Source organism: Crocodylus siamensis, chromosome 3 (assembly GCF_052110815.1).
Source record: "Crocodylus siamensis isolate JL-2025a chromosome 3, ASM5211081v1, whole genome shotgun sequence".
NCBI classification, from domain to species: Eukaryota; Metazoa; Chordata; order Crocodylia; family Crocodylidae; genus Crocodylus; species Crocodylus siamensis.
The window spans coordinates 85,147,106-85,219,194 of NC_143397.1; the positions used below are offsets into that span (position 1 = coordinate 85,147,106).

At 41.5% G+C, this 72,089-nt stretch overlaps 1 protein-coding gene across 1 annotated transcript; it reads left to right on the forward strand.

Annotated features, from left to right (window-relative positions):
- The first annotated feature begins 15,770 nt into the window (after window positions 1–15,770).
- LURAP1L (leucine rich adaptor protein 1 like) lies at window positions 15,771–42,051 on the forward strand. The gene is made up of 2 exons (XM_090037232.1): window positions 15,771–16,170; window positions 41,330–42,051. Exons 1-2 carry the CDS (start codon window positions 15,940–15,942, stop codon window positions 41,705–41,707), a joined length of 609 nt encoding a protein of 202 aa, XP_089893358.1. The 5' UTR covers window positions 15,771–15,939; the 3' UTR covers window positions 41,708–42,051.
- The last annotated feature ends 30,038 nt before the right edge of the window (window positions 42,052–72,089 follow it).

The window sequence follows — 72,089 nt, forward strand, 5'->3', positions numbered from 1 at the left end:
CATGAAGTAACATGAATGTATTGTTGCAAGCAAACCCATTTTGCAGGAGGCTTATCTAAAACTGAAAGGAATAATGAAGAAACAAATGCACCAAGTAACAAGGGCATACATTGTTCAAGACAACTCCCTAGCATCATTACTTATTGATGCCCTTCAAAGACTACCTTTGAAGTCATCTAACTTAGATCAGGTTGGCCATTTTTAGACCTATCTAACTGTCCCAAACTTCTGTACAATTCCCAGCATAAAAAAACCCCAGGGCTTTATTTTTCCTATACATTCCCCTGGCACCAGGCTATTTTTAGACCCCCTCACCCCACTCTCAGATCAATAACCACCCCCCGACCAGTCATACCCCATCCTCCCCCACCAGATCCCCCACTCCTGCAAGATGCTCCTGGTGCTGGTTCTTATCAGTGTTTGTTGATGCTGGCAGTCAAGGAAGTAAGTCCTGGTGGGGTGAACCATGGGAAGGATTACTTGAGTAGGTTCACTTGGAGAGGGAGAAGGGGGAGTTGTTCCTCTAGGGTTGTGGGGAAGACAAAGGCAAAAAAAAGCCTCTGGTCTTGTGGGGTGGAGGAGAGCCCCCCCCAAACTCTACTCTGCAGAACCTGCAAGTCCCCCAATCCCTCCAAACCTTCCCAGACCCCCACCAACCCCCATGGATGCCATCTGCCCCCCTTACCCTGACAGATCCCACCCTGTCCCACCAATCCTCCCTGTGGATGCCATCTGTTCCTTTGATTCCCCCTAATCCCCTGGAACCCCACTGTAGACTCCACTTGCCCTCCTCAATCCCACTGTGGACCTCACCTGCCCCCCAGTCTTTCCAATTCCCTTGAGGACCCTACCTGCTCCTCCATTCCTCCCCCAGAGCCTGCTCTCCCCCGCCCCATTGACTTACATTAGATCAGATTACCATTCTTAACTAAATCTAACCTCTCCAAACTTCCTTGAAAGTCTATACCCAATCCATCAGAGACAAGATTACATGGATCAACGGTCCAAGTGAATAGGGCAATTCTAATGTTCCTAATTCAAGAACCAGGTATTGAATTGTAGGAAATTCCATAGTTATGCCAAGGCTGAGCTGAAATCTAGTTAAGAAAGGAAAGAAAAAGCCTGCAGAATTACAATCCATAAGAAACATCCCTTTTGCCCAAAAAATGGATTTGGGTTTCATAATGCACTTTTACTCCTTATTTTTAGGGCCATCTTCTCAAACACTACCACGTCTCACTTAAAGGCTTGACCATGTCTGTGTCAGAAGTTAGGACAGAACACAAGCTAATTAGCCCCATCTGGTTCTGATTACCTAAATGGGCTTGGCTGCCAGTGGTCAAACTATCCACAGATGGCTCCACTGGTTGCAGAGGTGTGGCTGCTTGCTAGCCGTTCTTTCCCAGCAGCCTGCTTAACAAAATAGATGCTCCTTTATCTAGGCTTTCGTTTCTGACCTTTGTTCCTGCCTCTTTGTCTTCCAGTCCCAGGAAGGGACTGCTTGTTGGCTTCCTGGTTTCAGCCTGCTAGACTCTGGTCTGGATTCCCTTGCTCCTGACCTGCTGGGTCCTGTCCAGGCCTCTGTCTTCTGGCTTGCTCATGACTGTAGTTTTGGCGACTGCCCACATCCTGGTCCCTTGCAGCTACAACTGCCAGCTCTGAATTCCCTGGCTCCTGACCCTGCTCTATATCCCTGCTTCCTGTTCCTAACATCACTAGCTTGTGGCTGTAGCCAGGCAACTGCTTATGTCTTAGTCCCTTAGAACTTGGTCTCTTGAGTCCCTGACTTAACTCTAGTGTGGACTTTTGTCTGCTTTTGATCCCCTGGGATGTAATCCTCTAGGGTTAAGCCCTGACCATCCACATTCTGGTTTTATGCCTGACAGTTAAGTAGTCTTCCTCAAACAGCAGAGTTCTGAAGTCCTCCCTCAACTGTGAAAGTATGACTCAGCTGTGTCCCCTGATTCATAAAGATAGTGTAACAAGGATGGGGCCACCAGAACACCTGCCATTGGCACCTGCTTATCAGGGTGTGAAAAAATATCAACTGCTGTCGCAGCTACACAATCATGCCAATGTGGTCACAATCATGCCAGAAGTAATGGTTGCTTGCATGGATCTAGCTGCTCCAAACGCCAGGCTACTTGCTTATTTTTCCGGGCATGCCCTGGATGGGATGCTCGTTCCTGCTCTTTCCCTTGAACTACAGAAGCCTTTCCCACACATCTCCCTGATAACTTGAGTAGCAACCCTACAGCCTTGGAAATAGTTTGACAGCTAGAAGTCTACTGTCTTCTCTGAAAGTAGAATGTGCTCCAGTGTTCTTCTGTTTGTTTTTCCTTCTATTGCCTGGAAGCTTGAAAAACCTGAATCCTGGTCCCAGGGTTCCTGGATGGTAGGTACTGTTAAAAGCCAAGTCTTCAAGCAAGCTGACCCAAGTGAGTCTAGCTGCTAGTGGCCAAATTACCTCTAGCTGTCTCCTGTTGCCTGGAGGGGCATAGTTACCTGGTCATAAGTACCAACTCTCTTGGTGCCCAGAGGGCTATTCAGTGGGACAGATGTTTTGGTTTAGCCTTGGGCTTCTGATCTTTGGGCCTGTGTGTTCTTTAGTTCCCTCAGTCCCAGTCAGTTCCTGGTTTCCTGACTTCATCCTTGTTTCTGGAAGCAGGAACAAGCTAAAAACCATAGCATGAAAGCTAATCTCAGCTTGTTTCTCCCATTGTTGTTCCATCCCAGAGAGCATTTGGAGGAATTCCCCCAACTCCATTCTTATGCTTGTATAGCACAAGCAGACAGAATTCCTCCTACAGATTTTTCTTTTATTGATGTAAATAAGTTTACCTAGCATACTAGCAATGCTACATCTGGTCATTTTATTTAAGAAAGTAACATCAAGTAGATTCTGATCCATGGGGCTAGCTATGGACATTACACTTGACTACTGAACTTGCAATCAGTTTTAGCAAGCAGTGAACAGAATAAGTCCTTTTGGGCCAAAGGGAGGGAGATAGGAGGGACATGGGGGGGGAAATGTACATCCTTTTTCCTTATGCTGCTTATCTTGCCCTTTCTATTTAAGTAAGAGAAGCAGAATGGAAGGTAAAAAGGATTGAAGGAGTTAGAAGCTGTCATATACAAATCTCACATTTCCTCTGAAAGGATGCAAACCCTTTTGTCCTGTGATCCTAGAATAGAAATAGATGTCACCAGATGAAGTGGATCAGCTAGGCTGGAATGTGGTACAGTCATCTTCAGTGTGCTCGCATAGACATCTCCTGTAGCCTTCCAGTGTGGGATGCTCTTATTCAATGTATTTCCAATGGAAATACTGGTTGATCTGTCTGTTGAGATATTCCTTCAGTGGTTATGAGAAGTTCAGGTAGCAAAAACAGCATTTGTTTGCAATGAAACAGCAACACATGTGGTAAACTCTGTACTTGCAATGTATAATTCTTACTCATTTATTGTCTCTGACCTCTGGTGACTTAGTACTACTCATCATGAGAATGCTGAAAAAATGGGCCTTTACTATGCATACCTTCTGATGCATTTGGGGCATGTCTACATGAGATGCTATGTCACCACAGCAATGAGCTATGCAATGTAGTTCGTTGCTACAGCATGCAGTGTCAGCACTAACCGTGACACTGCCACTACTGTCCAGTAGCAATGAGCTACTGCCCAATAACTTGTTGCTATGGAGCAATAGGGTTGGAAACAACCTGTGTGCCACCAGGACTGTGCACTACTGGCAGGTACTGAGCAGTCATTTAGTACTTACTAAAGCAAGTACTTGCTTAACCAAGTGCCTTTTAAGAATCAAAGGTTGTGTTTACACATGCACCCCTATGCACAGTTGGTACTGTGCAGAAACAACTACGCAGTGGGGCACACATGTAGGCATGCCCTTTCATTCTTAAAATGTTGCCATTGTTGCTCACTGTTCAACACTCCTTCCGTGTCCCTTGAGCTAAGCTACCAAAACAAAACTCTTGTATTTGTGAGTGTGAGTCTCTTTTGTTCTCTTCATCTGGCCTGTGACAATGAGCTAGGGAAATTGTGAACAGTTGCTCTGAGAAGGTGCTTCTGATGCAATGTGTCACAAGCTACAGGAATATAATGCTCTCCTGCCCTAACACATGCATACACAAACACATAGTATCATGCGTAGGACTAGAGCCATGGAGCCATACATAGGACCATTATTTCCCCTGTTGTGATGACAGCACTTTTGGATGTCAGAGCTATTCAAAACTCTGTAGTTAATTTTACTGCATGTCCTTTCCAACTGAAAGAGAGTCTTTCTAGTGAATTATAAAAGTTTGTATGTTTGTGTGATGCTAACATAACCCAAAAAGACTGAGAACAACAATCCCTGAACTCCAAATTGGTGAACAGGATTTTTTCCTAAAACAGTAATACATCTGTTTGGCTCACAGGATTACTAATAGCTAGGTTCTGCCCAACCTACCTTACTTGGGTGGAGCAGTACTTTCCTCCTGGAATATTTTAGTTCATCCTAATGGAATGAGTTATAGCACTCATCATGAGTAATGGTGACAGAATCTGACCTCATGACTAACACCTGTGTGAGCAACCTCCATAAATTAAGCTGCCTCTCCCTTCTCCGATCAGTAATGGTAGACAATTTAGATAGACAGGTAATAAGGATATCTATCCTCTCCTACAAGGTTTAAGGAAGTAGTACTGTAATTATCGATGATATGACTACATGGTGTGGCTTCTTTCTGCTCCATGCTGTCTTCAGATGTATCCCAAACTCTTTTAAAGTCGTGAAACTGTTTGAAGAAAAGATTCTGGACTCAGTCCTGCTGCTCTTCTTCCTAAGGGCCAGACCTGTTTACTTCAATTGTTTATATAAAGATTGTTTTGCTGAAATAAGGATTGCAGGATCAGTCACGGCCTACATTAATAAAGCCCTAGGTTTGTTTCTTTCTTTCTTTTCAATCTAGACACTTAGCTCCATGTGGATATATTCCTCTTCATTCACTTCAGTTTAGATTCTGCCCAAAATTTAAAAAATAATTATTATTAAATAAAAAATATTCTTATATATATAATCAGGAATGGCTCTTTCATAAGAAACAAAGCTAATCTATTATATCATGAAACCTAATACCTACATAAAACAGGCTGCCTTCCAAAAGACTAGCCCTTTTTTTAAATCCTTATGCACAATTCAGCATGAGGTAATGCCAGGTTAAATATCAACTAACCCTTTTTTTTAAGGAATCATTAAGCAAAGCTCCATATGAATCTGTCTGAAACTGACAGCAGATTAAAGACACAGGAAAACCTAGAGGGACTTGTGTACCTCCTGGCAGTTGATCAAGATATTCTTCTAGCCCTACTAGCACTCACGGGAACCAATGGTGATTTCATTTAGGCATCCTGCTCAGTATGATTAAGCATTTATAATGAACATTTAAGGTTCAAATCCTGCAGTCTTTGGGACCCAGTCCAAAGTCCACTAAAATAAATGATAGTCTTCAAAAGCCCTAAGGCATTGCACAGGTAGTACTTAACACCACCTTTAATAGGAGTATTGACCAAAAAAAGGACTAGGGAAAGATTTGATCTTAAATTCTTCCTTGCATAGAACTCAACCTGAATTCAAAGAGCATTCTACTTGGGAAACTACAGGAGAGTGGCCTACCTCTTCTAACATTTAGATGCAATGTTTATTACCTGGAGTAAGTGAACTGAGTAGTAAGTGGGATTACTTTCTAAACATTATGTCTTGCAGCAAATTTTTGCACACTTATCTTCTCTTTCCCTCCTCACAGGTTATTTAATAAAGATTTCTTATGGATACTATGGAACTAGCATTACAATTTGTATAAAAAGAAAGCTAGCATATTATGATTGTTTAATATCAAATTGTATACTAACTTAAGTCTCCTCCATAAAATTCCACTTCATTAATCCTGTTCACTTATGCCATGTTTTCCCTCTCTTCTTGTATCTTACCACTTCATTGCTTTAGTCCACTTTGATTCTGTCTTACTTGACAACCTCTATTCTTTATTCTGTGAAAAGGCCACTGGAGGTGTGAGTGAACAATGAGAACAAAAGCTGTCTGTCCACCACTGTCAATAATGGTTTTCCTGTTAATCAAATTATTTATATCTCCTGGAAGATCAGATAAAGCAATCATCCAAAAGCCAAAGCTGCAGATAAGGCCCTGCTTTGGACTGTAGTTACCATTTAGTGAATGAAGAGTAGTGAGTTTGCTAAATTATGTGCCTATAATGTTTAAAATCACTCTGACAAAAATGTTCAAAAATTCTAGGTCTCAGTTAAATAAAAGGACTAGATGTCCCCTGATATTTTTGTTTCCAACTTTATATTATGTCTCATGACAAAGGAAAATTACACATTGCAGATCTGAGTAGGTTGCCACTGAGTCTGGCAAAAACATAGGCCACATCCACATGAGCATGGCCATTTGTTTCCCTGGATACTCTTGTGCCATGCTCCCTCTGGCACACCACAGGTTATCCCAGGGGGGTAGGGAAGGCTGGTCTGGCCCCAGCAGCCTTATCTGGGATCCTGGGGGCCTCCCAGGGCTCCTGCCACTTAAAGCCTGGCTACCAGTCAGAGCATGGCTCCAATTTTGGGCAATGCACTGTCCCTGTATGCACTTCCCCTCTCTTCCCCACCCCCTCCCCAAGTTTTTTTGACCCCAGAATACTGTTAATTGTACTTCAAGAAGGGTCGGGGGAGGGAATGACAGCAAGTGTAGCACAAGACAAAGTGGAGGATCTACTATCCTTTGAGAATAAGAGAACCATCACACAGAGAAAAGGGTAATTCAGGTAATTTTTAAATGTAATAAAACTCCATTCATAGCTTGCTATATATCCATATTAAGAATAGGAACTATTTTCTTTTGACTTCTTTAAAATTTATCAAATCAAATTACCTGTCGAATATGGGTTTTTATAATAATTAGTCTGATTATATTATTTACATCAATGTAATTCAAGGGGTGGATCTACAAATGCGCTTTACTGCAGAGTTGACTAATTAGTTCTGCAGTAAAGCTTTACAGTCTACACATGCTCCAGTACTGAGATGCAGTAAACTAATTAAATCTGGGACAGTACCATCCTAAGGCAGAATAATTTACTCCACTGAAATGCATGTGTAGACAGTGATAGAGGCTGGCTGGGGCACAAGGGTGTTAAAGTGCGAAGGCTGACTGCCCCCTAGCCCCACACTTTAGCACCCACCTGCCCCAGCCAGCCCCTCTGCCACCTAACACTGCCATCCAGAGCCTGGGGATGACCCCTCAGACCTCCTGCCACCCCAGGGCTGCTCTACGCCAGCTCAAAATGCTGTGGTCCCTGACGCACATGTAAATACTGTGCCCAGGAGCAGTTTTCCCTGATGCAAACTGCACCAGAGCTTATCGCATTGCTTTAATGGCATGTGTAGTAGGGCTGTGCAAAGCTTTGGTCACTGATTCGATTTGGTGGCCGAATCTCCGAAACAATCTCCGAATCTCCGAAACGAAGTCAGATCAGGAGACCCTTTAATCCCTCTAGATTGAATCAGAACCCTCTAAATCAATTCAGAAAGATTCAATGATTTGGACATAGACACAGCTTTAAATGTTTTTTCTACATTGCTCAAAGTACTAGGTGGCTCGTGAATGCTGAGATGGAGCGTGCCACAGGAGTGCAGGGGGGTCCCCAGCATACTTGGCAGCAGACCCAGAAGTGGACCAGAAGCACTTCTGGTTTATTTCCGGGTCTGCCAGGGAGTGGACAGGGGACCCTCCCACTGCCTGGCTCGGTGACTGGTGCCTCCTGGTTCTAGGCTCCCTCCCCCCCATGGCCGATCACCAAGCTGGGGGGCAGGAGGGGGCTCCCCTGCATGTTCAGTGGCAGACCCAGAAGTGGACCAGAAGTACTTCATTGCCAAGCATGCTGGGGAGCCCCTCACGCTCCTGTGGGACATTCTATCCACCCCATCATTGTAGCATTCACAAGCCATGCCTGCTACCTCAAAGTATGTAGAAAAAACATTTAAAGCTGTGTCTATGGCCGAATTGCTGATTCTTCAAATCAACATAAAATCTTCAGATTCGGATTCAGCTGAATTGAATCAGGACAGTGATCCAATCAACAAATCTAAACACTGTCTGCAATTCAGGCTGAATCCAAATTGATTACAACCTGTTTCGCACACCCCTAACGTGTAGATGCACCCAGGAGTAAGTGCATTGACTCCCATGGAGTTCCAATGGAGCAAAGCCTGGAGTGAATTGGAATCAGGACCAGTATCATCTGGAAAAAAAATAAACAAAAACATTTTAATTGTGTTTTGTTGACATAGATATACAAATAGATATTACCTTAGCTTATTAAATCTTTAAAAAATCTTTTAATATCTAACATAATTTGCTTCTTAAACAGCTTACTTGCTGCATTTCACTCAGTCTAAACAATGAAAAATATCACTTAGTCTTATTTACATTTCCAACTGGCTTGCTGTAGTTTTTGAATGGTCAACATTTATACATTTTTAATGCAAAACTTTTATTCCTTTGGAATTAAAAATTATGGGAATCTTTACATTGAAGCCATGTATATTTTCAACCCTAAATTTGGAGGCAATATGACCTCCTAAGAACAAATTGTCCTTTTTAACCTCTTGAGACAAACTCTTCCTCCTGTTTTCTATAGTATAAAGCTTTGATTTTTTTTCTTATACTATATGAAGACATATGCTGTGATATGGGCAGATACAAAAATCTTTTGAGGGACCTCAACTTCTAAATATAGTGATATAATATTAATTTTGCAAAGTTATTTTGATGTTTTTGTTATTAAAAGCTACTTGCTAAAAAGGATAATTTCCACAAAATAGTCTCCTGTTCACCCCTTACTTCACACAGTTCACTTGCAAGCTTCTGAAGGATAATTACTGCAGACTTGTCAGCATTGGCAATGCATAGGGGGTGCATGTGCACGCCCTGAGATTGGCCGCTGCCAGTGGTGTCTGCAGGTGGTCACTGCTCATCAGTCCCCCATACCCTCCCACCCATTGACGCTGCTTGAAGCATCTGCAGGTGATTGCCAATCGCCACTTGCACTCGCCACTCACCCACCCTTGCTGCTGACACCACCATGGCCACGTGTGGGTGGTCCTCGCTTGGCCCTCCCTCACTGCCGACCTGCCACCACCATAACCCTGCCGGTGCTGCCAGCAGGTGGTCGCTGTGCCCCCCAGCCTCGGGAGGCATGAGGCAGTCATGCTTGTCAGAAACCTTAAATTTAATTTTCAATATCTATAACCTAAATTTTCATTTTAGTTTTGTTAGTAATAATTAGTAATTTACTGACCTGGGGGCTTTCTTTTCATTTGGAAATTTATTGTCTTTGCACACCCAATTCCGGCTTTTGACAACTTTGATGCAGTCTTTTGGCATATGAACTAATATACATTTGTGTCAAACATGACAGAGATGACACCAGAGGGATTTTGCCAATACTATCTAAAACTAAAGGATTTCTAGGTTAGACTATTATGCATAGGTGTTAAGAGGTCTTCTTTAGCTTGGCAACCATCATTCCTCTGGATCATGGTGTACCTACAAGAGGTCCATGTGATCATCACACCAAGATCTTCAGTGCATACACCTAGGCAAGAGTATGGAGGAGTGGAGGCTGCTTTAGACATACCATTCCCCTTTAAACCACAGAAACGGGTCCAAATGCTGGACCAAGTCTAGACATTCAGTGCCTCAATGGTTGTATCTTCTGCCAGCAAACAAGAGATTAGAGTTTCTGCTGACTGCATAAAGCCTCAACAAGGGTGTGCTTCTATCAGGGTAATGTCTTTTAGACTTCAACAAAGGCTACAGATTTGAGGTGCCCTACACTAACCTTACTCGGGAAGTTGAAATATTGTTGTACAGCAAAAGCTGCGTTAACCGGCACCTTATTAGCCAGAAAACTCTATTAACCAGCATCCGAGGGACGCAGCAAAAGTGAAACTGTAAGTACTGCTTCTGGGTTTCGCCACCGCTGTGAGCAGAGTTCTTGCCACTTCTTTGGCTCACAGCCCAGGGTAAAGCAGCCTGCACAGGGCCTCTCTCCCTGTCCCCCAGCACACTGATGCCGGCGGGGGGTGCACCAGATGGTCCACATTTGATTAACTGGAATATTTAATTAACCAGCATCCCCTACTCATGGGGGATGCCAGATAACAGAGCTTTTACTGTATTTTGTAGAAGCTACCTCACGAGTAGGCACCATACCCCACCATATTGCCACCAAGCCCTCCAGTCAGGTGTAGTTTATGCTCAGACCCAGGAACCTGAATCTAGCTTCCAGTTAATATACAAACATAATTTCTGCAGCTGCCATGCACTGCTAGGCACCAATAAGAGAGCCTATTTAAAGTTCTATCAGATCAATAATCTATTTCATTTCAAATGTCCAAAATAAATATGTATGCTGAATTCATGCTGGCATGTTGAAAATATCCACAAACCATTTTCAGCCATGAACTGTAATGGCTTGGAATGAGAAGATCAGTGATCTACGTTGGTGATCTTGGATATTGCATCACAAAAACAGGTTTCTCAAGTTTTGGATACAGTGACTGGCCCTGTTTCTACCAACAATTTTGTATATAGGGTAACCTAGTCCTCTGGATTGGACTTTTCGGCTACATAAGGTATCAGCCTAATTTTGCCTATGCTTGTAAAGTGTATATAATACATGGTCCCAAAAGCAAAGCATGAAATGACACTGCCATTTCTCAAACACTACCTCTGACCCATATATTTTGTTCTATTCCAGGTATATGTCATTGTTTCAACTCTTCACATGGTTCCGTGTGGAGTTTTTTTTACTTCTTAAAGCAGTGGTTCTCAACCACTTTTGAGACTCAAGACACCTTTCCACAAATGCCACTCTGCTTCCAAAAATGCTCTCTGCTTTCTTTCATTTTTGACTGTGAAAAATAAGAGATTGCAAAGTACTCAGAAAGACCCCAACAGGACAGTCTGGTTTTGACCCTGTGGATTCCTGTTTGAAATCCCTGGGTTGATCTTGTGAATCTTGTGCATGTTTGCACACCTCATAGGGCTGATGTTGTGTGATGCCCTTCAAAGAATCTCACAGCACCCCAGAGTGCTACAACACCTTGGTCAGGGGCAGATCCATGGGAGTGCAGTGGTATAGTTGCAACCCCCTTCCCGCCACCCCCTTTGGTTCCTGCTCCACCCAAAGTTTAAAACCAGCTGCCTGGCAGTGGCAGAGCATTTCTAGTCCAGCAGCAATAAGGGAGTCATTGGACTTCATGGCTCATTACTTGTCTGATTCCTCCTAAACTCTTTATTCTGCAGGTGTTAAGGACCCTCTCTCCTTTTTTAATGATCTTGATGTTCCAACAATGAACCTATTCTTTCTTCTGCAATTCCACTATCTGTTAGCTGCTCCTGGTCATGTAGGTCCCATTTTACAGCCCTGCCGACTGTATTTAACTCCAGTTAATGCATTAAGTCAGGTGTGGAAATAACTTGCCATGAAGCACTGGATGCACTGCCAAGAAGACTCCAAAAGGCTCAATTTTGTTTGATACATGTGAAAGAGACTTGCACAGAATTTGAATGACTACAGAACTAAAGGAACCACACGTTCAGACTATTGTTGCCTCACTTGTGTTTGATCTAGCAAATCAATGCAAGTTGTAATACACTTATAATTGTTCTTGGTTTAATCTGAAATGGGAGAACCCAACCCTAAGCCCCTGGCATATTCATAAAGTTTCTAGTTTCTTTTTTTAAGAACATAAACAAATGCCATTTACTGGGTCAGACCATAGGTCCATCTTGCCCAGTTTCCTGTCATGCAAGATAGACTTCTCTGAGGGCCAGTAGGCACTATCCAGTGTGTTCTGCTTGGTGTCTACCCTTGGCACACTAGTTATTACCCTTGGATCTTTACTTCTGTCCCTGCTTTCATTATTATTTGTCCCAAGTAATTGGTAACACGTCACTAGTACCCCCAGTTCTAAAGGGGGCTCATAGTTTCCTTGGCAAGCATCTGGGCCTGTGTTTTGTCCTGATGTGTTAAAACTCCTGTCATGCAGTGTGGACCTGATTCAGGGCCAGTGGGCACTATCCACTATGTTCTGCTTGGTGCCCCTTTTGGCATACTAGTTTTAAATGCCTGACCCTCACTGTCATCCTTGTTATGTCTTTAGTTGTCTCAAGCATTTAGATGTTTCCTATCTAGTGACCTCCCTTTCTAGGAGGCTTGTTTCCCTCTGGGCATTGGCTCTGGGCTCCTAGGCAACAAATAAGCCTGTCATGTAGGTGAATTTGTTTGAGAGCCACTGGGCACTGTCTGGTGTGCTCTGTTTGGTGTCCCCCCTCCATTCACTCATTCTGAACCTTTGACCTCCATTCCCATTCCTGTTATGTTTTCAGATGCCCCAAGGAATCAATTATATCTTTAGTGGCTTCCCCCTTAAGGAAGGTTTATAGTATTACTTGGTGGGCTTCAGCCCATGCAAAATGGCATAACAAACAGACCTATCACACAGTGCTCTGCTGGCTCCTTAGACTTATTAGGGTGCCAGTAGGCACTGTCTAGTGTGCTGCACTCAGTGTGCCCCCTCCATGCACTCATTTTTAACCTATGACCTTTACTCCTGTCCCTACTTTGTTCTACTGTTATCCCAAGTAATCAGCTAACACATATCCAATAGTCCTCTCTATCAATGATGGGGATGGGGCCTAAGGCCCATGTCCCCAGTATGTGTCAAACAGGCCTGTCGCACAGTGGCAGACAGTGGATGCTGAAAGGGAGAGTGAACTGGGGATAACCAGGCTTTTTTTTTTCCTTCACCATTCCTCTGTCATGGACAGCTTTCAGTATCTGAGGTCCAGGAAGTTCTGATGCAGTGGCTGTGTCCCTCACTCCAGTGCTCAGTAGCTACCAATGCCCCTTTCCCCCAAGAATTTCTCATCATTTTTTTTTTTTTTGTAATGGGACTAAACTGTTAGCTTCTCCCACATCTAGTGGCAAGGAGTCCCACACCTGAATGACCTGCTGTGTGAAAAAGAATTCCCTGTTGTTCCTTTCACTCTCCTTGACAATTTGTAACACGGTGTGACTATTGCCACAGCTACTGTGACTGCCCACTGGCTAAGTTCTGTGGCAGACATGAGGAACTGTGTATGCCACAGAGGATGTTATCCTGAGCTAAACTATAGGTGGAAGGATTGTGAGTTCAAGTCTGAGTGTGGGCCTGGAGACTCAAACATGAAGTATGTCCCTGGTGAGCAGGAGGAAACCCTTTTTTTTCATCCTGACACATGGCACATTGGACCAGTGCTGGGGCTGAAAGCTGCAGGGCACAGTGTGTCATTTTGGCATGCTATGCCAAGTCCCATATTTTAGGCCCGTGCATCATTTGGACAACTCATAGTGTCTCCAGGTAAGGGGAACTCTGTGTGACCTAAATGTGTGGCGGGGGAGGGGGGGGGGCTTCTTTTTCGATTTTGGGGCAGCCAAGACAGTTAAAGGCTGAGCAATGAGGAAATCAGCAGAAATAATGCACATGCTGACTGACTTTCAAACTTACTACCTGCTAGTGTCATTTTGTGATGCCTCCCTCTCCCTAACCAGCTCGCAAAGTTCACAAAAGACCCCAGTGCTAGGTCTTCCCAGAAAAACCTGTTGTGCTGTTATTGAGGGGGATGTACCACCCCCTGCACTCCCTTATTCAATGTCCTAGCTCTGGTTGAGAATCCTGGCAAAAGGATGGGAAGCTAGAAAGGACCTCAGGAGGTCAGCTAGAGTCCAGCGTTTTTCAACCCATGGGTTGCAACGCAAAGTCTGGTTGCAAGAATACATGAAAAGGTCATGAACAAAGTTTTAAAATGGATTCTGCTTTAAAGGAGAAAAATGTGGGAAATGGTGGCTTTTCCTTTGCAGGCTGGCAGAGCTCCAGCCTGCGAGGGGCTGCTTGGGGGCCCCCTCTGCCCCGCACATGGGGGGCAAGGGGCAGTGGGTCAGAACTGGCCATTAATGTATACAAATGGGTCCGGGTACAAAAAAGGTTGAGAAGCACTGAGCTAGACTGACCCCCTGTTCGGAAGGACCATCCCCAACTAGACCATCCCAGCCAAGGTTTTGTCTTAACAGACTCTAAGGACAGAGACTCCCCAGCCTCTTTGGGTGGCCTGTTCCCATGCTTCCCTGCCCTTCTTGTGAGGAAGGCTTCCCTCCTAGCTATCTTCAGCTGCCCCATTGGGTGCATGCCAGAGCCAAGTGGGTCCTCCTGCCCCCCCAGAACTCAGCCTCCAGGCTGGAGCCCCCAGTGCCTTTGCCCCCCTTGGCTTTCATTAGTTTAGCAAGGACTTTGTTCCCTCCATCCTGCCCACATGGGGCTCGAAAGCTGCAGCACACTGATCTAGCCCTCCCCCCCACCCCTCAGTATTGCCAGGTCTTAAATATGAAATTATTGTATTGGAAGCTCAGAAGTATTGTATTTGCTATTGTATTTGCTAAAAAAGTATGCTATGCTGAAAAATATGCAAATTAGTTTGAAAATAAGTCATTTTCTTATTTACTTTATATTGTTCACTGTAAGTCCCAGTGAGTGAGTGAAAACTGGGTCATCAGAGTTGAAGCGTTTCTTTATTTTGGGGGCAGCAGCCGTGAGCAAGTGCTGACAGCCAGGCCAGAAGTCAGTTAAGACTCCCTGAGAGTGACTTGGGTTTTGCATAGGCTGCATCAATTGGGTGCCTCAAAAACTATCCTACATTTTGGGGGTGTTGGTGTAAGGCCACAGCCAGACCAGGTTCTTTAGGCAGATGTGATGACTTTTATTTGACCAACTAAATTGTTGGTAAAATTGTTTTTTGCAAACTTTCAGGCACAAATACTCTTCTTCATAGATTCATAGGTTGTAAGGCCGGGGAGATCATCAGGTCCAGCCCCCCGCACCAAGCAGGAAAGATAACTGGGGTTCAGGCGGTCCCAGCAATGGCTGCCCAGTCTCCTCTTGCCCAGCCTTCCAGGGTAGGTGACTGCACCACCTCTGAAGGGAGCTTATTCCAGTCTGGACACCCTGCCTGTGAAGAAGTTCTTCCTCATGTTGAGCCTGAATTGGTCTTCCAGGAGTTTGTGGCCATTACTCCTGGTTTTCCCCTCGGGTGCCCTGCTGCAGAGTTGCTCACCGAGCCCTTGGTGTGCTCTGCTCCCAGGTCCCCTCTCTTCAGGCAGAGGGAGAGTCTGAAGGAGAGCTCGCGAAGAAGAATTTCCCCAGCGAGTGACTGCTCTGGTATTGGGGGGTGGAACCGGAGCGTGCTCCATCCACTCCATGCATTGACCTGGTATTGCAGTGCTTCCAGGACCGGTGCAAAAAAACAGAAAAAAAAAAAAAAAAAAAAAGCTCTAATAAAAGCTGTCACGTCTTTCCAAAGACCCTGCCCTGCCTAGCCCACGTTTAGGCTGCCTCAGCCTGACGAAGGGTGCTTGTGCCCGAAAGCCCGCAGAGAACAACTTCCCCATCTACTTGGCTGGTCTAATACAAGACACCGCATCTACCCAAAGAGCTGTGGCTGTTGTACGTCTTGCACACTTGTACCGTGGATGGTACAAAGGTGGAAATGACTGCACGAATGCGATCACGCTCGTAGCCCCGCAGCCCGGGCAGCAAGCGGAGGGAGGGAGGGAGGGAGTGAGCCTGCTCTCCCAGCATTACGGTACAAGGGCTGTCCCTGCTCCGGTCCACCTGCCGGGGCGGGTTTCCCGCCGCAGCGGCGGGGCCGGGCAGCCCCCGGGCGGCGGCGGTCACCTGGCCGCGGCAGGCGCTCGGCGGGGAGCGGCCGGGCATGCCGGAGCGGCCGCCTCCGCCCCCGCCGCGCCCCGGGCAGCCCGCGCCATGGCGGAGCCGGCCCTGCCGGAGCTGCGCGACGTGGAGCAGAAGCTGGGGCGCAAAGTGCCCGAGAGCCTGGCGCGCTCCCTGCGCGGGGAGGACCTGCCCGCCTGCGGCCGGGGCCGCGACCGCGACCGCCTCGGCCCGGCTGCGGCCGCGGGTCCCAGCGCCGCCAGGCTCAGCTCCAGCGCGCTGGAGAGGCTGGAGACCAAAGTTCACCTCCTCAAGCAGGAGATGGTAAGGCTGCGCGCTCCCCTCCCTCTCTCCCGCCCAAGGCTTCCTGCCGCCCCTCTGCCCCCTCCGCGGCGGCCGCATTCAGGATCCCAGGCCGGGCCAGCTCATGCAGCCTCTGCCCGACTGGACCGTGCCAGCCAAGGCGGTCTGCCCTGCTCCTCAGAGCTGCCAGGGCTGGAGACTCCCCACTCTCCAGGCAGCCGGCTCCAGTGCCTGACCCCCCCCGGCCTCCTCATCGCCCAGTCCTCTTTGCCCCTATTCCAGCACCTCTCTCTAATCACCCTTCAGGTGTTTGATGTGTTCATTGGCATCTGCTAACCCTAAACCAAGCCCAGCCCGGCTGCCTCCCTTGGACTTTGCTCCACCACCAGTCACTTGGCCTTCAGGTGCCTGCTCTGTCACCTAATACCTGTTAGCTTCCCCCGCCACCACCTCCTTTTCCTGGTGTCCCTGCCATATGAGGCGAGCAGTGTGACATGGAGAAGGGGGGCTTCTCTGAGCAGGGGCAGTGTTAATCAGGCTTGACAAGGGAGCTGGAGGGGAGGAGGCTGAGCCCCCCATAAGAGACAAGACCCTCCTGTAAGATTTAAAAACCATAACGGGGTGGGGGGTCTCTGGTTTTATTAGGGCATCATGATGGGCAGCCCGATTTTTTTGCAGACCCCCTTATCCTCTCGCAAAAGAGAAAGTGAAATTTGAACCCTGGTGTTAATGAGGCATGTGCCTCTGGGGTGCCCCTGCTTTATACTTTGACCTAGTAGGGACATATGTAGCACCCTGATTGGCCTCCAGAAACACTCTGGTATGGATGATGATTTGCTGAACTTCTCTCCCCAGCAGCTTTTCCTGGCTGGCAAAGATGCTATGGATCTTGAGGCCACCCTTCAGTTGGTTTCCCTCACCCACCCATACAAAGGCTGCCTGCAAACAACCTGCTCTTTAATCTGCCCAGGTCACAAGAGTAGAGCTAAATACATTCCCATTTCCTTTCTAGTAAAGAAACTACTGGCATCCTTGCTACTGGAGGTGGAGCCCTTCCCCACCCCTATATTGGTTTTATAATCGCAGGCTTGTGATCATGGCCCCTCAAGGCACCCAGGTTAAGGGTGTACATCATAACAGTTTCTATAATGCATGCACAACCTATAAGATAGCCCCTTAATGCTTAATCACAATTATATAGTATTACCAAGGTGCTACTGGAAAAAGTTGACAGGATAGTGCTTATCCACTGAAGAGATTTCCCACCTGTCCCTCCCCTCCTTCCCTCCTCATGTGGCTTTGAGGCCACACGTGTCATTTGCTGTCAGCTGGCAAATTGACAGATCATCCATGGTATTTAGGTAGCTTACATGCATCTTTTTGAACTACCCCTAAATGTCAGTAGTTAAATATTTTAGCACATTGGTCAGCCCCATTCTGTGTATTGCAAGTCTGTACTATCATTGCTTGATGTTAATGCCTATTTAATACCTGTTGTAAAGGACATCTTGAGGCCAAAATATTGCCCTGTCTTCACAGTGATCCAGTTGTATAAAGACTTTAACCTTCAGAGGTGCTCCAGAATATCTCTGTCTGTGCACTAGCACACAAATTTATGATTTGACAGAGTGGCTGTTTGACTATGGCCTACCATTGGCCCACGCTTTAGTTATTTGTTTTTCAAATTGTCCCAGGTATAGTATGACAGGTGTTATGTACCAGGTAAAGCAACTCTACCAAGAATTTAATTTCTAGAGTTTCTTTACCACAGATTTTACTTTAAAAATGTGAAATTTTCAAAAAGAAAATAGTGACTATTCTTTTTAACATTTTGTCAGACTGTGATGACAGTTATACCACTGTAAATGGGGAATAACTCCAAACTATATGCACAGTAAACTATATTGCATCAGAGGAGCCAATCTATATGGACAGAGGTATAAAGTACATAAATAACAAAATGTTGTAGTACCTCTTTGTACCACTTATAATGCAGTTTTTAAGTAAACTGTGTTGCATCTGTGTTGTGTGTGTTGACCTGAATAACCCTGTTGATTGAGGAAAAAAAACTGTTTGGTTAAAAAAATATCAATTCTGGACCTACTGAGAGAGTCTGACTACTTTAAGCATAGCTATTTTGATGTATGCAGAGCTATCACTCTTGCTTTGAATGTGGTTTACAAAGCACGTTCCAACCAAGTTTGTTTTTGCTTCATCTGTTATATGGATCCCTATGAAGCAATGTCAAATTGCTACATGAACTATTTGTTTTGTGTGTTTTTGATGAGGGAACAAAGGATGCAAACTAAAATTCAGTTGTGCTGCATCAGAGTTGTGGAATGCTCTGAAAGAACAAGATATAAAGTGAGTAGGTTATAGAGCACAGTGAAACTAATCTGGCTTTAATGAGATTAAGTAGGTGCATACACCCGTATTCCTATCCAGCAGTATAAGCAGGGTCAGATAAGAAAGAAAATTAGGACATGACCTTGCCATTCCTTCCACTTTAATTCCCATCTTACTCTCCTCATCCCCACCCCTTCTTTCCTTCATTCTCCTCATCTTTAAGAAAAAAAAACAGTAGCAACATCAGTTTGAATACAGAAGGAAGCAGCTTTATATATAGACTCACTGTATATGATGTAGTTATTCTACCAAGTTTCTGGATGCTCAAGCATGTTCTTCTGGTATGGCCATGCTTGAAGAGAGGGAAGAAAATGGTCACTTCCATAATGCACGTTTTTTGTTCACGCTCAATTTGCCACAATCAGGCTTTCCTTAAAAATGGTGCTGTTAACTGGGCACTATAGCACTTTACTCACAGCTACCAACTTTAGGTCTGTGCCTCTTTTCCTCAGTTTTTTCCAGAGTTGTCAACAGTCACTGTAAAACCATAATTAAATCCAAACTGTGTCTAGACTGGTCCTAAAATGTATGCTTTCCAACTTGGGGTAACCCAGCACCTTTTTTTCCACCTTTCCCTGCATCTTCGTCATGTCTTACAAATAGTTGGAGGATGGCTGCACTTTATCTGCAAAACCTATAACCTCTGTGCATTCCATTGTGTTATTGGCTGAAAGTTTTTTCTCTCAAAGCTGACAGGTTAGCAGCAGAGACAGGGATAACTCCTAGCATGAAGCAGCTTGTTTGGGTCCTGTATAAAATCTCCCACTGATGGGTGCTGTAACTTCACACAGAGCATATATTGAACACGTAAGACCCAGATTATTCCCTCATATGGTAATGCAAAAAGAAAACCTGGGCTCTAGGCTACTAAAACAAATGCTTCTGAAGTCTGTATTGACCAAAGTCTGTATTACCATCTCATGCTAGCTCAGTAGATTCTGGTAGTCTCAGTCCAGTTCCTAGTGGATAAATATTGTCCTTACAAAGTCACCATTCACTAATAAAGCCTTACTAGAAACATGGTGTAGTAAATCATAGACTAGATTCATTTCTAGGTTCTAACTGCTATTGTTTCTTTCTTCCAAAGCCATCACAATTCTCCCTCACAATAATCATGCCTAATCAAACAGAGACTATATTTTCTTAAAACACATGAGAGGAGAAAAAACAGGCAGAGAGATAAATGCAGAGCCTGCTAAAATCAACCCTGTATTACATTTTGGAAACAAAAATAGAAAATGAGAGAATGAGAAGTAGTTTGCCTGCACTGTGTCCACACTACTTGCAACATCTAACAGTGAAAAATGGTGACTATTTTTGTGGCACTGTTTCAGAGACAGGAATCTTCCAGAAAAGAGGAGACAAGGTAGTGGCATTGGAGCTTATATTGCACTTAATAACATTCTCAAATGCAGAGCTATCCAACTGGTGGCCCATGGGTCATAGCTGACCCCCAAGCAGTTAACCTGAGGCCCCTGGACGCCTGGTCCCAGCACTGCTCCTCCTTTGCTCTCCTGCTGCTGCTACTAGAGTTCACAGGCTCCCCCTCCCTCCTCCAGCTTCTGCTGTGTGCTCTTGCTCCTAGGGGCTGGGCAGAGTGGTGCAGCCTGTGGAGTCCATGCAGTCCATGATCAGGGGACTTGAAGGGACCTAGGGATCCTGTGCAGGGACCTCTGTGGTATGGTCAGGGAGGGGGAGAGGAGGCTCATGCAGTGCATTGGGGGCCCATGTGGCGCAGCAGAGAAGGGCTCGCATGTGCAGAGGGGAAGGGAGAGTGCTGAAGGGGTGGCTTGTACTATGTGGTATGGGGCTGAGAAGAGAAGGGCTCATGCAATGTTGGGCCTAAGGTGTCTGTGGCCATGCACCGAGTGGCTGGGGAATCTGTGGCCCCTACCACTCAAGTTGTATAGCCCTAGTTCTAGGTGGTTTCCTTGATTTATAAGTTTGTTCTGGCCAACCCTGGTATCCAGGATACAGTGCTTTTGGGGAGGAAGGGATAAAGAACAAGGGAGAATGTTATGGCTGAAAAATATATCTGAGCTGTAAGCAGTCCACACGATTAAGGAAAAGAGGGGACAAATTCCGAAGTGGTGTGTAATATAATATATATGTCCCATAGCCCACCCTATGCCTGTACTTACCTACTAAATGGTTTGCACACTACTGGTGTTGTAGACTTTCTGCAATTTAAGAAGCTCTGTTTAACACTTATTCTAAGTAACAAGGTTACTTGCAATCATGAAAAACCTAAATAAGATCTCAAAGTTGAGATGAAACAGAACTACTGGCATCCTGCAGCAGCTCAAGTCCAGCAGGAAAATATATTGTATGCATTTCAGTAAACCAGTCCTTTCCCTCTTCATGCTCCTGAATTTCTGTTTTCTTTCCTGTTCCTGTTCCTGTTCCTGTTCCTGTTCCTTCACATGCTGAGGAGCTGTATGGAGGTATAAGTTACAGAAGAATGAAGGCAGATTTAACTTTGTGTTAAACACTTTACTGCTTGTTTTATTAATCTCCTCTAGTTCTTTGAGGATGAAGAGTTTGTACTGCATACCCATATTCAAATAGTGTAGGAGAAATTTCCCAGGTTTACTCTCCTGAGTAGATAAACTTACTCAGAGCTGCATGTACTGCTTAGACCATGAAGTATGGAGACCTTGCAGTGCTGACACTGTGCAGCTGTGCAGCTGGTGTAGGCAGAGCTGTGCACATGTCTTGTCATGCTCTGCAGGCACCCTTAGTCTGCCTGGTGATAGATCACAGCATTACACAGGTTAGCCCTGACCAGCTGACCCAGACTGCCCACAGTCAGCCTAGATTTCCCTGCAGTACAGTGTTCCTTGCTGGAGCAGCAGAGTCCAGTGAGCAACACACTGTCTCTTGGTGGGGGGTGGGGGTTGGGTAGGAGGAAAGGGGAGGATGCTGGAGGACTGTGTTCTCTTTTGAGATAAAACTCAGCATGTACAGATGATTGCTGTCCCAAAAAACTCTCCTAGGAGAGTTTTTTTAAACATGGGTTTTTCCAGGTTATTTTTCTCCCAGAGTGGCTATTTTTACTCTGGGAAAAAAAGCCTCAACATTTGTATACTCATGGTTTCTCCTGGGAGAGCAACAACACTCACAGGAGAAACTGAATGCCTGTACAAAGTCAGAAGATTCTTTCAGTAAAGCGTGTGAGTTCAGGAATGGCTTTGTAGAGCCTCAAGTTTCTAACTAGGATTCTAGAACAGTCCACAGTTCTAGAAAAACAGTAAAGTGTTAAGAGAGTCAAGTGTTTTTTTCCTTTTAAGATAGTATAAGAGTGATGTAGCCATGACAGTCAGAAATTATGGAAAGCAAGGACTTGTCTTAAGAACTGTTTTTCTTTTAACTAATGTTTTCTCCAAAATACTATGAAAGATGGTGAATGAGTGCTTCTTAATTGTATATTTATATTTAAACTTATCTGACCATCTTACATTCTTTTGACCAGCAGTTCTCAAAATCACTACTTTAGCCAACCACATTGCTATGAAATATGAGAGGTAAAAATGCTTCTAGAAATTGGTATTTAAAGTATACTTAGTGATTCAACCTACCTCACAATTCCAGTCATACTGCCAAGGAAACTGGATATGGCATTTTCCCAGAGTATTATGTTAAAAACAATATACAAATCAATGCATATGCCTTTTTCTCTGTGATAATTACTGTCTCAGGGTGTGGAGAAAATGTTTTTGGCATCAGAACTGTTGTTTTAAAACCTCACAGCTGTCTGTCCTGTGGTTAGTAGAAGGAATGTTGTACTGTACAGAAAATGTGTCATCTCTCTTGGAAATCTGCAGCTTGTATTTGATTCCCAAAGGCATTAAACAAATCCCAAATGAAGCTTCAAAATAAACAGACTCCAGATTTACTGAGGAGGTTTGCCTTCAGTATAGCTGCATAATTTGGTCATATTGTATGTGGCTGTCATTGTTCGGCTAAAGCAAACTCTTCACAGCTGTCCTGAAAAACTCAAAAATAAAGTAAATGTGACTTATTTCGGAGTAAAGAAAAACTTTTTTCAACCCATAAAATTTGTTATGTTTTAGATTCTTGAGCTGTTATCTGGTTTCTAGGTTACAGTCCTGCAAATTCTCGATCATCATGGGCATACCTACCATATTAATCTCATAAGTAATTCCATCCTACGTACCCCCAGAAGGAGACAGAGGGATCTTCATGCATTCTGAGGAAAGAGGAAAAACAGGACATGAAAGGAAGTGAATATGGGATCCCATTAGTAGGAAGGCAGAGAAATCAAGTTACAAAAAAAGGTTAAAAAGTATGTTAACCTGTCAGAGTCTGATACATGTAAAATGTTTGTAGCACTGTTCTACCTTACTTTTTAAAAAGATTTTCACCTCTGCTTCTGCTTATATTCTTTTCAAGTAAACATTTTATTTAGATAATAATAGTGGTTCTATTATGTGGTGGACTATAGACGACTAGTATTCCAGAGACCCCATATGGTCTGCAGATTAAATATTTTGAGAACAAAACTTTAGGGGATTTCAGCATTGTTATCCCCAGGATGAAAACAAGGGATACCACAAGAGCAAACCATAATCTTCATGACTCTTAGTACCCTCTGATACCCACCCTCAGAAGCAAAAGTCATTTGTTAATGGCCTTTACCAATAGCAGATTATTTCCCTCCTCATGTCAACTTTGGATCCACCAATAAATATTCAGTGTCCTTGGTATATTTGGTTAATAGGCTGTATGTTAGAGACACCTTAGTCCACAGACTCTTCACCCTCCAGAGTTTTCACATTTTGATTTTGATGACATGATGAAATATACATGTTATATTCATGTTCATAACAGGTTATGCTTTAAACTTGTAGCCATAGTTGTTTGGAATAATATCTGTGTGAATTACATAAAGCTTGTTTGACTGTAATTCTACACACTGTCCTCAGTGAATTCTGGATGTATTTAGCACCTGGAGCTGGGCTGTCCCTTTGTATATCCTGCTGTACAGTAGAGAATTCTCAAACACAGAGTTATGAGAGAATGAGATTCAGTGCTTCAGAGTGTTTTTCTGACTAATATCAATGGAAAAACAGTACTTGCAATTTTAAAATATGAAAATCATGGTCTTTTCAACAAACCAGACAAAGTAGGATCCATTTGAGAAGCAGTTGGAAGAGGGAATAGTAAAATCAAGTATGTGGAAGGTGAGACTAGAAACAACTGCTGTGGATTTAGGGAAGGAGTGGGTCAGGGACTGAATCTGTCACTTGGTAGGATATTAGTTCTAGTGATGAAATTGGTTAAAGTTTAGTATTGGATCATAAGCATTGATGTAATTTGACTTCCCCAAGGCACAAGACATAAAGATTCCACACTTAACTGCTCATCAGTGTAAAATTGTTCAGTTTTGTTAATGTAGGAGTCCATGTACCTCACTGATGTTTCAACATTGTAGTTAATTTCATTAAGATGAATGGAGTTCATACTCTTGAAAGGCCAAGGGCTAAGATTCTGTGTATTTTATTCAGGCAAACTCTCACTAAGTTCAATAGGTATTTGAGAACTAGAGTACTGGATGATCCAGGAGCATTGGAAGTCACTTTAAAAAAAAATAAAGTGTCTAAAACTCCTTCTTGTTACCATTCTCATTCGAGTAAGTTTATTCGGGCTATTTCTTGCTCCAGGATGTATGATGGAAACGCCAGACTCCAAATTTAAAATAAGATTTCTTTGAAGACTTGCATCAAAAATATCATAATAATACTGGATCAAAGTCAGAACCAGTGCAATGTAAGGAACTCTAATGAAGTCAAAAAGATTTCTCTATGCTTACACCAGGACTGATTTGGCTGATTGGTAAGATTTTATTCTAGAAGCACTTAGACACATTATGTGATAGCAGGGCCTCATTTTGGTAGGAACTGTAGAACTACTAGAAGAGAGTTCCTACTTTGAAGAGCTAACAATCTACAGTGACAAGACAGACAGATGAGTAAGTGATTGGACCAGTGTCATACAGGCAATATTGAGCACAGCTGGGAATTGAACCGATATTTCCTGGATATTTACTTAAACTGAAAAACAAAACAAAAAACAACAACCTTAGTCACATGTATTGAAGCATTTTATATCACTTTGATGCTGACTGGTATCACTCCTTATCAAGCCTACTCTAATAATCATCTTCATTAGCATTTGTCTCTCAAAACTTTTATAACCATTTCTTTAGTGCTATACTCTTTATAACTTGAAAATCATATTTAATATTAAGTAGCATTTTTTACTTACAGAATCTCAAGCCTTCATAAAGGTATTAGGCAAAACTTGCAAGTGACTCATTCTCTCAACTTTGTTTACAGATGTGCAAATGAAGTCATAGTTAATTTAAATGCCTTGCCCAAGGTCATACAAAGTCAGCTGCTAAGCTGGGAGTGCTCTCAGGGGCTGTGCATCTGAGTGCTTATTTCTAGAGTGGACATGTTTTCCTTATTCAGAACCTTGAAAAGGTTTTTGGTAATGGAGTTTGAATTGCTACCAACCAATGTGTGATCTACTTACTACAATTCTTAAGTAATGGGTTCACAGTAGTGGGCAGTATTTTTCAATTATCTTCAGTTTTATTTAAAGTAACTTTCAGTTCTGTCAGCATTTATTTGTTTCCCTCTTTCACAATTCCCTCAATTACAGCTTTGCTATGCCCTCCCCCTCCCCCCATTAAGGTCAGTGGCTGTCTTCCCCTGGAACTGAATCTGGCACATAATCATATGTGCTCTTGTGTCCTGAGACTCTCATACTGTTAGTTTTGAAAGGTTATTCCATTGCATATCATCTATAACTTGTTTCAGAGGATACTTGACAGTGACAAAAATATTTAATATTCAGCCAGAACTTTATTATACATAGACTGAATGAAGAGTTGTGGGTGCCAGTGTTCTAACCCAGCAAATTATTAATACTGAAACCTAAAAACAAGCAGTTAAGTCACAAGTCCCCAGTTTTCACTGGCCCCTGGACGCCAATACCAAGCAAGTAATATCCTGTTGGTAGCATCCTATTTTGCTCTCCTTGTCAACCTCTGTTTTCACTTTTTATTTTTATGCGTTCACTATAACACTGGAAGTCTTGCAAGTGACAGTTTGCCTCAAGCCATGAGTTGGAAATGACAGGGTTAAGATTTCAGTGATCAATACTATTAGCTGTGTTAGGGATAAGCCCTTTTTCAAAATATCAAGCATTCTGTGGGTTAGCTAGAGCTTTGGACTCTGAGCATCATTCATACAAATGGGTAAATTATGTCTCCTTTGTGTGAAGTTACAAAAGTAGACTTCCTTCCAGAAATCCTTTAAGGAATCATTTGCAGAGATTTTTCTCAAATTGCTCCGAAGGGTTTTTTTCTCCTTCCTTATAGAAAGACCATTTCTGGTCCTGGAAGGTATTGAGTTCTATATGAGAAATGAGAAGCTCAGTACTCCTCCCTTGGCTTTGACATTGGTTCCTCCATCTGTACATTACTTCTTTCTTAGTTACATTCATGACGTCAAAGGACAAATAAAAGCTGAGCCACATAGCACCATCCTTAAACTGCCTTATCTTCCCCTGGCTGGCATTTCTTAAATCTTGTGGCTTGCCAAGTAAATGATATGCCACATCTGTTAATTAACAACTGGAAACACATATTAAGTAAGGGAAGTTATCTGAACATTACAATTATTGCTCTGTGAAATAAATGTACAATACTGCATAGTACAGTACCAGCAGGTATAGTTCCAGGTGAAACTGAAGCATTTATGTCTATAAAGTAATGCTAAATTACAATTTAAATACACAGGAGATTCACATACTATTAATGCTGCATTACATTTAATTTATATTTCTACTAACAGAGCAATTGATCACCAAGTGAATTCATAACCAAATTGCTTATGAAATTTGTTTGGATGGATCATTTTTAAACTCATAATTTATATAAAATAGGGTCAACCTCCCTCATGGGTAATAATAAAAACGTGCACATCTCAAATTGTGCTGTGAGTTAGGATTGAGGAACTAGAGACTTATTTACTAATATTAAAAATAGTTATAAAACTTCAAAAATGATTACATTTTGATTTTAAAATGGGGGAAAGCACAACTGATCACTATTTCAAGGTAAATCTAAATTGTTTTCGGTAGGTCAAATCCTGAGAACAAAGAAGCAGAATAGCCACTGATTTAAAAAAAATGTTTTGTTCAGGACAAAAAAAATCATCTGTTGTCTAAAAATTCATGTAATTTTGTACATATCACCCTAGTTTATGAACATAAGCATGGACAAATGTTGTTGTTAGCAAGAGTTGCTAGAAAAGGTGTGGAGGGAGAGGGTGAGGACAACACTTTTATAGGGGAAAAATGGTGTGTTTAATATATGTGGAAGAATGGCAAGAGAAAGCCTGAACCTTGTTTCTACATCCATTATATATATTTCTCTCTTGATTGATGTCGCTAATACAATATGCCATAAGATTAACCGAAATAATGCATGATATTCAGAACAAGATGCAGATAATGACAGAAGGATGCTGGACTGTGATTTCTTACAGTTCAGGCTTAAGAAGTGCCTTCACTGTCACAGTAATCACTGTACTAACAGGCTCTGTGCTGTTCTGCTGCAGAGAGCTATATTTGAAAGTGCAGAGTCCGAAGTCTAGATTCGCAACGATTCCCTGCACTGCAACCCAAAATGGCAAGGTGGGAATAGGACAGGTTAAGACCAGAAAGAAACCTAAAGAATCCTTTCAGAATTAGCCTTAGCTTTTAGCAGTGGCTGCATTGCACGTTGATGGTGCATACAAACATGACATTTAGATTGCCTTAATTAGGTTTGTGAGACAAGAACTAAGTCTGCCTATTCACATGCTCGAGGGTGGAGGGGGATGCACATTGGTGATGTATAGGGGGTGCATGTGGGTGTCCTTGCACCACTTGAGCTTGGCAGTGCACCCCTTGCCAAAAGCGCTGATGACGCTGCCAGCGGCGCCAGCAGGCGGTCGCCATTCTCCCCCCCCACTTGTCACCAACACTGCTGGCAGCATCTGCAGGTGGTCACCAAACACCAGTCAGCACTCACCATGCCCCCTCTCCCCCTGCCATCAACAGCACCATGGCCACCTGCAGGAGCTCCCTGCTCGGCCTGCTCCACCGATGACAGCACATTGGCTGCCTGCAAGTACTCCCCAGTCACCGCCAACACCACTGCCACCGCAGGTGGGTGGTTGCCATGACCCCCAGCCTCCAGGAGCATGCAGCATTCGTGGGGACTCATTTTAATTAAAGTGGTTCCCAGACAGCCACTCTAATTAAAATGGCTCATTGCTCATTCAACAAGATTTAGATAAAGCACCACCGCAGCCATTTCAAAATGTGCTCAGGATTAATACTTGTGATGGGTGAGGTGACACTGGAGCATTCTAATTAGAGTGCGGAATGGACTCTATTAATTGAGTCTGCTCCAACATGTTCTAATAAGAACACAAATTAGCATGTGTATAGCCAGCCTAAATTTAGATTGGCATGGGTTAAGCTGACCTAACATGGGTTAATCCAGCCTAGTGAATTCTTGGGCAGGTTCTCAAAACAGCTCCAGGGCAGGAAAAGCCCAGCCACTTCAAGTTCCAAAGCTGTTCCCCACCCCCCTGCTAACTAAGCTATTTTCACCTCCCTAACCAGAACAACCCCAGCTAGTCAGACTACCCCGCTCCAATCCTGCCAGCCCCCACTGGACATTCTTGCTTTTGGTTGTCTACACAAATGCTTGTGGATAGCAGAACCCTGTTGACATGGTTGAGGGCAAATTTCCTTACAGTCTTTTCAGAAACCCTAGTCTAGGACCTCCAAACAAGTTACTGACATAGGATCTCTAGGTCATACCAACACTTTCTTGCCCAAGGCCTTGTCTTTTTCTCTTGTTTCAATCTTTTCATTGGTTACTCCATGTATAAACCATATTGCTATTACATAGTTAAATAATTCATTATACACTTCTTGAATAAATTAGACAGCTTTCAATGTCAAAAGTTATGTCGAATTCTTAACATCTACTGGTATGACTTTGTTACAAATGAAGAGGCTTTTATTCTATTTACAGGCTTTTTCCAGAATCTTTCTTGGGCTGAGGGGTGCCTTAAGTCTTGATGGAGATCCATATTTTTCTGCCAGATTTGGCCTCTCCAAAGTTTCCCAAAAATATCCACTCTCTCTTCATTCCAAGAAAAAGCTACCTTTTATATTCTGCCTCCTTTCCCATTTTGCTTTGCAGCCTAGCCTAAGATTTTCATGTATGCCTCAGGTAATTGTATCTCCCATAATATTCCCACTTAAAGTATTACTAGGCCATGGGTAATCTCTACCTTGTTTAATAAAAAGCCAGGACTTGGAACAGTAGTGGTTTATAAGAGGACAGATTTGTAAGAGAAGACAATTTAACATCAGCTAAGACAGTTTATGGCAAGTGAGTTGTGATATACATACAGGAGTTAAACTTAAAATATGGAAAGGCTGGTATCCGGAGTATTTATTCATTGCACTAGAAATTTGTGATCCATACTTGTTTACTTCTGCCTCTAACACATGTCATTTTCCCAAGAACTGTCCTTAACTGAGAGAGGAAGCAAAGCTTTAAAAAAAATGTCAGTGTTTGGCAGAAATAATTGTGACAGCATTTCACATATGTAGAACTTGCCTGGATAACTCTATGTTCTATGACCTCCAAAATGTATTGCATCAATGTGCTCTGTCTAGAACTACACACACAAAGCACCCAGAGCTGCAGTTGTCACACAATGCAGTGGCCAACCTGGGGTAGCTGTGTTGACCAAAATGCAGCATCTTTCATCAGTGTATCAAATAAGTGCACTATCCTCCAGTTTGCTTTGGGGTGCAATTCAAAGTGAAGCTATTGACTTAAAGACTCATGTATGGTTTCTCTGCTGGTTGTTTGACAGCTGTCTTCAGCCTGTGCTCAGTTAAGGTCACCTTTACTGATTAAGCAAACTATGATTTCTGGGAGCTGCTAGCAGATCATTCTTCATGAGCAGCCTTCAGAGCAGAAACTTTTCTTCTCCATTGCATCTGTTAAAACCCAAACTTGCTAATGCTTATACCAGAGATCAGGGATAGGCAACCTTCTCCAGCTTCAGGCCAGAATGACCAACCCTGGGTCAGTGGCAGAAAGACAGGCAAGTGCTGGAAGCCAGCTACCACTGCTTGTCTTATGGTAGGGTGAGGAGAGCACACACAGCTGGTTCTTGTCTCCCTAGGTGAAATTGGGAAAGCCCGCGCAGCCACTTTTTCTGCCTGTATCAGCATAGAGACTATGCCCTTAGCTGGAGCCTGTGTTGAAGTCTCTGCTGGTTCCAGTCAGTGGACTATATAGGGCAAGACCCATTTGGTAACACACCAGTACTAGCCTGGAAAGGATAAGTAAAACTAGGTAGGAAAAGAACTCTTTTCCCATGAAAAAGAATGATGGAAATTAAAACTGGTCACTGGGTAATTTTAGGAATTTATTTTGTAAGTGTTTCCATTTCAAACTTTAAAACATGTTTTTCAATATAATATATTTTCTGAGGCAAACATGTCAAAAAATTCCAACCAGCTGCAGTATTTATGATGGATGTGGGCATTTTTCAAGAGATTATCTGGCTACTGCTTTTTGAGGTCCTTTCTCCATTTTTAATTAATCCTTCCTCAGACAAACTTTCAGTAACTTGGATGGTAGTTTTGGGGAGTAAAAATGAAGTAAATATTTGGGTTTTAGACTAAAAGTTGTGTGGGAACTCATCATCTCTGTGTATACATGTAAATGTATGTGTTGTATCTTTAATACAATGTATTTATTATAATAAAATTGGCCCTCAAACAGTAGATATGCATCCTGCTCTGATCCTTGGGGAAGTTCATCCCTGGACTGATATTTTGTATCTCATGTCTCTGCAACTTATTTTCAATTAAAATAAGTGAATATGAACAGAACTGAACTTCAACAATGTTCAGATTTGGATCTAGTGTGGAGATCCTACTTTTTTTACTTTGAAATAAGTATATGCACATAAAATTTTAAAAGTTCCCATAGTTTTAGAGCTAATTTTTCCAAATAGAATAATATGTTATTTTAAAGCTAACACCTAACATCAGCATTTTCAGCTTTAGTACATATTTATATGGCATGCTGAAAGTCATGATCTTTCATTTTTATCTTATGCTTTTCCCTTTTTAACATTAACATTAGGATTTAAGGTCAGTTAAGAAGTATTAGCTGAACTGGAATCATCACTTACCTACCTTAACTCAGAAGCAAACAGTTTTATTCCTTTACAGGCATAGAGCATTGCATTATTACACTCTCACTGTCTGCTAAGAGCCATTATTGAATAGGCTTCCATCAAGACAAGTGTGGATAATGCAAAGCCTTTAAATGGGCTGTATTTGAAATCTAGTGACGGTCACTAGGTATGTTACAGAACCATTTGACTGGGGGATGGGGAGGAGAAAAAGAGAGAAATATAGCTCTGTGTAGCTATCAAACCAGATGTCCAGAACATATTATAATGAATATATCACATACCATCTGCTCTAATGCTTTCTGACATCAGCAGCCGTTTCTTGCCACAATTTATTGACCTGAATGTTGCACTCATGTTATTAAGTCTGCCAATGTGTAGTTGGTCTAATAAAAGATCTCACCCAAAGAAATCCTTGCCACTCTCGAAATTCCTGGACCATCACAGCTACAACATCATTCTAACATTTACCAATGTATGTGGGTTCATATTATGGGTTTTCTGAACATTTATTTGACCCCCATGTGATATGAGATATATTTACAAATCGAAAGTTGTTTTTGGAAACAACTTTTCCAAATGTTTATTTGAAGTGGCTTAGAAAACTCTTGCTATAAAATGTCAGGATAACACCAAAGCTTTCCATTCCACTCATCTCCATACATCCCCATTTCCCAAGAACATGAAAGAAAAAAGAAACATTTGATTTTCCAATTACTTTATTTTACATGTAGTGACCCTTCTGGTGCCATATGCCTTATCATGCTGAATTCTCTAGTCTTTTAATATTTTAAAGTGATTAATGGGCACTGCATTTATGGTGATGTTTTTGTGGATCTAACCTTTTACACTGGATTTAGTCAGAATAGCTTACTTTTCATATTGTAGGAAGGCATGAAAAATAATCAAGATTACTTGACTTTTCTAGTGAATTCCATTGTTCACTGTTCAGCTCTTAAGAATATGTTCTGTATTGATATAGTATAATTATTGCAACAATTTTTCCCACTTCTTTCTTTCTCACAATAAAAGTGGACAAAGAAGTTTAGGGCATGAATGTTTCAATTATATCGTATGTCAAGTCAAGAAAGAAAAAACTTTCAGAAGATATTTTGTATTATATCTTTCTGCTGACTATAAATGTGTTCATTATAAGAGTAGCACAAATGCTGCTACATAGCAAAGAAAACAGCCATTTGTAGCAAAAAAATCCCTTTTAAATTCACATTTTATTTATTTAGGAGAGGGCTTGACAGCTTTTACATAACATTTATGAGCTTTTACATATTGAGCTATTTTCTGTAATTAACTTTACTACTTTTGGAAAAGGTGTGTGTGTGGTTTTTCTCTTGTCATAAGTGAAGTGGATACATTAATAAAGTTTTACATTTGTGTGTGTTTCCAAATATACTAAGCCAATTATGAACTCCTGGTATTTTCATCTGCTCTTCCAAAATATGAGTAGTTATGATAACATAAATTAATTACACTTACAAGGACTGTGCATAGCCACAGAAAAGTGTTTTTGTTGCTGTTGCTGTTTTTGCTCTTGAAATATTTTGTGAAATGAGGTCTAAAAACACTTAATTGAACAAGCTGCATAACCTCAGTAGTCTGACTTGCCATACACATTTCCTCATTAAAGATGATGAATATTTGGGTTTTTTGCCATTTTCAGGTGTGTCTCCCTGCCTTGCTCTTAGTTTGGCTTTAAGTGGACTTCTGATTAAAGCATTTCCTGTCTCTCTCTCCTAGTTAAAACCACTGGTTATAAACATTTCTTTACGTTGCTACCATGTGTCACAAAAGAGCCCTGAAGAAACATTTGTCATGAGCTTTCAAACATGGTTTCTTTTGAACTGCAGCATACTGAAAGGAGATCATGGCAAGGCTATGATTTCCCTTTAAACCAACAAGGTCAAGAGCTCAGACAGGAGCTTAAATGCTAGGGCTTAAAACTGATCATGATGCATGCTGTATAAAATCTGCTAAAATCATTTTGGGTAGTTTAGGGGCTAGAAAGAAAAGAGATTGAAAGACAAGAAATAGAAGGTGCTTAATAGTAATTCCACTCCCTCACCCAATATATTCTTGCATCTTTTTTTTTCACCATAAATAATTATTCCCAGATAAAAGGAAACAAGGGGAAAAGTAAAATGCAAGGATTATATGCTTCTGTGAATTTGCCAAAATATTCCAAATGTCACTATAAATGTTATATAAAAGGTTGGCTGAGAGTGGATAATGGAGAATTTCCAAGAGATTAGTAAAATATCTCTCCAAACCCCATTTCTCTCTTGATCTCCTAAAAATGCCATTCTCATAAAACATAAGCATCAAATAGTGAATCAAAGTATGTGATAAATCTAAAATACACTAAGAGATAAAGAAAAAAAATGCAGTTAGACATGCATCATAATACAGGTCAGACGCAAAGAAGAAACTTAGGGCAAAATGGTTTATCTAAATCACCACCAGTTTAAGTATAATGGAGGAGGAATGGGTTTCACAAGGGATCGGAGCCAGAAGACATTTATTCTGTTCAGCTATGGTTAGGAATTTCTGTGTGACCTTGGACAGGTATCTTGGACTTGGGGTATCATTTTCAAACTTCAAGCACATAAATGAAGAATCTTAATTTTTTAAAGGGATTGTGGTCCTGACAATTTGTTTCTTACTTTGGTGCCACAATATGAATTTCATCAGTGAAGTCAACTATAAAATCTGGATGCCATGAGGTCATGTAGAAGTCAGCTTGGAAATTTTAAACTGGTTGAGCTTTTGCTTTGTATTGTTTCTAAATGGGAAAGTCCACTGGAACCACCAGTCTCAAAATATTCTGTCAGAATAAGTAGGCACCTACCCTCTTTTACTACTCTATCTCTTCCAGAACTACCCATACTCTAACCTTCTGAGCAGATTTTGGATAGTTATAATGTTTTGCTAAAGTCCCCCTCACCCTAAAAATAATTGTGGGATATCTCTCCACTGGTTTCTGAGCTTTAGAACAGGTATTTTCCTTCTGTAAGACACTGACAGGATGCTTTTCCATACCCCACCAGTGTGTGTGTGTGTGTGTGTGTGTGTGTGTGTGTGTGTGTGTGTACAGGAAGCAGGACAAGGAATAAAGGTCTTATATTGCAACAAGGGGGATCTAGGTTGGATGCTAAGAACTCTTTCACTATGAGGGTAGTTAGGTATTGGAGTAGATTATCCAGACAACTTGTAAAATCATCATCCTTAGAATATGTTAAAAGCAGGTTAGACAAACATTTGGCTGAGATGGTTTAAATAGGGATGATAATGCCTATAGCAGGAGGTTGGATTAGATGACCTCTTTAGGCTCCTTCCATTCTGTCTTTTCTATGCTTCTGTGATACAGAAAATTCTTCCTCTATGGGATAATCTATTTGGAGTTGGATATAGTAATTGGAAAAAGGAAGACAGTCACAGGATTTTTTGTTTTATAAACTTAAACTTCCAACCCAGTTCTCTGACTGTTTACCATTAAAGAAGAACATAGAAAAATTCTTCCCTGAAAATTGCATCACTGTAGCTATGCAATCTAAATGCCAGGGCATAATGACCAGCTACAGCCAGTGTTTTCTTCTTCACCCCCTACCCTCCACCCTTGTCCTCCTCCAAAACATAAATCGAGTGTGTGCCAAGCAGTACTGATTCATCTGAACCTTCCCCATAGCTGGGCTGTGCACTGCTTGCTTTTAACTCAGACCAGCTGTAGAAGTTGTTCTAAACTATATTTTTACATGAATCTACTTTCTTTAGGTGACCTATGTGAAATGCATCTGTTGCAGAGTTTTAATAAATGCAGCTGTCAGGCAAGATCAGATTATATTTTATTTAGACACTTTAATTGATCATGTGGGGCTTTATTTTTTACTGCTGCAGTTACACTGATTAAAGCCACATAAAAGGGTACAAACTGATGTTATTATTTGTGAACTATAATAGATCTAAGTGGCAAGAATGCTATAAGTAGCCCTCTGTACTACCTAGAACCTGATATAATAAATCCTGTTAAGGAAAGTCCTCTGTGTGGACTATTTGCATTTGCTTTGGCTATGGGGAGGTTGGAAGTAAGTGGTGGCTGGTGGGAGGAGAATCCAAGGCAGCAAGAATGCAAAGAATTGCTAGTAACAAAGCTGTTCTGCACAAATGCTGAAGCTGTGGGTGTATTGATGGCAAGAACTGGTTTCCTGATAACTCATTCTAATTTATCGAGCCATACCCATTGAATCAGTAACTTTACTGATGTTAGCAGTGTTAGGCACTCAATTTAAGTAGCCTTTGGGGAAATTCCAGTTCCCTAAACTTGCTCAAATTCAGCAAGCTGCTGAAGTTTACAATTACAAATGGGGAACAGGATAATTTGCTGTTGTCACAATAACAGCCCAGTATTCCAGGCAGATTTACAGTGATTTATTGAGGACAGCAGAGGGGACTATACAGGCAGGTGGGCTGGGAAATGATGAATCTCTGATTTCAAAACATCACGTACAAAATAATGATGGGTGAAAAATATGATTAAAGTTGTACTTGGCAATACTACCTTGCATAGTCCCAGATTCATTAACTTAATCCCTGCAGTAGTACTATGAGGATAATTCAAAATTCATTTTAAGTTCATAGGGGGAAAAGTTCATAGGGGAGTTTAATGGTAATCAGGCATATGAATTAGTGAAGGTTTTGATATATCTTCTCTACTACCTAGCAAGCTAACAGAACAAGGATTTCTTGAGAGAGCAACTTTTTAGTAAATGCATCATGGGAGTGTAATTTTGGATATATTTAAGGATTTTAATTTTTTTAAGTATATATGGAAAGAATCATGCCAAAATGTAGCCTTGCTGCAAGAAGATGAAAGCACTCACTTACTCATTGTACAGATCCTTTTCCAAGCTATTGTCAATGAACAATGCTGATGTTATATTCTGGTATAGCAACTGTGGACTTGGAGACTAGTATAAAATGTCTGTTTTATGGTAGGACAGATTTTAATGAATTTTCATTTGTATGAAGCTGATGAGCAGATACAGTAGTGTATCTTACTTCCGAACTAACCATCACAAATATTTACATGTTAACCTATATGGAGGAAGTATTTAATATATGTACACTACAGCGAATGCTAAATGTATTTCTTGAATGTTACAAATGTATGCATAAGGCAGGTTAGATATGCACTTTGTAGATTGACTAAATCAGAGTTCTATAACATGAATTTTCATGAGCCCAGGCTCACTTCATCAGATGCTATATACATGTTAGCCAAGTATTTTTTTAAGTAGGCTAAATCCAACGTTGTTAGTATGTAATTTGTATACTTAGAAAATGTCAATAGATTAAGAAGATAGTTGATTACTTAAAAAAAACAAGGTTTCCTTCATTATCAGGTACTCTGGGTGCTTATATGCATATTATTAATACATTTTACAAGCAGGGCCCCTAATGTATCCATATAGTTACTATAAAATCAATAGGACTACTCAGGTGCATACTGTTAAACACACATTTATGTTTCCAGGCTGAGAGCCTATATGACACAGGTTGGCAACCTCCAGCATGCATGACAAAGCATAGCACACAAGGCCATTTGGCTTGGCATGCCGCAGCCAACCCGGTCTCTGGGCAGCTGCCACCAGCCACTAAGCCCAAGCTGCTTGTGGCAGGAGGCAGAGGAGCTGCAAGCCCTGCTGCAAGCAGCCCAGGCTCCATGGCGGGCAGCAGCTACCAAGAACCTGGGCCAGATGTGGCAGGCAGCTGGGAGGCTGCAACTGGTACACAGGGGTCCAGAGCCCCAGGTCAGCACCATGGCTTGTGGCGGCTGTACACATGACAGTGAAGCCTTGGCCCCTTCTTCTCTGTGATTCCCAAGGCATCTGTGCAACTGCTGCCACAATGAGTCAAGCTGGGGCTCTGGACCCCAGTGCAGCCACTGGCAGGCTTGTGGTTGCCTGCTGTAAGCAGCCCAGTCTCCACGGGGGTGGCAGGGGCCTGCCCAGAGGCTGCAACTGGCTGCATCAGAGCCCAGAGCTCCAGCCCAGCTCATTGGTGGCAGCGGCTGCATGCACACCTCAAACACCATGGCACGGAAGGGGCCAGGGCTTCACTGCCACAACAAGGTTTTGGCTTCTCATGGCTCCTCCACTAATGTCCCTGCTATTGTCAATGAACAATGCTGGTGTTATTCTGAGTCCAGGTTGTGGGGTTTTTTTGCTCTCCATCCAAAAACATTGCTGACCCCTTCATAAATATACAATTGTACACCTGCAGTATAAATACATGGTATATCCAAAAGGATTTATATTGCCATAACTTCACTCTCACTTAAATTGATGGGAATGGTACTATCAACTTCAACAAGAGTACAACTAATGCAATGTTAAGCACTTTTGAAAATTCCAACCATAGCTATATTTTAAATAATCTGTTTACTTATATGGCTGTCATTGCTATACAGTCTAAGAACAGCAGTTGTTTCTCATCTCCATTTTACAGAAAGAATGTGATGACCTAATTCAGACAGGAAGTCTGGAACAACTGAAATTGAACTCAAATTTTTAGTCCCAGTCCATGTCTTAACCACAAAGTCTCTCATAATACCCACACAAATAATATGAAGGGTGACAATTTTATATGGAAAATATGCTTTAGTAGAGTCTTCATGGTGTGGAAAAAAGTATAAGTAAGCTCTTTTCAGATAGGAAACACCTGTTTTTACACTTTTTAAAGGGAGTACATTTATATAGGAACTGTAAGGTACAGTGATCCTGCTTTGCACAGATGTATTGCAATCTTTCCCAGACACTGAAGCCAAAAGTCAAGAGACTGGAATTTGTGGAAACCTCCCGTGCACATCATCTTTACCCTGCGCTTTCTCAGGCCCAACCATAAGGACACAAGTTGTAGGAAAGCAGAGAATCACACAACTGATGTATTTTTGTTATGCATTATATGTTGTACTTAGGAGTGTTGTACAGCCAGCATACTCTCCTTTTACACAAAAATAAGTAACTGCAAAAGGTGAAAAGTGATAAAAACCTAAGCAGACTTGAGTACATATTTTGTTTATTGGCTTCCTTTAAATTGCTAATCTCCTTATACAACTTGAACCCTGACAAATTGCTATCATAATAAAAAGCCCAGGAAATGTTACTGATAAATAGTCCAATCTCTCTTCTTGTTCCACCACAAATACTATCCCCGTACGGCCAACTTCATGTTTCACTTTTAGAGGAAGCTGGGGAAGACAGCCACGTAATGTCAGGTGCCCATAGTTCAAAAGCCTGTAACACATGGAGTAAGTTTTGGTGGTCTTTCTGTAATTGAAGTTTGTCAGAGCAGACTTGATTAATCAAGATTTTTACAGAAACAATCAAAACATATTAGGCTTTAAGTTTCTTGTTCAAAGACACCACAACAGTTTTCTATTGTGTTGTATCATAGACAGTTCAACAGATTGTGCATAACTAGTCATTTTTCTGGGTCAATAAACTTCACACTAAAAATCAATTGAAATATCAGGGACCCAGTTATGTACTTTTTCAGTTACATTTTGGACATTATTTTGATATTATGTTCTGGTAATACTGATAGACCCCAATCAAGATTAGGGGGTATGTATCAAGGTATGTACTGTGCTTATATGTTGTAAAAGGCAAGTTCTGTCTCCAAAAAAAGCTTACAGTCTAAATAGTGAAGATAAAAGATGGGATGGGAAGCTAAAGGACTGAGAGGAGAAATGTGGTCCACAGTCTCTCAGTGGTAGAACCTAGACTAAAACTCAGGTCTTCTGACCCTTGGTCAAAGTGTCCTAAGTACTGAATGAAACAATCTGTTTTTAAGTGACCCGTTTCATGGTCCAAGCCTTGTGCACTTGCTGGGCTTTTCCTAGTCATCTTTGTTTGGCAAAGCCCCATTTTCATGCAGCCACCAGAATTTAAAGTTCAACATAGGCATATGCACTTGCCCTATAAGTCACTGGCCTTGTTTTACGTGTTTCTGTGCAAGTCTGGGAGAGTAACTAAAGTTACATATGTAATTCACGTCAGGCAGCCTGACAAGCCAGCTTTTTAACTCTGAAATATTTATACTGAACTTGTAACCTGAACCTGGCTGTACTTTGACTAATAAATGGAGGTTTGAAAACACAGCAAGCCTCCCCATGGTTCATGAACTGTTGAGGACTCAATGTTCTAAGTGACGACAGCACCAGGAAGTAATATTTCTGGATACAGAAGAGCAAAGTAGACTGCAAGTAGGCCTGTGCGAGTAGGCAGCTATTCGATCCGGCTCCGGATCTGGCTGCTTTGGATTCCCAGGATCCAAACCAGAGCTCCGGACCAGGTTTCCACTTCGATCCAGCCGAAGCAGCTCCAAAGCTTTGAAGCCACCTCGGAGATCTGGCCATAGGGTATAATGGGGGATCAATGAAATATCTATAACTTTGTTGTTTTATGTCTGATTTATATGGAACTTGCAGGGGTGGTAGCCTCTGCTGAGCGCATGACACCTGCCAAGTTTCAATAAGATTGATTCAGGGGTTCAGGGGGAACTTCACCACAAATTCCTGAAAGCAAAACTCATGTCATGTATATGTGTTATACCACAGTGGGGTGAAAACTGCAGGGGTGGTGGCCCCTGGTGAGGCCACAAAGCCTGCCAAGTTTCAAGTTGAAAGATGCAGGGGTTTGGGGGAAACTGCACCTCAAGCTGCAGACAAGCAAAACTCATGACATGGGTGACACTGTGTGTGTCAAGGCGGAGCAGGGTGAAAGCTGCAGGGATGGTGGCCCCTGCTGTGGCCATGAAGCCTGCCAGCTGTGGAGGAGATCGGTGCAGGGGGGTTCTGGGGCCCTGCACCCCTAGCTGCTGACAGGCAAAACTCATGACGTGGGTGCTTGTGCAACTGACTGTCTCTGTCTTGGGGCAGTTGATTGTCTGTATTGATTAGTCCTTAGTCTGTTATTTTGTAGGTGTTAACTGATGCTAATTAACCGGCTACATTTAGCCAGCTGCTGTGTATTGAGCTGGTCCCTGAGTGAATTATTATTGATTGGTACCTGGTAACACAGTAGCTTAGCAGCCAGGCCTGCAGTAGTGTCTCCCCCACCCACCTCAAGACAGACACAGTCAGCTGCACAAGCACCCATGGCATGAGTTTTGCCTGTCAGCGGCTAAAGGTGCAGGGTTCCACTGATCTCCTCAACAGCTGGCAGGCTTCGTGGCCGCAGCAGGGGCTACCATCCCTGTAGCTTTCACCCACCCAGTGTCACCCACGTCACAAGTTTTGCTTGTCCGCAGCTTGAGGTGCAATTTTCCCCAAACCCCTGCACCTATCTCCTTGAAACTTGGCAGGCTTTCTGGCCTGAGCAGGGGCCACCACCTCTGCAGTTTTCAGCCCGCTGCACCTTAACATGCACAGGGTCATCTGTGTCACGAGTTTTACTTGTCAGCAGCTTGAGGTGCAGTTCCCCCCAAGCCCCTTCATCTATCACCTTGAAACTTGGCAGGCTTTGTGGCCTCACCAGGGGCTACCACCCCCCTGTGGTGTAATGCATACACATAACAAGAGTTTTGCTTTCAAGAATTTGGGCGCAGTTTCCCCCGAACCCTTCCACCAATATTCTTGAAACTTGGCAGGCTTCATGCTCTCGGCAAAGGATACAACCCCTGCAAATTTCATCCAAATAAGACAAAAAACAACAAAGTTATATATATTTCATTGTTTCCCCATTATATCCTATGGCCGGATCTCCAAAGCGGCTCTGAAGCTTTCCTGAAGCACTTCAGAAGCTCCAAACTGTTTTGGAAAGCCTAACAAAGCCAGTGCTTCAATTCAGACACGTTGCTTCGGGTGCTGAAGCATCCAAAGCTTCTCCAGATCCGAAGCTCTGTCCAAAGCCTCGCACAGTCCTAACTGCAAGGATTGTTACATATGCTTAGTGAAAGGTTGGGTGTGTGTCCCATTTCTTTCATACATGAAACAAAAAAACATACCCCAAGGATACTGTTCTTCTAAACGGTAGCTTTGCTTCCAATATTCACAGTATTAAATCCTGTGGTGGACTAATTTAAAAATAACAATAAAAATGTAGTTTTAATTATATATTAAAGAACCTAAATTAACAGCCATGGAGATCATGGGAACTGGATATGGTCATATGCTATTGTATAACTAGAAATTACAGAATGAAAAGGTACAGATTGTAAGTAAATATGATGTTGCATCAGTATGGAAAGGTATCTCTTAAAATTTTAGTATTTCATGCTGCTTTATTTATAATTATAACCAGGTTTCATGAATGGAAGCTACACTTATAATTATTTTCTACCCCTCTATTAGATCCCAACCTGTCATTCTAAACTGATACCAAGCCCTGTGTGTTTTAAAAAAAATTGTTCAAGTTAATTTTCATTGTTGTTCTGCCATGTAGGTTAATCTCCGAGATACTGATGTCAAGCTCATGCGCCAGCTGCTCATCATCAATGAAAGTATTGAATCAATCAAATGGATGATTGAAGAGAAGGGAACCATCGTAAGCAGAGGCAGTAGTTTGAGTGGCAGTCTATGCAGCTTGCTAGAGAGTCAGGAGACTTCCCTGCGAGGCAGTTATAATAGTTTACAAGACTGTAGCGATGGACTGGATGGAATATCAGTGGGAAGTTATCTGGACACTTTGGTGGATGATGTCCCCGGTCGTCACACCCCTTCAGACATGGACCAGTTCAGTGATCCTGCTATTCTGGAGGACTCACAAGCTCTGCATAAGCATCCCAAAATTGATTCTGATGAGTACTACTGCTTTGGTTAATAAAAGGAGTTCCCAAACAATGGGAGTGCACTTGTCCCTCTCTTATGCTGCTATTTTATTTTGTGCGCAAAAGGAAGAAAAGAAAAAAATCCCTTTTTTAATGAAAAATTTATTTTGAGAACTTTCTTGTTGCTCCTAACATTTCTTCTTCTGGGTGGTTGGTTTGCTTTTTCCTTTTTTGTATCTTAAGTTATTGCTGTGATTTTGTTTCTTTTGTTTTATAATGCCACATTTACACATTTTTTAAAAAGGTGAGGGAACAGCTTTATCTTCAAAATAAGACATCAGGGATTGAAAAGACTAATTTTGAATTTGTTTGACAATAAAATACTTTCTGATACCTATATTTTGAAGTTAATATTCTTGATTATCAGATTGTAAATCAACTCAAAGTTTGTATACGCCCAGGTTTTTCTGTCTTTGGTCTGGATCTTGCAAACAAATATATCTTCAAGAGATTTATTTTACTTCTGAATAAACACTTTTGACTGAAATAGTACTTCTCACATGCATACATAATGCACATAAGCAAATGCATAAAATTGCAGATTTAGGGCTTTAGTTTACAGTAGACATATACTAATAAGTGTACAGGAATGGGAAATGTTCCTCTGTATACCAAGCAATATCCGTTCTTCTTTTATAATGCAGTTTGATAAATGCTAATGCTGGTATATTTAGATTAAAAACATCTTTCATTAATACCAAGTATTGAAATGATCTTAAAACTAGCAGGCTTCTGAATGTGCCCACAAATATCCATTTGTAGAGGACTGCCGAGTTAGAGATACTGAATCTTTATTTTTAGCAGTTTTGTATTAGATTGGTTTTTCTGTTTCTTCCATGCCCCTTGGCTGTGTCTGGACAAGTGCATCGATGCAATGTGTGGCATAGCAGACATATCTGTGGTGCCACATACCATGTTCAGTTATTCTCCATGCTGCAAGGGAGCAGGATGGATATCCAGGGATCAAAAAAACCCATGGGGAAAAAATGTGGAGTAGCACATGCGGCAGCAGCATGCACCTCCTGAAGCTGGAGCCTGGCCAGCCAGAGCCGCAGTATGCTGCCCACCAGGCTTTGCACAGCATGGTCACCACTGCTACAGCCCCAGGAGGACACCAGGTAAGGCTGCTGGGGCCAGAAGCTTCCTCTATGCCACCCAGGGTAACTTGGCATGTGCCAGAACACATGTGGCCCAGGCATTCCCCGGGGACAACTAGCAATATCGCAAGTTGCACTGCCACTAGTTGTCCCTGTGGAACCAAATGTCCATGCACGTCTGGAAGCAGCCCTTGAGTCTGTCAGTACCCCTTCACAGAATAAAGGTGATTGGATTACTCTTTTGATATACCCTGCTTTCATGGTCAGGCAATAGATTTTGTGTGTACACAGTAAGCTGAAGAATCCCAATCTTGCTCAAGCCTTGTCTGTTCTCTCCTAGTGGTGTGCCTGTCAGAGAAGCTTCCTTACCACTACAGGGCAAGCAATAAAATGTAAAGAATACACATTTCTCCATTTCTCTACAACAGAAGTCACAAGTGTGTCTATAATATCAATAGAGTCGTTCCATTTTGGGGGGTCTCATCTAATTCAATCCCAAAAGGTAAGAATCCCAACCTACCTTAAGTTTTGTCTGTTTTCACTTTGTGTTATGCATGTTTTACTTTGAATGGGTAAGTATTTGGATGAGACACCTCTAAAGAATACTTAATAGATGCTTCAGGAAGTCCTCCAGTTTGGGATGTTCTCTAATCTTTTTTAACTTCATATCCTAACAAAAAATTCCTTCAGAAGGGCTGAAAGTAGACAAAGCAAACTTAAATTGGGTCAATAAACATAAAATTATGTATACTAAGTATGATACCTGATCGCCATCCCCTCAGTTTAGACCTTAGCTCATGATCAAAAAATCTTACTTTGGCTTCAATAAAGAGGTGCAAATAGAAATATTTAGAAGCCATGTGTTGCCTACTGGAACAGCTGGGCTGTTGCCTTTTCTCCCAGCTTTCCTTCACAGTGGCCACATCCACACAATCCCTGGGGCCAACTAGCATCTTGTGCTGCTGCTAGTTGTCCCCGAGGCTGCTGGAGCCTGGCTGGCAGCTGGAGCACAGCTCTGGATGGCCCAGCTCCACTTTTTAGTGGTGCATGCAGCCATTGCATCCGCCGCGCTGTTTGGTTTTTTTTATCACAGGCTTTTTGACCCCTGGATATCCAGAGGTCAACCCGCCTCTCCCTGCTCCGCTGCTCCCTTGGAGCACGGAGATCACGTGAATGTGCAGTATGTGGCATTACAGATGTGTCTGTGGCACCTCGTACCACATGGCCACTCTCATCTGGAGGCGTTCTCAGAGTCCTCCCTGGATACTTGGCACCCAGTATCTAGCTCTCTTTTGTTCTTTTTGTTTGTCTTCTAACTCCTTTGCTCTCTAGAACACACATCCACCAATATACCTTGCTGCTGCATATGAAATTAACTCTGAACTCAGGAAAACAACCGTGGAATCAGTATTATCACCCTGAGGGAAAGGGAGGAAGAGAGTGGTGAGGAGGAGACAAAAAGAAAAGGAAGCATTGTTTAATCATCTATTTAAGTTTATAGCTATGGATTTGGAAACTACATGTAGACTTCGTATTTTTATGTCCTTAGACTATTCAGTTCAGTTACTAGGAAATATTGAAATTTCTTTAATGGATGATACCAGTGGTCCATTTAATGCAGCATCCTCTCCTATTGACAGCATCTAATCATTTGCTTCAGAGAAAGGTATTACAATACCATGTAGATAGAAGTTAAGGGAGAATCAGCCTCAAAGAGTTCCCTACTAATCCCATTTAGTTGGAATGTATTGATGCCCAGGAGTTTGAGATATCAATCCCTTCCTGAATTCTTGGGAGGAGGGGTTATTTGGTGTTTTGTTTTGTTTTTGGCTTTTTTGTTTTATTTTTGGCTTTTTGCTTTTTTTACATATATTAGTTTTATTGTAAAGATTCCTGTTAGCTTTGTCTAATCCTTTTTTCCCTAAATTCTTGGCCACAGTGATCATGGGTTCAAAAGACTAATTATTCTGTGTTGATGAAATATTTTCTGCTAACATTTTAATATTTGCCACCTTCCCCATCTCTTTCAATAAGGAAAAAATCACTTATTCAGGCACATTATGCATCTGGAGCCAAAGAGATATGGGAAGATATTCAACAACAGTTTGTATTATTTTTAATAGGTCAGACGTTGGGCTAAAGTTACTTAGCAGTGTTGCCTTAAAAAACAGTTTAAAGTTTAAAATGCTGGATTTTTTTTCCTGACCTCTTAAGGAGATAACGGATTCTGGTAACACATTAACGGCCTGTGGTTTGTTCTAGGAGCACAGGTCTTGTTTAATCTTCATCCTGAAAACTGAAAATAAATTCTCTGCATTGCCAAATTGGTCATTACTAAGAGAAAATATCACTGCGCTTTCATTTGGTCTGCAGTTTGCAACAGACATTCCTCTTTACTCTCCATAGCTTTTGAAAAAATCCAGAGCCACAGCTCAGAAGATACAAAATGAGAATCTGAGAAGAAAAACGAGAAATAAAGACAAACTGTCCTCAGCTTTCCAAAGCTTTTTTATCCCTCTGTGTTTGTGGGCAGAATGGACAGAAAGAGAGGTCCCTTTTGAATTACTTCAGAATCATTAAGAAATTGGATTTTTTCCTTCTCTAATATAAGAAGAGTATTATTTAGCTGGACTTACTTGTAAGATTTACAGGTTAAATAAAATCTAGTTCAGGGTCAGCAAATTTAGCAAGAGTGATCTATGTCAATGCTTGTTCACTGGTATTCAGCCTCTTTTGCCTGTACTCTTATTCCTGATAAAGCCATGTAAAACTCTAAGAAAGGAAATTAATATTTGTCTGTTTAATATAGCTCCCCTATTAAATTTCTTTTTTTTTTAACATTCTCAAGGGGTAAGATTAGTGCAGTGATTTGATCTGAAAGGATTGGGGAGAAAAAACACACTCATCCCTTTGATTATTTTGAGATTCAGGGTAGCACAATAGGTTAGGTAAGCATCAAGGTTTTGCTTTGCTCAGCTATATTGGCCTACCTGTTGAATGGGCTAATCTCCTTGGCCACAGGAAATAAGGAGAAACAGTGAAGTAGCCATGAGAATTAAGGGATAAACAGATGCTTTTTTCAAAATGCTTTTTTTCAATATTGTGAGATTTTCATTTTGACTCAAAGTAACACAAAAAAACTGATTTGTCAATTTTGCCACTTAGTTCATTAGAAGCAGGAATAGACACCTTTTTTTCTTTACAACTATTCCAGTGTTTTTCTTCTTACCAGGCTCTGACATGTATACACACTTCCTTCCTCCTTTATTCTGCCAGAAAAGGGACTTTAATATTCTGTAGTGAAATGGAACTTTACCGTAAATAAGAATCCAGTCCAATGTTCTCAAAAATAATTTAAAAGATATACAACTACACTTTTGGGATCAAATTAAGTCAAAGTTTAGCTTCAAAAGCTGATATTCTACATTAAAATTTAGTGGTACAGTTCCTCCTAATGTTTTCTGTCCTGCAGTGGAGAAAATCAAAATGAACTCTATGGAATTCAAGAGAGTAAGATAGGTGGAAAGCTGACTATGAAATGAGGCTTGAAATGAGTTCAGTAAACTCTGTAATTCTTACCATATTATGTAGTCTATTACAGCCTATTAGAACAAATGGCAGTGTGTGCATCCAAGCATGTAATTGTATTATATAATTTTTTTGCAACAGTAAAATGTTCATACTCCTTTGAAAACCTATTTTTTTGAGAAAGTCCATGCATTCAAAGAAAAACATATTTTGAAAGTACCAAAAAATTTGAAGGTCAAGAAGAATTTGGAAGAAAGACATGAATAATCTCTTTATTATCTAAGCAAGCGACAGCAGTTTAATAAGAGGTGAATGATGAATGAAGTGTTGTAGGAGGGCAAAGAGCAATGTTTTGAATAACAAAAGGAACCTAAGAAAAGCAAATGTTAGCCTAAATATTAAAGTCATTTTTTTCCTAACAGCGTGACCTCTAGTCTACTGAACAGTTTCCAAAAATAAATTATGTCAGTAACTAATGATAAGGCTGGATAAAAAATTTCTGCTGATGGTATATTACAGGAAAATCCTACACTGATTGAAGAGCAACAGGATCTCCTAATAGATCACTGTCACATCTCTATTCTATGATTTCTTGATATGTGATTGATAATAGTTGTACACATTTTACGATAGGCAAATTTTCCATTTGTGTCCTAGAATTCATATGATTTAATGGTTTTAGAAATGTTTGTGACCTATTCCATTAAAACTTTGATAAAGAGAAAACATTTAAATTTATCTCTATCTCCTTTATTGAAGATTAGAGGTCTGGCGAAGGTGAAGGCCAGCAAGCTAAGACGAATGCTCCTATTTTTGTAACAAACCAAAGCTTTCTTAGACTTCATTGAGGTGAAAAAAAGATATTATTGAGAAAACAATAAGATAAAGATACTTGGGGGGGGTAGGGGAGAGGGTGACTATATGTTTATGCTTGTAGTTAGACATGTGCAATATTTTCCAGAGTGGAAGTTTCATCATTTTGAACTGAACAAAGTAATTCTTGCCAAATTTGAAACTTCTTATGAAGACGTATGAAATCAAGAAGAGCTTTGCTACTAATTACAATAGAAAGAGACTTAGGACTTCAAATGAAGATCCTGTGTTGACTTCATATTCATAGTTTATTTCCCCATTTACTTATGACAGATATTATAGTCTTAAAGAAAAAGCATAAAAGTTATGTCCCATCATAGCATTCAACATAGGGCATTAAAAGTCTTGTTCCCTCCCCAACACACACGCGCGCGCACACACATGCGCGCGCGCGCACACACGCACACACACACACTGTTTGAGTTTTGGTAATAGGGTATTAGCTTGTAGATTCTGTTTTTAAGCAAAGTCACATCTGTAATTTGGCATGGGAGCTATATGTCTTGCTTGTAGAGTTACTGCTAAATAGAACAAGGTGCTAAATTTAGGTTTTGTCTTCTCAGGGTTATTTTTCAGGCAGAAGACCAAAATGAACAGAGAATTCTTCAACTATGAAGGAAACTCTAAAATATAATTAATATTTCTTCCCTGATGTGGCCTAGACTTACCCTAAAATGGGTCAAGAAGTACAGAGCATTAACAGTTACCCACCCAGATGTACTTAGCGCACTGTTATATTTGTTGTATTACAGTTAAAAACTTCATTTGAATGATAGTCAAAATGGATGAGAAAGGGGTATTATTAATACAAGTGGGGAAATAAATGGTAACAACTGACCAGATGTTTTCAATGTTATTATCTGTCTTGACTGCTAGAGAAGGAAAAGGAGAGGAAACATAATAGGGCCACAAATACACATTACTACTATATTTGTTGAGAGAAAACATTCCGTTTTATGCAGCAATAAGACCTCAAATTTACTGAAACGTTTTGGTTTCAGTGAAGATCCCTAATAATTTCAACAGATTTTAAAGACAGAAAGGATCGTTATAAACATCTACTCTTACCTCCTTTCTATTACAGGTAATTACAGGTCATAACATTTCTGAATATATCCTAAATTGATATGGATATATGGATTGAAATGGATTTGAATTGGAACTGGCCTTAAGAAGCACATCCCATTGTAATTTAAGCAATTCAATTGATACTGTACTCTTGATGCTACTGTATCTCTTGACAATCTATTTAATGGTTAAATAACTTCATTTTCAACAACTTATATCTTACACCTAGATCAAATTAAAAATGGCCAGGTAGGTCATGATGGGGGTGGCTACTAGGGGGTTTGGAGGGATCAGAGGCAAGCAGGGTCTGAAAGGGGCATTGGGGGAATTGTGGGGAGGGTTACTGGGGACTGCAGGGGGTTGGGGGAATCAGAGAGACAAGCGGGGTCTGTAGGGGGAACTGGGGACTAGCAGGGTGCATGGGGGAGTTTGGAGGATCAGGAAGGCAAGTGGGCTCATACAGATGTTGTTGGGATCCAGGAGAGTTTGGAAGGATAAGGGATGCTACCAGGATCTGGAAGGGGGCAGGGTTCAGGATTGGGAGGACTAGCAGAGTATGTAGGGGGAGTTAGGGAGACTGGGGGGTTGCAAAATCCATGGAGGGGTTGGGATTAGGAGGGCTAGCATGATTTGCAGGGAGACTTCAGAGGGACCAGGAAAGCTAACATGGCAGGGTAGTGATGGGGTCCAGGAGGGTTTGCTGCTCCTTATCCCACCAAAACCCCCAGACTCCCCCCCATCCCTCCCACACAATGGCACTGAACTGCTCTCAATCCCACAAATTATTCTCAAAGCCAGTTTACTAGTGCTCACTGGGAGCCTGACTGAAGTATGGCAATGGGGGATGAGGCTGGTGGTTCTGTGAAAGGAGCGATAGTGGGTGCCCCTCCCCACCCAGACCAGGAGCTATTTTTATCCCCCCAACACCTCCCACTCCCAGATGAACAAGCCCACCCTCCCACAATCTTATCCACCCCTCACTCCACCCTGATTCACTTCCTTGACTCCAAGCACTAGTGAACACCAGTAAAACTGGCCCAGAAGCAGCTTGCAGGATGGAGAGTTTGGTGGGCTTGGGCAGGGGGGTTGTCCATCTGAGGGTGGGGCAAGGGGTCAGGGGGCTAAAAATAGCCTTGCACCCCGCTTTAATTCCTGGTCCACCCAAACTTTAAAACCAACTGCTTAGGAAGGGTAGCAGCATTTCTATTTAGTAATGTTGAGATAGTCAATTGTCTTTGTGACTCATAATCATAGGTGCTGACTCCATGGGTCCTCTGGAGCTCAAGCACCCCCCCAAAAAAAATTAGTGGGTGCTCAGCACCCACAAGCCACATCAAGCAAGCCACAATGAAGTGTTGCACTGCCTCTTCTGGACATGTGTGGGGCTCAGCACAGGAATGCAAAAAAGCCCCAAAAACCCATCCACCATCAAAAAACAAAGACAGCCCCTACGCTCATTATCATCTTCCTGATTCCTGTTAATCTCTCTCTGCTGTAGAGGTGTTAACAACTTTTTATCTTTTTTAATGGTCTTCATATTTAACTTCTCAAACTATCATTTCTTCTGCAAGTTTGCTGTCTGTTAGCCATTCTTAGTAATGTCTTTCTTCTGTTTTATAGCTCTGCTGACCATTTTAAAATCTAGTTACAAATCATAACTTCAGTGTGGAAATATTAACTCATGTAGAAATGACTGACAATGAAGTACGGGAGGAACTGTGAAGCTTCTCAAGAAGGCTAGATTTTGTTATATGAATCTGAATAAGAGATGTACATTTACCTACGACAATTACAGAACTAATCATACAATATCTTTTGACCATTTTTTGCCCAGTTTGGTTTTTTATTATTTATAGTCTAGCAAATTAGTGCACATTCCAATAGTTGTTTTTGCTTGATCTTAAACTGAGTGATATCATGCTAGCCCCCTACATATTAGTAAAGCTTCCAGTTTCTCTTTAACTGGAGAAAAATGTGTTGTATTATATGTGATGATGTGCCAAACCAGCTGCACCTTTTTTTTTCTAAATCCTAGACCCACCCATGGCTGCAATGATTTTACTTTCTGTTTTCCTCTCCTGTCCTTTGGGCTGTTTTTTCAGGAGGAGCAGTTGAAAAGCTGCAGCTTAAGTTATGGGACTAGAGCAATGTACAGCACGCAATATATTCTCTTTTCCAAGGCACTGCCATTCTTTTTCATATGGTCCCGGTATAGGTGTGTATACAGAGACAATGACTGAAAGGCCAAAATTATACACTGTGCTTTCAAATTAATTTACATTTTTTACTATTAAAATGATGGAAATCAGTTAACAACTAGTTCACAAGTAAATTAGGGAAGAAGCCAAAATCCTGAGTGCTTTAGAGACATCATCAAGACTACTCAACCATGGTGCCCTGATGACACCATCCAAATCGTTAAGAGTCAGAAAAACACACTCTAAATGTAATTGTTTTAAATATATGGGCTAGGGGGACAAATCTAGCATTGTTTTGAGGCTAAGAGTCTGTTGGGGACACGTGCTATGAAAAGACATGGAACTGGGTAAGACATTTTCAGTGAATTTTAAATCCTCCAGTTCCTTAGCTCACTCTTTCTGGCATACCAGTGGGCAGGACCTGTATCTTTGAAAGGTGGTATTGAAAGGCAATATTGTTATCTTGAAAACTGAAGGCTGTGGAAGATAGTAACATGAAACAGCAGAAGTTTCACATTCTTCTTGAAACTCTGAGACACGAGTTTTAAATATGTCATCAGTTTACCGAGTTTTCAATATAGGATCATAGAATCATAGAAAATTAGGGTTGGAAGAAGCTCAGGAGCTCATCTAGTTCAACCCCTTGTTCAAAGCAGGACTACCCCCAGCTAGATCATCTCAGCCAAGGCTTTGTTTACACAGGTCTTAAAAACCTCCAAGGATGGAGACTCCACAGCTCCTCTGAGTAACCTGTTCCAGTGCTTTACTACCCTTCTACTGTAGTACAAAAGCAGGTATCAAATTTAGGTGCAAATAACTAAAGCATGCTAAACTTGTAGATACACTAAGGTGCATGAATGCTGTGCATGCCAACTGACCTGGGACTAACTTTAGTCCCAAGTTGATCCACACACTGCATTAATGCAACTTAGTGTGTGCACATGTAGATGTGTGCATAAATCATTTTAATGTGCATTATGAAAATGCACATTAAGTTTAGGCATGCATAAAAGCATGTGTAGACACATTCCCCCCCTTGCTCCTTGTTCTGTTTTCTACCATCACTGGGAACAGTCTAGCTCCATCCACTTTGGGACCCCCCTTTAGGTAGTTAAAGATTGCTATTAAACTCCCTTTAGTCTTCTCTTCTCCAAACTAAATAAATCCAGTTCCCTCAGCCTCTCCTCATGTCATCTGCCTCAGCCCTCTAACTATTTTCATGTTTGAAGAGCTGATGCTTTATACTATTTCTTAGTGCTAACCCCAGAAAAAAATGGGTAGTGTAGCCAGCTAAAGTGCATCTAAAATGTCAACAGTTTAATAAAAATGCCTGGTTGCCTCACACTCTTGTAACCTATATGACCCTGTTTAATCCACTGTTTCCAGTCTCTGAAGATTTGCTTTTACATTTTAGATTTTATTGCAAAAGAAGGATCACAACAGTGTCTTTAGGCTTCCAATATCTTGCCAAAATGACTATAAACACCGTGTCCTTTACACAGAGAGCTGAATCTGCATGGAGTTTTAGATCAGTGGAAAATGTTTGCTACCTTTCTGGAGAACAAAACTTTCTTTCAAAGAAGTATACTAGGTTACTGCAACCATGTCTTTCTCAAAATAGTTATGAATTTGCTATAGCAACAGAGAACATAAGAACATCCTCTCCCAAACAAACACATACTTTTCACTAACGTAGATTAAAAACTATGTGATTAATTTTGATTGCGTTTAACCTCTTCCATGTCTGGATTCCATAGGAGCGTTTTGTGCAGCAATGGCATAAAAACCTAAGAGAATTTCTACTTTAAGATTTGTTTTTATTGTTTTTGGGTAATTTTGTCCAGAAAAGAAAAGCTTTCTTTAGGAAAATGACCTGTATTTGCTTCAGTAGCACCAAGTAGCATAAATAATTGAAGCAAGAACACTGAAGTCCCACAACCACAGGAAACTGAGTCTTCCAGAACAGGCTTAAGGCTTTGAGCTGATCTTGTTAAGGAAATTTTAATTAGGTCTTTATTTTTTAATGGCATTAACACTGACAAACAATACTATATTGCCAGCTCTAGGAAATGAAGTCTTCTTCTTATCCACAGAACAGCTATGGCATAGGGAGTATAAGCACATGCATATTAATGGCAGCGTTTACAAGCTTCAGTCCTAATTTGGAAGATGAATCGTGGTGCATTTTCTTGCAAACCCCATTCATAATCTAATACAAAATTTATTTAAGTAAGTGGAAATATGGCCACAGACTTCAAATAGCTTCAGATATAGCTCTTTATTACTGCTGTTTGACTCCTCCCCATCACAAAGCAGCTGAGCATACATTCATTCATTTCATTTAATTATGAGATGTTTTATTTGCTCCAGTTGTGATTTTAATGGGATGACCGAGTGATTTCAAACATGCCCCCCAAAAGCCAACAAATGCAGCTTTTGGTTACTACTGATATGGGACTGATACACCAGAAAAGACCTTATGACCTAGTAAATCCTAAGAACTATCTAATCCCCCTGTCCATTTCACATATTCAGATGGTAGCAGTGTATTGTCTAGGGCCATGAGAAGCTTTGGTCACTAATTTGATTTGGAGGAGATTTGGCCCAATTTGACGGATGAATCTCCAAATCCAAATCGAATCAGGAGACCCATTAATCTCTCTGAATCAATTTAGAGAGATTCGGCTATAGAAACAGCTTTATATGTTTTTTCTACATACCTCAAAGTACCAGGCACAGCTCATGAATGCTGAGAAGGTGGGGCAGATGGGAGCATGGGTGGGGTTCCCCACACACTCGGCGGTAGACCCGGAAGTGGACCAGAAGTACTTCCAGTCCACTTCTAGGTCCACCGCCAAGCACATGAGGGGGACCTCCCTCCCACATGCTCCCATGAGACGTTCCATCTGTCCCACCATCTCAGTGTTCACGAGCTGTGACTGGTACCTTGAGGTACATAGAAAAAACATATAAAGTTGTGTCTATGGCCAAATTGCTGATTCTCCAAATCAGAATTGAATCTTCAGATTCAGCTGAATGCAATCAACAAATCGAATCACTGTCCCCTGAATCAGGCCGACTCTGAATACTGCCTGCTTCACAGATTCCCAATTAATCTATTAGAAAGTGCCAGAACTGCAAACAAAGTCCTGTTTAGAACAGAAAGTGAGGAGGGACTGGAAGCTGAGAGTGGGGAAAAGAGTCTGGCAACCTGAAACCATCAAAGCAAGGTCCAAATCACACTTGAATGATGTAGATTTGTTTGGGGAAAAAAAATCCCAATAAAACATTGTTCTCTATTCTATAAGGTGTGTATAGTGCACCCCTCATCTATTAGAAACCAGAAAGTGGCTATCAGCATATTATAGGTTTTAGTACTGGTCCCGTTTCTACTAAACTGACAGTAATTTTACTTCTCTTTCAATTTGCAGTAGTGTAAGTGAAAGGAAAAGTAAGCCCTATATAATTTCAAGATGTTGCATGGATGTTACTCTTAGAGGATGCAGCTACCGTTACACCAGAAACTAAAGCTTTGGTTGTTCTGGAAGTTTTAGGCTTGTGCCAGGAGAGTAACTTGGATTGGCTGCTCCTGACTAGAGTTCACAGCAATGGTAATGAACTATAACTGTTCTTTTTTTATACAAACACATTTAGTCCTGTAATCACAATCCTATTCATAGCTGTCTGCCGGCATAGGAACAATGGACATCTCCAGAGTGGTCATCTCCATTGCCGTAAGGGGTGTACAGAATGGGTGACCAGATCATATTTTCCTACTTCAGCCTTGAGAACAGTGTAAAGCCATTGTAGGCTTACCTCAGGTGAGTCAGAGAAGGTACTTGAGGTACAGAAAGTTAATCCTGTAGGACGTGCATATTACAGGTCCTAATCTACACTATACGAGAGTAATATAAGTACAAAAAGAAAGCAGTTACTGAAGCTATAAAAACTCATACTTTTTAATTTGGAAAACACAGGGTTCAGTCCCTCATATGTCAGCAGAAACTGCAACTATGATAGAAATGATAAATGGGGGCACAGTGTAATGTCGCTTTTTCTTTTCCTTTTTTTCACATTATACACAGGGGATAAAATGATTCATCTGTGTTTAATTGATTCTTCTTGAATCTACACAGAATAGTCAAGCCAGCAATTCTCCAAGCCTAAATAAAGCCTCATGGAATTGCTCAGCAACTAAGCTTTATCCTAAATCCTCATTTTTTAAATTAATTTATTAAAATATCTGGCAGCATAGGCATGCAGAGGGACTGATTTTTAGTATAGCACATTACAGCATGTGATTTTATGAAAGCCACTGAGGAAGAGATTAATAGAACCAATTATGACATTCAAATGCGCTTACTCAAGTCAGTTTGGCCTGCATTTAAAAAATGCTGGTTATAAATCTTAAAGAAAATAAGTAGGCTGCTCATCACAGAACTAGATTATGATAACTGGGATTAACTTTTCATGGGCTTGCAAATGACTACCAGGTGACAGGGCAAATAGAACACTTTAAAGCAATTGAGGGTCTGATCATACTATCATAGGAAAGTAGGGCTGGAAGAGACCTAACTGGGTCATCTAGTTAAGCCCCCTGCTCAAGGCAGCCAAGTATCTGTCCAACCACCTTTTGAAAAATTTTAAGGATGGAGATTCCCCAGTTTCACTAGGTAGCCTGTTCTAATGCTTGACCACCCTCAGAGAAAGTTTCTCCTCATCTCTAACTTAAATTTCCTCTGCTGCAGTTTGAGGCCTTTGATCCTAGTCTTGTCCCTTACAATCAGAAAGGAAAGACTATCTCCATCCCCTCTTTAATCACCCTTTAGGTATTTAAAGATTTTTACCAAATTCCCCCTTCTGTCTTCTTTTCCTTAAACTAAATAACCCTAGTACTTTCAGCCTTTCCTTGTAAGTCTTGCTTCCCAGGTCCCTAATCATTTTAATCACTTTGCACTGGACTCTTTCTAAACTATTCACATCCTTCTTGAAGTTTGGGACCCAAAACTGGACACAGTACTCCAGGTGAGACCTCACTAGTGTTGAAGAGTGTGGAAAAATCACTTCCTTTCATTTGCAAGCAACATTCCTGTTAATACAATCCAGTGTGCTGTTGGCTTTTTGGCAACAAGAGCACATTTTTAGCTTATATTTATTGTATGGTCTGCTATAACCCCCAGGTCCTTCTCTGCAGTTCTGCAGCCTCACCAGTCATTTCCCAGGCTGTATTTGTACAGATAGACTGGAGAAATGGTCTGCAATCACACAGAGAAGATTCAACAAGAACAAATGCAAAGTCCTGGACATGTTGAATCTTCTCTGTGTGATTGCAGACCATTTCTCCAGTCTATCTCAGTCATTCTGGACCTTAGCCCTGCCCTCCGGTGTCTGCAACTCCACCCAACTTGATATTATCCACAAATTTGCTAAGTGTACACTCAATCCCATCACCTAAACCATTAATGAAGATGTTAAATAATTTTCTTCTACAATAAGGTGATAGGCTCTGTGGATGTGATATACCTTGTCTTTAGCAATGTTTTCAACACTGTCTTCCACAACAGCCTCATTAATAAATTAAGGAAATACAGATTAAAGTACTGTAAAGTGAATACATAACTGGTTGGGTCATCATAAAAATGAAGGTACCCTGCCTTATGATGTTGAACAATACCAGACCCAGGACAGACCCCTGGGGAACTCTACTTGGTATCTCCTCCCAACTAAATATTGAGCCGCTGAGGACTTCTCTCTGAGCATGATGATCCAATCAGGTATATACCCACCTTACAGTACTTTCATCTCATGTGTATTTCCTTAGTTTGTTAAGGAGAATGCTGTGGGGGATAGTCACAAAAGCCTTGCTAAAGTCAAGATATATCACATCCACTGCTCTCCCCACATCCGCAGAGCCTATCACCTGAAATCAGGATGGTCAAGCATGTTCTTGGTGACTCCATGCTGGCTTCTCCCAATGACCTTGTTTTATTGTGAAGCACCTAGATTCCTTAAGAACCTACTCTATGATCTTTCCAGGTATCAAGGTCAGAGTGACTGGTGTGTAGTTCCCCAGATCCTCACTCTTCCCCTTCTTAAAGATGGGGAAGTTTTCCCTTTTCTAGTCATCTGGGACCTCACCCAACATCCATGAGTTCTCAAAAAGGATAGCCAATGGCTCTGAAATTTCCTCAGCTAATTCCTTCAGTACTCTAGAAAGCATCCAGCCTGGATGACTTGAAAACATCTAACTTCCCTAAATAATTTTTAACCTGTTTTCCTACTACTCTAAGCTGTTTGCCTCCTTCCCGATCTATGCTGCCAAGTGCATGTGTCATCCAATAGCCACTTTATTAGTGAAGACTGAGGTGAAACAGAAATTAAGTACTTCCTGAAATATAAGGAACCTATGGTTTCTCTGGTATTCCTCTTACTTTTGACATAATTGTAGAATCCCTTCTCATTGTATTTTATGTTGCTTGCAAGTTGCACCTCAAATTGTGCCTTGGCCTGTCCAATTTTCTCCCTGCCCATCTGTACTATACTCTTTTACTCTTCTCTGGTATGATGACTGAGTTTCCACTGTTTGTAGGATTCATCTTTAAAGAACTCATTGAAGGCATTACAGTCTAGCCTGGGTGACCTTATATTGCACTTCCTATTCTTCTGTCACATTAGGATAGCTTGCTTCTGTGCTGTTAAAATGGCCTCCTTAAAGTACAACCAGCTCTCCTGGGTTCCTTTTCCCCTGACTTGCTTCCCAGGGGTCCATACCCATGAGTCCCCCGAGTTTAATATCTACTTTTCTGAATTCCAGCATTTTATTCTGATGTTCTCCTTCCTTCCTCCATGCAAATCATGCAAACACTCATTAGTAAATAGCTGTGATTATGCAAGAAGATTTTTGGAACCTTGTATTTGTTATTCAGCTATATTATGGTGCCATCTAACTTCAGGGAGATTGTAATAAAAATGCCTTCCCTTCCTTCCTTAGGAGTCAAGCCAGTGTATATCTATAGCTTGCTTGTTGATTTGGGAAACTGCCTAAGGACAGTTTATTCTGTTTGAGATTAGGGACTTTCAACTTTGCAGGCTATATGAACAGTGCATAGCACCCTCACTGTATGGAGCACATAGTGCCAGTTGGATAGTCCTAAGTCATGCTCAGGGATAAAGCGCTTATATATATTTCCGCGCGCGCGCGCACGCGCACACACACACACACACACACACACACACACACACACACACACACACACACACACACACACACACACACACACACACACACACACTAACAGCACTTTCCTGGTTCCAAAGAAAGAATATAGTTATTGTTAGAGGAAGGTGATATATAATCAATGTGTTCTATCAAAGATGTAATTATGAAAGACAAGAGACATGGTACAACTTCTTCAAAGGTTTTAATTTTGTGACAGGCACAAAGGTAAATGTGTTTTTCTTTCATGTTCTCTATAATACCATTTGAAAATGTAGCTTGCTATTACCCAGAGGGCTTTATGGGAGGTCTTGGTGCAATTGTTCATAATTACTTTCCTGTTCACCCATAGTTTTAGTCCGTAAAAACAAGTTACACTGAAATAGTATTAAAATGCTTATGTACTGGGATATAATCACAATTAAAGTTGTTTAAATATTGACCAAAATTTCCAGGAATATTGCTTGATTAGTTTTTTTAATTAAATTATATGTTTTCAACCTTTTTTTTTTAACAGTCACATTCTACCTGCACAAGTGTTTCCAGAAAGAATTGGGAAGAGTGTGCATGAGTATTTCTGGAAAGTGAAGCTGTAATTTGCATGTATCCTTGCCAAAAGGGCTTGTGCAACAATCTGAGATTTTACTAAAATCATCTTAGCTTTCCCTGGGAAAAAGGCAAATAATCTGTGGTAAAAAAACTCACAAAAATCTGTTTTTCTCAACCTAACAAAAGTGCAGTGGCAACCCATGGCAAGTGGCACCATTTCTGCTCTCTTTTATTTTTGCTGCAGTTTTTGCTTTTTGGCCAATAAGCAACCCATTCCCTGCCTCTTCCCTTTCCCCTCATTGACCAAGAGGCAAAAACTGGAAAATAGAGCAGAAATGGAGGTGCCTACTGTGGGATGCCACCATCCTTCTGGTAGGTCATGGGAAAAGGTGGATTCCATGGTTTTCTGCAGTTTCCCATACTGAACAGAAAACTAGGATCTCTGGTGATAATGCAACCAGAAAATAGAAACCATACCATTTCTCTTCTCCCTGAAGTGGGGAGGGGGGAATCATTATAAAACCAAACAAACCCCAGAACCTCTAATTCTGTAACCTTTCAGATATGAACAGGCATCACCTAGATGGACTTCCAGAAGGCCAACTTCAATGAGCTCAGGAGATTGGTTAGGGTGGGTCTGAGGGGTAATCACATCTGTGAGATGGGGGTCCAGGAAGGGTGGGGGTTCCTCAAGGGACTGATCCTGCAGGCACAGAATGACACTATCCCAATACACACAAAGGGTGGCAAAAGAACCAAACAACCTTCTTGGCTGAGCAGGGAAATCCAGGGGAGCCTTCAGAGAAAAAAAGAGGCCTACAGGCTGTGGAAGCAGGGGCAGCCACTAAGGAGGAATATACCTACTTGGTTTGCGCTTGTAGGGAAGCAATGAGAAAGGCCAAAGCAGATAGAGAACTCAAGTTGGCAACAAGGATTAAGGATAACAAGTCCTTCTTTAAGTACATAGGGAGCAGGAAGAAGGTGCAGTGTAACATAGGGCCACTACAGAATGGATTAGGGCAACTCATAACTGATAGGATGGAAAAAGCAGAGCTCTTAAATAATTTCTTTGCTTCTGTTTTCCTGGACACAGATACAAATGCACCTCCCAATGAATTATAGTCTGGAGTGAGAGTTGTACCAATCCTCCAACTGTTAGCACTGATCTAGGGGCACTTGGAAGGGCTGGACATATTTAAGTCGGTGGGCCCTGATAATCTTCACCCAAGGGTACTAAAGGAATTGACTGATGACATAGCAGAACCAGTGGTGCAGCTGTTTCAATGCTTGTGGCACTTGGGACAGGTCCCAGAGGACTGGTAAAGAGCCAATGTGGTCCCTATCTTCAAGAAGGGGAGGAAGGAGGACCCAGGTAATTATAGGCCAGTTAGCTTCACTTCCATTCTCGGCAAGACCTTAGAAAAATCATTAAGGATCACATTTCCAGGGGGCTAGCGGGTAGCACAATGATGAGGGGCAGCCAGCATGGGTTTTTAGCAGGCAGATCCTGCCTGACTAACCCGGTCTCTTTTTATGACCAGGTCACAAAGTGCTTAGAAGCAGGGAAGGAAGTAGATATTATTTACCTGGATTTTAAAAAGGCTTTTGACACACTGTCGCACCCAATTCTTATGCATAAACTGAGTAGCTGTGACATGGATTCTTTCAGAGTCAGGTGGGCTTATGGGACACACCCAGAGAGTGGTGGTGGATGGGTCAGTTTCTCCCTGGAGGGATGTGGGCTGTGGTGTCCTCCAAGGCTCTGTCCTTGGACAAGTACTGTTTAATATTTTCATCAGCAATTTGGATGAAGGTGTTGAAAGAATCTTGTCCAAATTCACAGATGACACGAAACTATGGGGCATAGTAAACACACTGGAGGGCGGGGAGCAAATTCAGGCAGATTTGGACAGACTGGGGAAGTGGGTAGTTCAGAATAGGATGCAATATAACAAGGATAAGTGCAAGGTGCTGCAGCTTGGAAGAAAGAATCTCCAACACACCTATAGACTGGAGGTACCATTCTGAGTACCACAACAATGGAAAGAGATCTCAGAGTCCTGGCTGATGCAAAAACGAGCATGAGTCACCAATATGACGAGGTAATAAGCAAAGCTAACCACACTCTTTCTTGCATCAGCATGTGCATCACGAGCAGGTCTAGGGAAGTGATAATTCTCCTCTATGCAGCATTGGTGAGGCCACAGATGGAGTGCTACATCTAGTTTTGGGTGCCCCACTTCAAGAGGGAAGTGGATAACCTTGAAAGTGTCAGAGAAGAGCTACTCATATGGCTGAGGGCCTGCAGGTAAGACCCTATGAAGACAGACTGAGAGATCTGAATCTCTTCAGCCTCCACAAGAGAAAGCTGATCTTGTGGCTGCCTACAAACTCATTGGGGCAGGGGCAGCAGGGAATAGGGGACACTGTTTACCAGGGCACCCCTCGGGGTTACTAGAAATAATGGCCACAGACTGAAGGAGAATAGATTTAGATTGGACATAAGGAAGAAATTTTTTATGGTTAGGGTTGCCAAAATATGGAATGGGCTTCCAAGGGCGGTGCTTCCTCCTACCCTGGAGGTGTTCAAGAGGAGATTTTAGACAGGCATCTGGCTGGGGTTACTTAACCCAGCGCTCTTTCCTGTCTGGAGCAGGGAGTCGAACCCAATGATCTACCAGATCCCTTCCGACTCTAGAAATCTCTGAAATCTCTGAAATCTATGGATCCTGGATCTAACCACACAGCCCAGCTTGCTGGATTTGAGCTTTAGATATATTAGTGTATGGGCATTTGGCAGACAGAAAGAGGCTGAATCCCTCAGTTACATTTTTCCTTTGCAAACTATTCACCTTATGCTGCTTATTCTTAGTTTTCTTTTGTTCTTCAAAGTGAATTGAACTTAAAGTTGTAAGTAGAGCTATGGACAGACATTCAAAAAGCCTGAGCCTGAATGGATTAAATCTTTGCATGTTAGCCCTGCTGTGGAGCAGAGAGCCCTGCCCAGCCCAGAGAGCATGCCGGGATGCTGGGGAAGTCTGGTTTATCTTAAATCATCAAGGGGTCTGGGACAGACATTGCATAAACTGGCTTGACCCAAATCAGTTACGTCTGATGCTACATTCAACCAGCTTTAACTCAAACCAGTTTCAGCCCTTTTCAAACTGGTTTAGTGCCCTGAACACCTGTTCTGTTACAGGCTTAAACCGGTTTCTGAGCACTTAAACCAGTTTATGTGTAACGTCTGTCCCTAGCCCAGGTGAATAAAGTATTTGGTACACAGGACTCTGTCTTGCTTGCTTTAAGATCTCTTCCAGCATGTCACATTAATTTCCAAGACTATTCATGTACCCAGTATTAGGTGCTTATATGTTTGAATGCACTGGAGCCACAATGCTCCCGTGCTGCAACTATGTCGGAATAATACAAAAACTGTTTTACAAGTGCATCTAACATTTTTTCCTCCTCCCACTTAAGTCTGAATCTTATTTAGAGTTTGCCCAGTAAATCTATCACTTCTTTTCTTTTTTAAAGAAGTCCATATTTCAAATGTGAATTCCAGTGTTTTTAGTGAACAACAATCTCCACCCTCACTTTCCCTATGCCTTAGATTGTTTAAAATACAAACATTAAATAACAGTTTAAATCTCATGTGCAAAACAAAGAGACAAATGAAGGAGTGTTCATAATCGCCGTTTGTCTTTTCTACTTATGAGTGTTTTGATTAGTTGGAGAGAACTCCTCTTTCCCTTGGGAATACAGTGCCCTTTGTTTCCTGACAGCTAGCTATCACTGAATTTTCACAGCCGAGTAATCCAAAAACTATTTTGATGATGGGGGAGGAGAAGGGCAATTAAAATACTCCCTTTGCCTCCTCCAGAGAGAGGCTACATTTTGAACAGTGACATAATCCTGAGGACAAATATGGCTTTCATTGTGACACCCACCACCCCAGTGCCTCAAGAAATGTAAATATTTGCCTCAAACTGTGAAGCCACTTAAAGTCACTTCTGGGTCACTTTCTCCCTGGTATTCTTCATGTTAGTATTAGCACAGAGATTTCAAGAATGAGTCATAATGCTGTGGTGAGAAGCTACAGACTCCTGCTATGCTTACGCAAAATGCACTTCCTCCTTAACTGATCATCAAGTGAGGCAGATTTAAAATCCTTTCAGATTATAATTAAAAAGGAAAAAGTCTTTAATTTAAACTTCCAGATTCCTGTCTTATCATTTTTGCTTCTCAGAACTGCAGCTTCACTTACTTCTAAGTGAACTAAGGAAAGTCTGGCCAGTTTAAGGGTCTTATAATGATAGGGTGACAGGGTAAATCACTGCTGAAAGTACATCCTAAAGACTATGGCAAAGGAAAAGAGAAAAAAAAGTAAAAACCTTTTTTCTGAAAAGTTGACATCCATAATATAGATTTGGGTACATCTGATGGCAATAGATTCAACATTTTTCCTCTTGTAGAGAAGAATACAACTCTCTCAACAGAATGCAGTTACCTGAAACACGTGAGACAGAAGAGGCCATTATCTGGGAAAACTTCTTATACATAGATTAGGGGTTTCTAATGCAGACACTTGAAGCAATGTGGACTTGCACTGAAGTTAGACAGTTATCTGGATGCAGGTTTTACAAGCTCTTTGGAGTTTACATTTGGCTTGATTTGGTTGTTTTTTAATCATCTTACCCATTTTTACTAGCAAGCAAACATGTTTTGGTATAGGACAGAGGTGTCAAACATGGGGGCTGGATTCAGCCTATGGAACGGTTTCACTAAGCCTGCAGAGATCCCGGTGGAGCTGGGAATGTGGGTGGTTGAGCCTGCTACAAAATACCCTGCTGTGAAGGCCTGTTGGGCACCCATGTTGGTTGCTGGGGGTCTGGGTATAAGACATAACTGTGTAACCTCACCCCTGCTGCTGGGTCTGGATCTGACCTGGGAGACCCCTTACAGTCCAGATCTGGCCTGCAAGGATCCCTGTGGTCTGGGTCTGGCTCAGGGGTACAGGAGTTTGATACCCCTGTTCCAGGAAATTAAATACCACACGCTTCCACTTCCTTATGACATTTTCAGAAGGGAGAGGGCCCTTCCACAGGAAATCTTGAAACATCTACTTTTCCATTTAAAACGAGGCACACTTTTTAACGTTTTGGAATTTTCCTCAAAGGAAAGATTGACTTTCAACCAGTTCCCCTGCCAACGTCCTTCACTTAGGGTTATTATATTTCCATATAGAAGGATCCTTTTCCTTCTCAATTTATAGGGTAACTTCAAGAGAGCAGTGCTCCTCTTCCATTTGAGATCTGTGTAATAGGGCCAATCAAATTCTGATGCACATGTCTGAAAGTCTTAGGCTTTGACTAATTTATTACCATGCAGTGCCCAAAAGTAGTGAAGTCTGCTTTGGTCTTCCTTAACAGAGAAACTGAAAAACCTTGTAAAGATACAATTGAAATTGATCTGTCCTGGTTCACAGAAACCAATCAGATCTTTGTATGCATCTGAGAACAATAATAAAATACCATCTTACAGAGAGAAGTATTATATCATGTTATAAGACAGGATCCCTATGTGATGACACAGATGATTAGAGGGTATGTGCAGCTTCCTATCCTGAGCATTCATTGATAATATGGGTGTCTCAGAAGGCAATGGCAGTCTCAAAATAAAACCATTTTGTGTGCAGTGAGTGGGAAACTACACACAGCAGCAGGGGAACACTGATAGCATCATCGTTGAACGCACCCACCATTTATGCCTATGTACGGAAGTGTTGTGGTCCAGTTAGTGATCATTGGACACAAAATGGTTTTATTTCAAAATTGCTGTTACTTTCTGGTACTTTCTCATATATGCTATGATATAGCACAAGGCTGGGAATCATTTCCTGTGAGATATTTTGAGAATAACTAACTTGTACCAATCCATATTTGCTTGATACACAAGATTATTGACCAGATAGAGCAGTTACAGGAATGTAAACTACACAGAAGAATCTGTATGAGTACAGCCATCCATGAACAATGTGCAATTCAGTCTTTTTATTAATGCTCTGTTTCCCCTTCAGGCAAATCATTTCACCAGTGCATGATAATAAAGGGCTTCAGTCAGACACTCTTGACAAATTTGACACGTTGTTGGATGGAAGCCATGTTCTCGGAAATAAACGCATAGTTTTCTTTGCAGAGCTTTCTCACAACCAGGCCTGGAAAGGGAACACACACTTCCATCATTGCCAGATTATCTGATGCAAAACTTCAGAGACCACTGTCATGTGCCTGAGAATGAAGGGGGCTATTTTGTGTAAGATGTAGGAAGTTGGAGAGGAAGAAAGAATAAGATTCAGACAATTGCACTAGCTTCAGTAGTCTGCTTCAGCCAACAGCTGAAAATGAAGGGGACAATAAAGGAACAGTGATGAAAGAGAGAAATATCACATATAAAGCCAGAACCCTCTCTTATTTTCCAGCCTGACGGGGTTCCAAAGATCTTTACACTTGGAGACATCAGGCATATCATCTACATGTGCTATTGATGCAAAGAAATAAACTCTGGCACATATTGTGCCGGAGTTTATTTCTCCTAAGCACCACATTTGCACATGTGCCAGGGACTGCAGCACATTGAGCTGGGTTAGAGCAGTCCAGGGCTGCTCTGATCCAGCTCAACATGCTGCAAAGGGTCTGGCTGAGGCACAAGGGTGCTCCAAGGCAGGGCTAGCTGACAGGCATCCCCCGCACTGCAGTATCCTCATGCCACAGCCAGCCTCACCAGTGTGCTGCTGTGTAGTAAAGAACTCCACCACAAGATAGTCTTTATATTTACACGTATTATCCTGCAGTAGAGTAAATTAGTGTACTCCATCCTAATAGTGTCACACATGTAGACACTGCGACTTTACTGAGGAGCTAAGTAGTAACCTCTGCAGCAAACATCTCATGTAGATGCTCCCACTGGGCATGTGTCTACATGGGTGGTGGACTGTGCAGTAACAACTTGCTTAAGCAAGTATGAAATGAATGCTCAATAACCAGTATATATATATCATTATAATTACAGGACAGGCGAGAGGTCTCAGTAATGTCCAGTTCTTACCTCAGGGATGAATTGTGTTTACCTCTGTTGTCAAAAAGAGAAACGAACTTTCACCACACCTAGATGGAGATGGTAGAACCACCAAGATTGCAATTCTGGGTTCTGTAAGCAATACAGTGGAGTTTCCCCAGACGCCTTTCTACTTGAAATCAGCAGAAAAATATGGGCTGTGGGTTGGGAAAGGAGATGGTATTGAGCAGTATTACTTCAGTGCATTAAGCTATCTCTCAGTGTGAGTATGTGAGCTGGATAAGTAGATTTACCATTAGAATAAATTATAATGCTAAAAATAGCAGAGTAGTAATGAAAGGTCAAGATCTGGCAAATATTACTCTAATAATTCCAGCATTCAAGAACAAGTTTGCTTTTATTTTCCAATACTGCCTAGAGACGCCACTTGAATGGAGTCCTCATTGTGCTAAACACTATAGCAGAGGTGGTATACTTGCAGTATGTGTGCCACAAATGGCATGGACAGCCTCTGTGCTTGATACAGGGCAGACTGGGGACAAACAGCAGAACTGTAGAGGACAGAAAAATGCCATAGGAGCAGGAGAAAATGCAAAAGAATATCTTTCAGACACTGTAAAGCTAGATAAAAGCTAGCAGAGGGAAGCACTATTACTGGAGAAGATTGTTCTAATCTTGTGAGGATAAAAAAGACAAATAAACAACCTCCTTTTTTTTTTTCTTGGAACATCTCCTCTGCCTAGGAAGATAAATTTAGGATTGGAAAAGATTTTTACTTTTCTTTCTTTAAAAAAAAAAAGGAAAACAGGATAATAACCCAGTTTTGTCATTATTCTGCACAATCTACTGCTAGACCAAAGGCAAACTGATGGCTCAAGAAATGATTTATTGCAATGCCTGAATTACTGGATTCTGTCATGGGTGCAAAGAGAGAAAAGAAGTGTGGACTACTAGTTGACATTTACAATGAAACTATAAGAATTAGCCATTAGTGTTTGCTACATCCTAAAATGCTTGAGAAATGAACTCATGTCCTGCTCCTGTTAAATGGCTATACACTTATGCTTAGCTTTCCTCACATGACTGGTCACATTGATCTCATTGCAGCTACTAATCTGTCTGACATTGAGTGCATAGAGTATATGCAATTTCATGATCTAACACTTTATAGCATAATAAAGTTTACAGGGTACCTGCTTGTGGTGATCTCAATTCTTCCCCAGAGGAATATGAGGAACAGCCTCCAGAAGATCTTTAAGGATAATATGGCGAAAACAATAGAGCTGTGCAGGACTTCAGACCATGCTTCAGATCTGGAGGACCTTCAGACACTTTGGGGTCTGAAGCAAGTCTGGATTGAAGCACTGGCTTCGTTAGGATTTCCGAACCACTTTGGAAAAGAGCCACTTCGGAGATACAGCCATAGGATATAATGGGGAATCAATGAAATATCTGTAACTTTGTTGTTTGTTGTCTGGTTGGATAAAACTTGAAGGAGTGGTAGCCTCTGATTAGAGCATGAAGCCCGCCAAGTTTCAAGAAGATTGGTGCAGGGGTTCAGGGGGAATTGCACCACCAATCTTTGAAAGCAAAACTCATATCACAAGTATGTGTTACACCACAGGGGGGTGAAAACTGCAGGGATAGTAGCCCCTGGTGAGGCCATGAAGCCTGCCAAGTTTCAAGAAGATAGGTGTAGAGATTCTGGGGGAACTGCACCTCAAGCTGCTGACAGGCAAAACTCATGACATAGATGCCCCGTGTGTATTAAGGCGCAGCGGGCTGAAAACTGCAGGGGTGGTGGCCCCTGCTGAGGCCATGAAGCCTGCCAGCTGTCAAGGAGAAAGGTGCAGGGGGAGGCTGGCTTCCGAGGCCCTGCACCTCTGGCTGCTCACAGGCAAAACTCATGGCATGGGTGATACTGTGTGTGTTAAGGCGCAGCAGGGTGTTAAGGCGCAGGCCACATACCCCCCACATGCCCCAAGACAGACACAGTTGCACAAGCACCCATGTCCCAAATTTAATCCATATAAACACAAGGAAAAGAGATTTGGACTGCTCAGTCTTTATGAACTCATAAAGAAACCCAAGTACTTATTTAGAAAAGTAATTCTGTTTCTTTCCTGCTGTCTCCATTATAAAACGGGAAAGTTTAAAATATTTTCCTTTTTTCTAACACAGTTTTTTTATGGAGAATGCATAATGTTTTCAGTCATATATGAATTGTTTTTACTGAAATCTGTGTCTCTATCCAGTAGCATTATCAGATTCTTCAAAGAACGATCACTTTATGAAGTGTGAACCTCAGTCTCACTTCGAAAGAAGGCTCATATATCTCTCCTATCTGTGCACTAGACCCTATGAAATTGAAAGTGCTTGGAATCATCCCCTGATCCACATACAGGCTTCAGAAAGAGTGAAGAACAGCCTATAGAGGAGCTTTTCAAATCAAAACAAAAAAATAAATGTAAGGGAAACACTGGAATATGTGGACTACTACCAATCTGTCTATTTCACAGAGCCCTAGTCCAAAGATTCCCACAGAGTCTTTTTAATGCTTTGGTTCAGGACCTGTAGCACATGGGAACAAATGCATGGATTTAATTCTCAGTAATGAAACTTGACATGGAAAACTGGCTCCATGGGATTCCACTTTAATGGCATCTGCCTGTGGTTTACCTTTAAAGTCTTCTCAGTTTAAGTGTAGAAAATTGCTTTGGCCCATGTGACAACTAATGGTCAGTATCTTGAACAAACAGGAAAACAGGTCAAGAGGATCAGCAACATAATTTGGTAGGTAGAAAAACCTAAAAATATGCAATTGTGTTCAGCAAAAAGAAATAACATCTATGCCATTTATGTTCCCAGGATGATCTCTTTACGTGCACAGTCTGATTACTAAACTAATTATTATTTAGATGGCACCAGCAACTTTTTACATATTAGACACCAAGTAGGCTTTATACTGGCCTTCTGGAGATGTATCTATACGAAAGGGTCATACTAATTTTTCCCCATAGATATATATTTTTTTTGCTTTGTTGAATTTTTTAAAAGAGGACACCCTCTGAGTTAATGATTTTTCTCAATGTGACCCTCTAACATGGTTGACTGACTTCCTCTGTCACTATAAATAGCTGAATATTGATGTTCTTTCCAACACTATGATGAAGGCTTGACCTTTCTTCCTTTGACTTCACTGAGTTTTGCCTTGGACTTCAAAGAACTGTGCTGAAACCAAAGCCCAACCTTTTCCAAACAGATACATATCTAAGGTCTTCAATTAAATCTATATTTAGAAACCTAAATAAGTAGCTCAGTTCCTACGGTTCTGAGCAGCCCATAGGAACTGACAGTGCTGAGCACCTTTAAAATGGTTCCACTTTTATCTGCGTCTCCCCAACTAAATTTAAAGACTCCATGCCTAAAAAGTGGTTCTAAAGGGATAGCTGAAGTTTCTAACAGGTAACCTCAGAAATCCATGAATGGAATAAAGTAGAGCAAAACAGCTCTATTTTGTTTTGTTTTTTACAGTTAAATTGAATTTTATATCTCAAGCTTGTGTAGCAGCATGAAACTGGGCCGCCCTGGAAAGGGCCTACGACTTTCTGTCGTAGTACTATTCTGGCTCTTCTTCCAAGATTGGAGGCAGGAGGAGGATAATATTTTATTGCCTGTAACCCTTTACATGCCATTTCCTTTTCCCCACTTCAATAACCGGTACATTTGGCAGGGACATCCAAGGGTTGTCTTCTCTTCGCTACAGAAATGCTACCAGAAACAAGCTTATTGCTGAACCGCCGTCAGCCAGGAGATGCATATGCAGACTGAATTTTATGTCATAGGTATTGGTAATCTTTCCATTGAATTTAAAAGTATTTTACTGAGTGATCCAAAGAGCTAAGAACCAAAGAACTAGCAGAACCAAGGCAGGAGTTGTTTAGCGCTTGTCAATGTGAAGGTTAAGCACAAAAATATGACCATCCAAACCTCGATCTGACTTGGGCAGAGAAAGCTGTTGAATAAAAAAAATTCATCTGACCTGCAAAAAGCTTTTTCATTTTTATCTCAGACACTGAACTAAAAAAAAAAATCAATCCTCTGCACAGCCCGTAGGAGGGATTTGAAGGATGAGGAGACAGATCGTTTGGAAGAGGTGCTTGGAATTTATTTCAAGAATATAACTGCATGAAAACAGCTGCAAAGCTACATTTCTTCTGCATCCTATCTCCTTTTCTTATGATAACAGTCCACAAGTGTTTGAAGAATGCAATTGTATCCCTTCCTGGCAATTGTTTAGCCAAACTAAGGTATTTAGTTCATTTACGCATTCTTCATAAAGTAATCATTATAACCACATGTTTATTTCTCACATTTTCTATGAACTCCCTCCAACTTTCTGATTTTTTTATGGCATGACATGCTTGCAACCAATTGCAGGACTATTGGTGTGGTCTCATTAGTACTGTACCAAAAAGACCATCAGCTCCTTCATTTGTAATACTGCTAATACAGCCCAAATTAACATTGGCATTCTTTCTTGCTATGTCCCTCTGTAAATCTATGTAACTGGCTATCCCTCCAGAAATTTTGCAGAATATCTGTTCAGCTGAATATCTGTTTCAGGTTATCTTCCCTTAAAGACATTACCTCACATATTTTCCAAGTTGAGCTTCCTTTCTTATTTCCTGCCTGAATTCTAAAAACTTTTGCATTTCTCCTCTGTTTTACGTAGTCTTTGTATAATACACCTCCAGATATAGCAATGCATAAACATCATTTTCTGTTTATTCTTTTTCCAGGTGAGTAATAAAGTTAAGGTTTAAGATGAATCAGCTTTGAACTGAATCTATTTCTTACAGAATCATGGAAAAGTAAAGATTCAAGGAATTCAGGAAGTCATCCAGACCAATCTCATGTATAAATCATCCCACCCAAATATATGCCTAATCTACATTTAAAACTTGCAAAATGCCACAACCTCTCTAGGTAATCTGTTTTTAGAGAGCTTGGTTTCCTCATTGTTATAGTTCTTCCTAACATCCAACCTAATTTTCCCTTCTTGCCCTACCCCCACCCCCCAACCTTCCCCGGACAAAGAAAGGAGTCTGTCATCTCATTTTCTTCATAACAACATCATGCTTTCTGGACATTATGTTTTCTAGGCTTCTTATAATTTCTGTTGCTTGGGGTTGGGCTTTTTCTAATTTTGTCCACATCTTTCTTGAAGTGCAGCATCCAAAACAGTACAGTATTCCAGTTAAGGCCTCACTAGTGCTGAATAGCATGGAAGAATTACTTCCTTTGGTTTCCATGCAATTCTTCTTTTTATAAATCCCAATATGCTATTGGCTTTTTTGCAAGACTAAAATACTATTGACCTGTATTCTGCTGCCATTCTACTATGCCCCCAGGTCTTTTTCTGTAGAGCTGCGTGTTAGCCAGCCAGCCCCCTAATATGTATTTTTGTATTTGGCTGTTATGTCCTAAGTACTACCGTACTTTGCACTTGCCCTTACTGAATTTTATCCAAATTATTTCAGAGGACCAAGGCCATTTTTAATCCTAATCTTGACCTCCTAAAGTATCTGCTATCCCATCCAACTGGATGTGCTCTGAAAATTTACTAAGTGTGCATTCAATTCTATCCTTCAAGTTATTAAATGAAGATTAAACAGTACCAGACCCAGTGCAGGCCGCTTGGGAAACCGATTCATTTTCAGGCTGTTGCAGTTCTCAAAGCCAAGCCTCCTTGAATGAAGTTTGACTTTGCAAGATGTTACACCCATATGCTTTACAAAGCAGTATTATGGCATGCATCTGTGGTTTCATCTGGAAAGTCACTCAGATGCCTGTGATAAATGTCAATAAAATGATTATTTTCCCTTATCAAACTGCCCTATCATGTCAGCTAATAATGTAAAAGTCAGATTTAATTGTATAGCAGTGTCATATAGGCTCCTAGCAGACATTACACTTAAGATGTAATTAGCCTGTTAGTCACATCATAAATAGTAATCCTGCCCATATGTTCAGGGAGTTAATGGGAAACCAGCCACAAAAATATTCCACAAAATATGAGTCATATTTACCTTAAAGTGAATGTGTGGCAGGCTAGCTCTGCCATTCAGCCTGATGCAAGCTGCATGGCAGGGCTTGGTTGACAGCAGGATAACAGCCATGTGGTGCAGCCCTGAGTGGGGCTGTGTCGTGATGTTTACAAGGTGCCCACTCAATGGGAGCTCAACAGCTGGGCTGGAATGCCAGACCACTGGTAGCCCTGGGGCTCACTCCAACCCAGCCTGGTGCTTGCCTTACCCACAGCTATCACAGGGACTGAAGAGCAAAGCAGGTTCTGATGCTGGCCCCCTTGACATCCCTAGAGGACAGGGATCCCCTTTATTGGGGAAATTCTCTCTAATCCCAAGGTCTAGGTATATCTGGGTCTTAAAATACCATGTGGTCAGCTGGGATGCACATGATATTTTCTGACATCCTGGGGCTTGGACCAATGAGTGGTTTCAGCCCTGGGACCTCACTGGAGTCTTGAACTGGCCCCAGTGTGATCCCAGCCCCAGGACCACATCAGTCTTGAACTGGCTGTAGTGCTATTCTGACAATCAGCCATTTGTTGGTCCCAGCTCCAGGACCACCAGCCTCTGTGCAGTCCTTGGGCTAGGACTGACAGTCAGCCATTTGTTCCACCCTCTGGACCTTACTGGAGTCTTGAACTGACCCCAGTGCAGTTCCAATGCTGGGACCAACAATCAAT

What these genes read in the sequence shown, in the direction of transcription:
- LURAP1L (XM_090037232.1), top strand. Translation starts at nt 15,940, where the DNA reads ATGGCGGAGCCGGCCCTGCCGGAGCTGCGCGACGTGGAGCAGAAGCTG. An exon ending in ACCTCCTCAAGCAGGAGATG is followed by an intron (nt 16,171 to 41,329) that starts GTAAGGCTGCGC and finishes TCTGCCATGTAG; the next exon opens with GTTAATCTCCGAGATACTGA.